The following is a 71,928-nucleotide window of genomic DNA, read 5'->3' as shown; positions in this document are numbered from 1 at the left end:
AAAGTTGCCCTTCTATGATCTCCAGAAGCCCTTGTTGAGACGTAATGGGAGGTGGGGATAATTTCAGTGCCCTGACTACCCACTAACACCTCAGCGTGGATTACCGTAGCGGGGTCCAAGGGAAGGGGACAAACAGAGGAACAGAAGGGTCTTTTCTTTTTAAATTAAATGTTTTATTTTGAGCTAGGTTGACATGCACTTGTAGGAAGTAATACAGAGGGATCCCATGTACCCTTTAGCCCGTTTCTCCCAATGGGAACATCCTGAAAAACGATAGTATAATGTCACAACCAGGGTATTAACATTAATACAGTCAAGATACAGACTACTGGGCTTCCCTGGTGGCGCAGTGGTTGAGAGTCCGCCTGCCGATGCAGGGGACACGGGTTCGTGCCCCAGTCCAGGAAGATCCCACATGCCGCGGGGCGGCTGGGCCCGTGAGCCATGGCCACTGAGCCTGCGCGTCCGGAGCCTGTGCTCTGCAACGGGAGAGCCCACAACAGTGAGAGGCCCGCGTACCGCAAAAAAAAAAAAAAAAAAAAAAAGATACAGACTATTTCCATCACCACAAGGATCCCTCATGTTGCCCTTTTACAGCCACACCAACTTCCGTGCCCCCCACCCCCGCCAACCCTCTCCTCAATCCCTGGCAACCACTTATCTGTTCTCCCTTTCTATAATTCTGTCATTTCAAGAATGCTATCTGAATAAAATTATAGAGATGTGTAGCCTTTAGGGATTGACTTTTTTCACTCCGTGATTCTCTGGAGATTCATTCAAGTTGTTGGCATGTATCAAGACCTGATTCTTTTTGTGGCTGGGTAGTAGTCGATGGTATGGATTGTCAGTTTGCTTAACCATTCACCTGCTGGAGGACATCTGGGCTGATTCCAGTTTTGGGCTATTATGAACAAAGCTACTATCAACATTCATATACAAGTGTCTGTGTGACCATGTTTTCATCTTTCTGGGATAGATGGCACAAGAGTGTAATCTCTGGATCATACAGTAGTTGCATGTTTATTTTTTTAAGAGCCTGCCAAACTGCTTCCCAGAGTAGCCAAACCAATTTACAGCCTTACCAGCAACATATGAATGACTCAGTTTCTCTAGATCCTCACCAACTCTTGGCGTTGTCACTATTTTCTTTCATTTTAACCTTTCTGTTAGGTATGTCATTGTGATTTTAGTTTTCATTTCCCTAATGGCTAGTGATATTGAGCACGTTTTCATGTACTTGTTGGCCATCTGTATATCCTTTCTGGTGAAATAACTGTTCATGTCATTTTGGCATTTTCTAATTGGATTGTTTGTTTTAATGAGGCTGAGTTTGAGAGTTCTTTATATATTCTAGATACTAGTCCTTTGTTGGACATGTGCTTTGCAAGTATTTTCTCCAATTGTTTTTTCATCCTTTTAACAGGGTGTTTCACAGAGTAAAAGTTTTTACTTTGATGAAGTCCATCTTATCCATTTTTGTTAATGGATCATGCTTTTGGTATCAAGTCTAAGAACTTTTGCCTCGCCCTAGATCCTAAAGATTTTCTTCTACATTTTTTGCCTAAAAGGTTTTTAATTTTATTCTTAAATCCATCATCCATTTTGAGTTAATTTTTCTGGTCTGTGATGCCTACTTGCTCCAGCATCATTTGCACCTTTATCAACAATCAGTTGGGTGTGTTTGTGTACTTAGTTCTGGGTTCTCTGTTTTGTTCATTAATCTATGTGTCTGTCACTCTGATTCCACTCGTTATTTTTCAACATTGTTTTATCTATTCTAGTTTCTCTGCCTTTCCATACGCAGTTTTGAGTAAGCTTGCTGGGTTTTGCATTAAACATATACATAACTTGGAGGAGAAATGACATTTTTACTATGTTGAATCTTTTTATGATTTTTTTTTTTTTTTGCGGTACGCAGGCCTCTCACTGTTGTGGCCTCGCCCGCTGCGGAGCACAAGCTCCGGACGCGCAGGCTCAGCGGCCATGGCTCACGGGCCCAGCCGCTCCGCGGCATGTGGGATCTTCCCAGACCGGGGCACAAACCCGTGTCCCCTGCATCAGCAGGCGGACTCTCAACCACTACGCCACCAGGGAAGCCCTGAATCTTTTAATTCATGAACAGCCCTATGTCTCTCCATTTATTTAGGTCTTCGATTTCTTTCATCAGTGTTTTGAAATTTTCAGCAAACAGGTGTTGTATATATGTTGTTAGATTTATACTTAAATATTTAAAATTTTTGAGGGATTGTAAATGGTATTGTATTTTTAAAATTTTGTGTCCATGCATTCATTGCTAACATATAGGAATACAATCGATTTTTCTATGTTGTATCTTGTGACCTTGTTAACTCACTTATTAGTTCTAGATTTTTTGTAGCTTGCTTGGGATTTTCTATTTATAGAACCATGTAATCTGCAAATAGGGACAATTTTATTTCTTCCTTTTATATATGTGTGCCTTCCCATGTGGTGGCGCCTCATTACTGTTGGGCAGCAGTGAAATTCCTCATTTTCCACTAGGCCTCCTCTGAGGCCATCCTGGTGGGAGGGTGGAAGTGTGGGATCCCCACTAGGCCTTTGCTGCCTTTAATGGGGATGGGGCCACAGTTTTTCTGTGGTGTCTGTCTGGAGTAGAGAATTTATTTAAAATTTATTTTCTATCTTATGGCCTCTCCTTTTCCTGGTTCTTTGGCTAGGGAAAGCAGGCTTTTCCTCGGGCTTTTTTTAGGACTGCGTCTCTTGTCCTTTCTCAGTTGTTGGCTTCTCCAGCCCAAGTCTGAGATATGTGAGGCAAAAAGAAAGCCCAAGGAACTCCCACCATTGTTGTTCTTCATGTCCTAAGGCCTCTAGTCTGTCTTTTTTTTTTTTTTTTTTGCGATACGCGGGCCTCTCACTGCTGTGGCCTCTCCCGTTGCAGAGCACAGGCTCCGGACATGCAGGCTCAGTGGCCATGGCTCACGGGCCCAGCAGCTCCGCGGCATGTGGGATCTTCCCAGACCGGGACACGAACCCGTGTCTCCTGCATCGGCAGGCGGACTCTCAACCACTGCGCCACCAGGGAAGCCCTAGTCTGTCTTCTTCTATCCACCTTTGAGTCCTTCTTCTTCTCCTCCTCCTCCCCTCCCCATTCTTCTCTTCCTCTTCCTCCTCCTTCTTCTTCATAATGTCTAGTGTTCTTATTTGTATTTAGCGGGAGGAATGGGGAAAAGTACATCCACTCCATCTTCCTGGAAGCAGAAGTCTCCACAGGAAGGTTTTGTTTCGTAAGGGAGGCCGGAGAGAGAGAAAGATATCTGGAATTCAGATTTTATAGCCCCGCCTAGGTATTGTGGGCCTGCCTCTAGGCCAGGTACCATCATGGGTCCAGGTTAAAGTCATCCCAATGGTTCTGGTTGCCTGAGGTAAGAGGTATTGAGAAGGATGCATAAAAGGGCAGGTGCGAGGCCCCCAAACATGGCCCAGACCCAAGTTATCCAAATGGATCGTGCCAAGGATTCAGAAGGCCTGGGCAGGCCCCACAGCAGCCTTGACCAGGATGTCTGAGTAAATCAGCCAGACTCCCAGCAACCTGTAGGTGGCACCTGGCATCAAGGAATTCAGATGTGGGCCTTCCAGGGAGTCCAGTGACTGTGGCCATGACTGGTTGGTCCCAAGTGTGAGCTCAGCTGATTCAACCAGTTCTCCTTCCTGTAAGCCCACAGGGCCCTGCAGTGAGACTGAGCTCCTACCTCAAAATGCAGAGACTACCCTGGACATGGCTGCTCAGAAAGTGGGAGCTTGTCATGAAGCATTCTTGGGTAACTAGTGGGCAGGAAGCAAGAGCTTTTTATTTAGGTTTCTATGAAGGTTTGTTTAAGAAAAACTCTGGCTCATTGAAAATTAACTCATCAAGCACCAGGAGCTTTTTGGTGTGGCCGCCCTTCATTTATTCATCAGCTATCATTGTGTACCAGGCACAATTCTAGGCACCATGGACAGAAAGCAGACAAAATCACTTCTCCCAAGGAACTTTCCAGTGGAATTATTGTTTGAAATCTTTCCCTTCTCAGTGAATAACATTTAGCACATGTCTGCTGAGTGGGGCGATGCTGCAGGCCTTGAGGCCAGGGTTCTGAATGACAGTGGAGTCTGGGGATTCTCAGCTGGACCTGCACCTCTGAACCACCTGGCAGGGGGCTCTTGTTGAAAATGCAGCTTCCTGGCCCTTTTCTAAGATCTACTGAAAATGACTCTCTGGACCTTCCGTCTGTCTGTCCTTCTACCCTGGAGTGAATCAAGCACTTTCCTATCTCAGCATGATCTCTGTATGTGCTCTTCCTTCTGACATAACACCCTCCCCGTGGCCGACTCCTTCTGTTCACTCAGGCCTCAGTCAAATGTCACCCTCTCAGAGAGGCCTGCCCCGATCACCATCTCTAAAATCACACCCCCATGCTAGTCTCTCCATATCACCTTTTTTCTTTCTTGCCTATCTCATCCACTAAATTGTAATTTCTCTGTGAACAGGGATTCTGTGTTGTTCACTATCGGATCCCTAGTGCCTATAACACTGCCTGGCATGTGTAGTATTCCGTGAATATTAGCTGACTATCCAACTGAGTGACTGGGGGGAAGCTTGGGACGTTACCTGTTAAACAAGTGTCTCAGGTGATTTTGGTGCCACTAAAATTTGACAACCAATGGCCAAGAACAGAGAGAGAGAGAGAGACATGGGAGACTGGGCTGCCTGTGGATGTGCTCAAAATGTTCCCCACTTGAAAAATTTCCCCACTGTCTTGTGATTTGGCCCATTTCCCTATAAGGGGCTAGGGCAAGCCAGGACAAAATTGCTGATTATTTGAAGTCGCTGGTCAAGACAGTTTTAATTCATTGAGGCTCAGGTCTAGCTCCAATGGAATTGAAATATTTTTATATTTCAGTCTGAGAGTTTGTTATAGCACATCTATGCCTTTCCAGTCCATTCCTGTCTTACACTCATAACAAAACCAGTGTGATCTCCCTGTGTGCAGTACAGTCAGCAGTAGAGATCTGGGCATCAGAGAGAAGCTAATCTAGAATTGTTTTTTTTAACGAAATTGCTTTATTTTTATTCCCTCCCCCCGCAGTTTTATTGAGATATAGTTGATATACAGCACTGTGTAAGCTTAAGGTGCCCAGCACATAAAGATTTGACTTGCATACATCATGAAATGATGATCACAGTAAGTTTAGTGAACATCCATCATTTTATACAGATACAAAATTACAGAAATAGAAGAAAAATGTTTTCCTCGTAATGAGAACTCAGGATTTACTCTCTTAACTTTCATATGTAACATACAGCAGTGTTAGTTATATTTATTATGCAGTACATTATATCCCTAGTAAGTATTTATCTTATAACTGGAAGTTTGGACCTTTTGACCACCTTCATTCACTTCCCCTCCCCCACCCCCACCCCTGCCTCTGGTAGCCACAAATCTGATCTCTTTTTCTATGAGTTTACTTGTTTGTTTTCAAAGTATAATGGACCTCCAGCACTATGTTAGTTCCTGGTACACAACATAGTGATTTGATATTTCTGTATATTTCAAAATGATCATCATGAGAAGTCTAGTTAACTTCTGTCAGCCTACGAAGATATTACATAATTATTGACTAGATTCCCCACACTGTACATTTCATACCTGTGATAGAATTATTGTTTTTTTTTTTTTACAAATTCATCTTTTTAAAAACTAATTAATTAATTTGTTTTTGGCTGCGTTGGGTCTGCGTTGCTGCGCGCGGGCTTTCTCTAGTTGAGGCAAGTGGGGGCTACTCTTTGTTGCGGTGCACGGGCTTCTCTTTGCAGTGGCTTCTCTGTTGTGGAGCATGGGCTCTAGGCGCGCAGGCTTCAGTGGTTGTGGCACGCGGGCTCAGTAGTTGTGGCTCGCGGGCTCTAGAGCGCAGGCTCAGTAGTTGTGGCACACGGGCTTAGTTGGTCTGCGGCATGTGGGATCTTCCCGGACCAGGGCTCGAACCCGTGTCCCCTGCATTGGCAGGCGGATTCTTAACCACTGCGCCACGAGGGAAGTCCAGAATTATTGGTTTTAAATTTATCATAATGATCTGCAAAGCAGACGAATCCCATCTGCCTAAGGAAAAATGGACTTGGCTGCATTTCTTGCCCAGCTGTGTGCCTTCCCTCAAGCTCCCCACATTTATAGCTGGATCCAGATTGCCCAGAGGAATCTGCTGCTTCGCTAACATGTGGGTTTCTTGTTCCGCTCCACAGTGTGGCTACTGCTTTGGCATCTGGCATCAGGCTCAGGGTAGAGAGGCAGGGATATAAAAAGGGATCCAGAGACAACGGACTGTATGGCGGGCAGTAAGCTGGTGGCCGAGTGGCTCCTCAAAAGGTAGAGAGCCCTGCTCTGTTGCCACAGGGGTCAGATGGCTGGGGTGCTGAGCGCCCCTGCTGTAGCACCCTCTGTAAGTGCAGTCCAGAGTGCATATGCCACCATCTCCCATTTGTGGTTTCTCACAACCGAGCCTTTTCATCAAAGACGGCTAGAGCCTGCCCCTGAAACCCTGGGTCCTGGGCAGAACAATGGAACTGGGAGAACAACGGGGCCAGTGTCACCCAGAAGGGCTATTGTTGGAGAGATAGTAATAGGCTCTTTGGGCTCTGGGTCCCACACAGTTTGTCGTCTGTTGACCCCTGCTCACCAGGCCCCCAAAGCCTGTGGCTCTTTGCAGATGTGGTCTCCCGGGTCCCAGAGGAACATGGCTGTGACTAATGGCAGTGACTGTGGCAGTGGGGTCTGTTTTGTTGTGTAGCTGGACCTGCCCTGAGCTTGCTAGTCAGTCTTTCCTTACGGTTTTTGCTACGTTTCCTAAAGCAGGGTTTGTTTCTATTTTTAAAAATTCATCCAAGAGACCCTCAAGATTCTATGTAGGGAAAATCAGATGCCCCATGTTGCTTATTTCCTAGGAGTTGTAGAGGTTTCTTTCAGTCTTGTTTGTTAAGCTGGCATTCTTATTAAGTACCACTCACAGGAAATCAAAATAAGTAGCAGGGTGTATGTGTAAGAGCAGATGACAGGGCTCCGCTTACAGAATTGCAGACTGGTTGGACTTCAGAGGGCATCCTTAGAGGGTTGGACTGGTTTAAAATGCCTTAATACCATTCTGGATAGAAAAATTGTTTAAAGAAATCAAGTTATTAAAAACAAACTTAAAGCAAGAGAATAGTGAAGAAGTAGGTTACAGGATGAGGCCATCTCTTCTCCATTTGTAGCTAACGTACGACTTCCATTTGGAGAATTCGAGGAAGGAATTAATGGCCATTTGACCACGAGGTGCGGATTCACTGTGATCCATCACCGTTTGTCATTGCACTTGAAGTGTTGGCCACTGGATGGCCCACCCTGAGTGGAGACTGGACTGTCACACTCTGGTCACTTCCTCTCGGGCCTAGAGCACATCCACATGAGCTCTGGGGGACTGGCTTGTAGTGTAGCCATCCAAAGAAAACAGCATGAATGAGAATAACATTTACTGAGTACTCCTCTGTGCCCAGGCCCGGTTCCGAGGGCTTTACCTAGATACAGGCACGCCTCAGAGGTATCTCCACTTTGGTTCCAGACCACCGCAATAAAGTAAATATCTCAATAAAGTGACTCACACCAATGTTTTTGGTTCCCCAGTACATATAAAAGTTATGTTTATGCTATACTGTAGTCTATTAAGTGTGCAATAACATTATGTCTAAAAAACAATGTAATACCTTAAGTAAAAAATACTTTATTGCTAAAAAGTGCTGAGCAAATGCTGTTGGAAAAGTGGCGCCCAGAGACTCACTCGACGAAGGGTTGCCACAAATCTTCAATTTGTAAAAATCACGGTATCTGCAGAGTGCGATAAAGTGAGGCGCAATAAAATGAGATGTGCCCGTATTCTCACGGAAACCTCACGTCAACCACTGTCATCCCCATTTTACAAAGAAATTACAGTGACAGAGGGACCCGTGCTGTAAAACATGAAGGTGTGGCTAGGCCAGCTGTGCAGATTGCTGTATGTTTAGTCACTTCCCCAAGCAAAGTCTGCAGTATTTGGGGGACCCACGGGAGAGGCCGCTTCAGGCTTCATAGGTACGAAGTGGGGTGAGCAGACTCTTTGCAGACGTTTGTATATAGGCAGTGGGGTCACTCCTCAGCCCCTCGCCCCACAGGCTTCTGTATAGAAAGCCTGTTGGTGATTACTCTGTGGTCTGTCTTGTTAACAAATCTCATGGCCAATTGTTAGCTTTAAGAACAATCTTCCTTTATAAAAAATCATTCAGGAAACCTCTTTCTTTCTTTTTTTTTTTTTTGCGGTACGTGGGCCTCTCACTGTTGTGGCCTCTCCCGTTGCGGAGCACAGGCTCCGGACGTGCAGGCTCAGCGGCCATGGCTCACGGGTGCTCCGGACGTGCAGGCTCAGCAGCCATGGCTCACGGGCCCAGCCGCTCCGCGGCACGTGGGATCTTCCCGGACCGGGGCACGAACCCGTGTCCCCTGCATCGGCAGGCGGACTCTCAACCACTGCGCCACCAGGGAAGCCCAGGAAACCTCTTTCTTATTGTAAGCTTTAGACAGCAGGGAAGCAGGCCTGTTCAGGGGATGTCCGCTACATTTAAGTTTCTCTTTGTAAAGTGCTCTGAACATGGAATGTAAGTGATAATTATCATCATTGTGCTCATTATTAGCAGAGTAACGCCTATTACTAGAGGCAGTTAGGCTTCCAGCTTGTGGCCCTTCATATACAGCAACTACCTAGACACCCTCCCCACCTCACTGCGGCCTGCTGGGGGCCGTTCCTGCCATCTTAGCAAGACCAAGAGATCTTGACTAACTGTTCTGTTGCCTGAAGGAACAGCAGGCGGGAGGGTAAATGTTTCTCTCTTGGCCTTTAGTGTGTCCATTGGCAGATTTAGGCAGGTCTAGAATAGCAGGTTAGTTTAAAACAAAAAAAACACCAAAAAAACCCAGCTTTATTGAGATATAATTCACATACCATGCAGTTCAACTTAACTTTTTATAGCTTTTTATTATGGCCATTTCTAAACTTCGACAAAAGTAGAGAGAAGAGTAGAATGAATTCCCATGTACCCATCTCCCAGCTTCAACAGTGGCCAATCTTGTGGCAACCATCCTGATACTACCCCCCCCCCCGCACCCTCACATACCTGGGAGTATTTTATTTTATTATTTTTTTAACATTTTACACCATTTGCTTTATTTATTATTTGTGCTTACTCTCTGTGTATTTATATTTTATGTTTCCTATTTATTATATATAATATTTTTAATCATTTGAGGCTAAGTTACATACATCAAAGCTCTGTACTTTTGAATGCTTCACGTACATGTATGGGCTTCCTAAGAATTGAGGTTTTCTCTTTTCATAAGCATGTACACTTCAATTTTAGTAAGGTTAATATTGATACCGTACTTTCATCTACTCCACCATCCATGTTTCAGTGATGTCCTTTGTACCCTTTATCTCCTTCAGTGCAGCATTCAGAGTCAGGAGTTGCATTCACTTGTTATGAACCTTAGGATTTTGAGGTTTGATTCTATGAAGGAATAGAGCACTTCCTTTATAGTTCATCTCCTGCGAGTATTTTAAAACAAATCCCAGAAAATACGTCATTTCACCTATAATACTCCATTGTGTATCTCTAACACAGAAAGGATGAAAATAAAATAAAACCATAGGAGCTAATCTGGGTTCAGATTTCTAGACTGGAAGCTTCTGTAATGTGGGGTCCTTGGGCTGGGTGGGTGGTCATTCAGGGGCTTCAGAGGATCTATATCGTCCCCGAAACTATGCAAAGGACTACGTGTGTATTGTGAGGGGGCCACCAAAGGAGTGCGGGACTCTGCGTGGACGTGTCTGGGGGGAGGAGGGGAAGACCCAGACCTTTCAACAAGCCTCAAAGACGTGTGTGACCCCATAAAAGCTTGGAGTCCCTGGTCTAGAGAAAGGTGCTAAGCAGACCTGGCCTGGATAAAAGACTCCTGGTTTTCAGTGGCCAGTACCAGGTGGCAGCTTTGCTGGGAGGATTGCCGAGCAACGTTGGGCCTGGCGTGGAGGCTTTAGCATTCCCGGCCTACATTGTATGCCACCTCAGGGGGTGGCAGAGTGTCAAGCGGAGCCCTAAATCTTCCCAGTGCCTCAGAACCCCTTGGCGTGGCATTGAGCATGCAGATTCCCAGGCCCATGCTCCAGGATTCTGTCAGTAGATCTGAGATGGGGCCTGGGAATCTGCTCGTGTTTACCAAGTTCTGGCTTTGAGAAGCACAGGTGCGGTGGCTAAGAGCATGGGCTTTGGAGTCCCACAGCCCTGGGCCTGAACCTGGGCTCTGCCTCACATCAGCTGTGTGGTCCCGGGCAAGTCATGAAACCTCTCTGAAGTGGGCCTACTTATAGCACCTCTGCCCTACGGTTGTAAGAGTTAGGTTAGAAAATACACGTAAAGTATGCGAGTGGTGCCTTGCATGAAGGATGGCGCTCAATTGGATGGTAGATCTTTTCTTTTTCTCCTTAAAATGTCCCAGAGTGACAGACCTTGGAAGGGCTCCCCTTACTCCCCCCAGGATTATAAGGGTTTACAGTCCTTCTCATAGAATTGTCTAGATCTAAGATGTATCCCAAAGTTTATATGATCCATGGGTCCTCTGGGCTCTACTGACTTCAGCTGACAAGAATGAAGCTCAGTAAACTGATGGGCTGAGGTATTGTCAGGCTGCATGGGCCTGGATGGAACTGGACTCTTTCTTTCCCTAGGCGCCTTCCTGGCATTGGTGGTCTTGTTATCTCAGTCGTTTGGTAAGTGGTACATCAGTTGGGAAACCCTCCATAGCAAAGCCAGCCCGATTTGGTGCGTTGGTTTCCTTGGCCACACAGGAGACTCCAGGAGAGAATGCGGATGACTCAGGGAAAAGAATTCAAAGCTCCCATCCAGCTGATGGGGGACTGGGGATGAGTGCTTGACATCCTCTCGCATGCACGAGGCCTCACTGTGATGCCAATGGCCTTTTCTAGCTTCCAAACCGTGGTGGTCTCTGGGGACACAGGGCTGGGAGGCACCAGTGCTGGGTCTGGATTTCTTTATGTGAGGGAAAGGCGCTGCTAGGCTAAACTCTATGAGGACATGGCCCTGTCTAGGCCTCACCAGAAAATTGTAGCATCTGCCCAGCTTCCCTGGGCTTTAAAGCAGGATGAACTGCCCATGGACCCTGAGGCCTCAACTCGCCCAGCCCCAACCCTCTTCTTTTTTTTTTTTTTTTTTTTTTGTGGTACGCGGGCCTCTCATTGCTGTGGCCTGTCCCGTTGCGGAGCACAGGCTCCGGACGCGCAGTCTCAGCGGCCATGGCTCACGGGCCCAGCCGCTCCACAGCACGTGGGATCCTCCCGGACCGGGGCACGATCCCATGTCCCCTGTATCAGCAGGCGGACTCTCAACCACTGCGCCACCAGGGAAGCCCACTCCAACCCTTTTCAAGGTAATTGGACTTTCTCACTTGCTGTCACCCTTGTTTTCCAAGCTTACCTCCATTCTAGTGTCTACCTGGTGTCTGACTTTTCAGGTCACATCTTTTGTTGCTGGCTCTGCGTGAGCCCTTGGAAATTATCAACCAAACATAGCCTTTCTCCCGCCGCTCCCCCACGCCTACCCCGCCCCTGCAGACCCTCTGCTCTCCCAGGACACAGCTCATACTTTTTTGGGGACTTCAGGTAATTGTCCTGCCTCTGGGCCTCCTGCTCAGGGGAGCTTGCCTGGTCACCTCCATCCTCAGGGGAGTGGCCAGATTAACTGTGGATGTAAATGAGTAGTAATGGGCTCCAGAGAGCACTTGCTGTCCAGGTTGCCGTAAGTGGATGGCTAGTGCCGTAAGTGGATGGCACTTGCTATCCAGGTTGCCGTAAGTGGATGGCTAGTGAGGGAGGGAGCAACGCTTCCTTCCTCCAGACGCTGCTCCTGCCTGTGCAACTGTGCTCACAGATCCAGGGACAGGCCAGTGGCCTTTTGTTAATGGAAAGAACTTTGGGGCCAGGTTGGGGCTGATTCCATGGCTGTTCTCTGATGGCTGACAAGCAGGTAGGCCACTTTTCTTCCCAGGGTCAGTGGAGCCAGTGGGGAGAGAGCCTGAGCTATCTCTGGCCTTCTCGGCCTAGGGAAACCTTGACTGGTCAGAATCTTGGGGAAGGGGCTTTGTGGGAATTTCTGGGAAACTGAGGCTCAAGCAGAAAACCTATTTTGTCATCCTCCCTGTTGAAAGAGTTACCAAAATGTCTGAGGCCTTCTTCCTGCCTTCCTGAGCTCAGCCTTGTGACTGTAATGAGCCTTTGTGATTAAGCTTCCCAGCTCTCTGGGATCATGGCCTGGGCTGAGGATAGACACCAATAGAGTGTAATATTGTGACCCTAGTAGATGCCCAGGTAATCATGCATTTGTGTGTGTGTGTGTGTGTGTGTGTTGGAATGTTGATTTTTTCCCTAAAGGAGAGTTAAGGAAAATGTTTGAGGGGATCCAAGTAATTGACCCTTTGTCCTCCTAGGAAATAGAATCTTCTAACCTGAAATCATTTTGGTCAGGGATGACTTGGAAAATCAGACAGAAAGCAGCATTTGGGGAGGGCTGCGGAAGCCACCTCTTCCTTGGTACCCTCGGCTAGACTAACTTCAAGTTGGGTTTCTATGTTTATTTGAGTTTTCTCATGGAGAATAGCCCAGGGGCTTATCACTAAAGAAAACTTTATAGGGCACTGCTGTGCTGAGTGCTGTGGGAGACACAGAGAGCTAGGAAGAAAGAGCCTCTACCATCAAATAGCCTCTTAAGGAAATGCAACAAGCATGTAGCACAGGGCAGTTTGGGGCTTATTCAGAGCCTTATTCTGATTTTATGGGTCTAGGGTGGAGTCTGGGAACCTATTTGATCACACTTTCCAGGAGACTTGGAATCTCTGGCAAGCTACTGCTCTCGCCAAGCCTCAGGGCCCTGGGCACAATGAGACAGTCATTACAGTGGGAGATGCCAAGGGCGTTGTTGCTGCTCCCAGGTGGTGTGCAAGCCCTTCCTCCCTGGGATTCAGTGCTGGCTTCTATTAGATCCTCCTGCTTGCAAATGCAGCAGGAGCCCTTCGTCCTAATGTCCACTTTCCATGCAGGGGATCTGGGGAAGCCTGAGGTCTTTGGGGGTGGAAAAAGGGGACTCAGTGGACCAAAGGCCACTTCCTGTGGCCACCGTTATAGGCCCGAGCTCATCTGATGATTTATGGAATCTGGGCTGAAGGAATAAGAGAAATGATAAGAGAGCATTTGAGGAGATTATTATAGAGTCAAGGCTTCTATAAATAAGAAGCTTGGAGTCCCTCGCAGGACCTAGACGGTATGGAGACTCAGTAAGCATTCAGGAATATTGTGCACCTGCTCTGGAGCAAGCTTTGCGCTGAGCATCGTGGAAGAAACGTATGCTTTCTTTTCCCGGAACCAAGCAAGCACAGTGCCTAGCACCAATATTTGTTGAAGGAATGCTGGTGACTGAACCAACATGCCCTTGAGGAGCTTGCCTTTTTAGGGAGTGGTCAGCCCAGTCAGCAGCAGTTTGCAGGAGGTGGGGTGGGAGGTGTAGGCTCAGTAGGACAGAATGTAAAGGAGGACAGGAGATGGACGAGCCTGGGGCGAGAAGTGGGAGAGAGACCAGAAGAAGGAGGCGACAGGAATGGAAACATAAAGCAGAATTTGGGTTAGTGGAGAAAATCACCTTACGTTTTCTGAGTTGTCTCCATTTTCGAAATTTGTTCCAACCTGGGCAATATGCAGTCTTCCAGTTATCTGATGTGGCGTTAGGGTCCCTTCTCTGAGCTTTTTTGAGGGCGTAGTGGGAGAAGGAAGACCAGGAGAGAAATTGGGCTGCTGGAACATTCACTGCTCCCCCTGTGAGCCTTGGGTTTCCTGCCACCCTCCATCCCCTCAACACTCCCCCAGAGGGGGGGTTTCCTAGAATCACAGCTTGGCCACCTCAGGAGAGTTGGACCCTTTCAAGGAAGCCCAGTAGGCTTTGAAAGTTGAATTTGGGTGGAAACACAGTATTGGTTCCCAGTTTCCTCTGCACATCACAGTTGCGTTCTAGATTTTATATACAGGTAGATACATTTATGATATGAGTTGGAGCTGTTTGGCCAGTGGCGGAAATATGTTCAGAGGCATCCATATCCTTGTAGGCTTGACTCCATGCCACTAGCCCCACTGGCCCCTCACTGTAACCAAGTGAGTTGCTAGGGTACCGGTTTTGGTGTTTAAATTCGGAACTAGCTCTTGTTAGATGTAGCTCTTGCTTAAGTTAACTAGCTGTTAAGTTCTGTTCTTTTCATAGACATAGAGTGACAGCAGGTGACAAGCGAATTATCAAGGGATCAATTAATATGTGTATTGGTAGAAGGGAGAAAGTAGTAGGCTTCTTGAGTTATGCGAGACCGTTTTGTACAAGTACATGAGAAGATGGAGGCAAAGCCCAAGAACTGTCTTAACCAGACAAGATCTTGTAATGGTGGGATGGGTGAAAATGTCTTCATTTTAAGGGTGAGGGAACCGGACCCCAAAGATGGTAAGTGATTCTCCTTGGGTCACACAGTCAATCTTACAGACAAATGTAAGATTAGAGTCCTGGGTACCCCGTCTTCCGGTGTAGAGCTGTAGAGCCTGGGAAAGAGGAGAAATCATCCTCTGAGCAAAGGACGAAAAGCATGCATCATGGGATACAGTGGCCCCTCACTGGGCTGCTGCAGGTGTCGATTCAACCCAAGGCAAAATAGTGAGCTAGGACAGCTTTGGTTTTGGCAACCTCAGTCCCTCCTGTCACAACCCTTTCCCACTTCAGCCCCTTCCCTCTCCGGGTGCTCTGGGCCTGCATCTTGCCCGCCTCTCCCAGCCTCTGGTGTCCCAGGTTGTGGACTCCCCTTGGCTAACACATTGCCATCCTGTGGCCCAGGGGCTAGCTCTTGGCCAGGCTGGCTGATGGGTGCTAGGTTAGTAGACCTGGATGGATTACTCCAGATGATGTGCATTTCGATATGACCTGGATGCATTTGCGTCACTCTGATGCTCGGGGGTCATCTGGGGGAGTTTGCAGGTTGGTGGGTCCCTCACATCATGCTGGTCAGCTTCTTCTACTCTAAGAACAGGATGCAGGAAGCTGAGGCTGAGCGCTTCTGCCATAAGCCCCTGGCCCCCAACCAGGGAAGAACTATTGTAATTGATGTGCCAGTCTTCTCCCCTTGGCTGCAGAACTTTCCTGATGCCCCGCAAAGCAGTGCAGGCTGCTATTTGAGGTCAGTGGACGCACATATTGACTTTTTCTGAATTCCAGTTGTTGGTAGTCAGGGGGCCCATGCGTTCTTTCTTGGCCCCGGGTAGCCCCCTGGCACCCAGATGCTGGAGGAGACCCACCCCCAGGTCCTTCCAGTGGCTGACGGTTTCAGGGCTATCTCCCCTCCCACCTGCAATCTGTTCTCCTGAACCCGAGGCCGACCTGCATCCGGGGAGCTATGATGAACCTGAAGCCTGGCTCCATGTGACCTTCCAGCTGGGGAAGGCAAATACGGACTAGCAGAAAGCACCAGAAATGTGCACGTAGCTGCCTCCACTCAGCCTGCCAGCTCAGACCCAACCTCCACTCCTTAGTGTTATTAAGAGTGTTTAATGTGGTCACTAGAGATCCCTGTGGCACTTTGCATCCTTCTCTCCTTCCCTTCTTCCATTTTTTTTGCTTCTTCTAGTTGTAGAAGAAAAGCTACTAACTCCAGTTCCCCTGGCAAGGGGCCCAGACTGGCTACTGCATTTTGCTAACCTGAGTTCACCCTGTGGCATCTGTCTGAGGCGCTGTCCATTCATGAGCGTGATAAGGGAGCCATGGGGTGGCAGGTGCGTACCCAGGAGGTGCCACCCTAGGCCCCCAGCCTCACCCTCTGCTGGGGAGGTGGGGAGAAAGCCGGCTCTCTGGAAAGTTCTTGAATAAGCTACTTGCCATATTTACCGGTTTACCGGAACTTTGTCTCCTTTGACTATAACATCATTAAAATATTGAACTCTTTGTGAAAATTCATTTAGGAGGGAATGGTTATAAAAGCTTTCAGAGATTTCTCTGAAGATGCAGTTGACAAATTCCATTTGGTCTTTAGCAGCTTTCTAAGGAGTGTTCCAGTTGTTGTATGAAAAATGTGGAAAAGTATATTATTTCATCCATAACCAAAATTTCAGCACTTTGTATGGGAATGTTTACACTAGTTTCTTTTGAATCCCTTGAAAGCCCATATTCTGTTGGGCCCTCTTTAGCATTTTGGGGATTCTTTCACCAGTTTCTCAAGTAGCACAATATTTTGTTATTTCTGGAAATTAGTAGGCAAAATGCGGTATGCGATGTGATTGCTCCTGTGGTTTCCTCATTGATTTTCTATGCTGACATTCCTTTAACTTTTTAAACCAATTCATTTCTTATCCTTCCTTGGCAATTTCATAGTTATGGTTAATGGAGAGCAACTTGGAGGAACTAATCGTACAGTACATTGTAGTGATCCCTTCTTGGCATCTTCACACTCAACCTGCTTCATTAAATGGCCTTACTCTTTCATGAAATCTTCAATAGCTTTTAAACCCACTCATTCACTGCAAATTACCGTATAGACTGTGATTCACTAGAAAAAAATGAGTGTCAGTGAAATGGCTTGTTTTCAGGAGGCTAAGGTAAGGTAATGATAAGATTTGCCATTTGATTCTTCAGATACATACGCTAACCTTAACCCAGAGGTTCTTAGCAGAGGTGTGGGGAGCAATTTGGCTCCCCCAGGGGATGGTTGGCAATATCTGAAGACTTGTCCAGTCATCAAAACTAGGGGGAAGGTGTGCTACTGGCACCTAGTGGGTGGAGGCCAGGGATGCTGCTAAGCGTCCCGCAATGCGCAGGACCGCCCTCACAACAAAGAATTCTCCAGCCCCAAATGTCAATAGTGTCAGGATTGAGAAACCCTGCCTTCAATGAATAACATTTTACCAAAGTAGAAGTCTGAGGAGGACCACCCTTAAGTGTTTAGAGCAGTTTCTGTGGTGATGGAAATGTCCTCTATCTGTGCTGTCCAATGCCATAACCACTAGCCACGTGTGGCTATTGAGCAAATGTGGTGCACCCAATGTGACCGAGGAACCGAGATTTTAATTTTATTTCACTTTGACGAGTTTAAAGTTAAATAACCCCATGTGGCTAGTGGCTTCCATATTGGACTCAACTTGAGAGGCGCTATAGTCTAGTGGAGCGTGGTTCTGGGATCAGACAGTCCTGGGCTTGGGTCCCCTGTCTACCACTTCCTAGCTTTGTTGCCTTGTGTATGCTCCTCTAAGCCTTCTGAGCCCCAGTTTCCTCAGCTGTAAAATCGGGGTAATAATGGGACCTAGTCCTCGAAGGATTATGGTATCCACTGAGAAATAATGCATGAGAAATGAAGCATGTAGTGCAGTGCCCAGCACAGTAAGCGTTTGAGAGATGTTAGTAATTATTGCCAGAGATTTGTGATTAATATAGTAATTGTCATCATGTAAATAGGGCTTCTGCCCGGCTTACAAATGGGTCTTCCCCTGGGGTATTATTTAAAGGTCACTTCAGAAGCAGAGCCCTAACGCTCAGCTCTCACAGCATTACCATAGACGTGTCCCCATGCCTTTTTGGGGCCTTGGTTTTCTTATCTGTAAAATGGGAAAAATAAAAATAATAATGTCGCTTCTCTGTTTATGTCAGAATTGTCTGGACGGTCAAATGGATGTGGAAGTTCTTTGAAGAGCACAAGGCCATCTATAAGTATAAGGTTTATGTTATAAGTTTGCACACAAGCATGCTTTTGTTTAGATATGGTGCAAAAGTTCTGCCTTGGTAGAACCATCTTAAGTTCGGAATGGGAGCGCCTGAATCGGGGAGGTTGTATTGGAGCAGCAGCAGAAGTTAGGAGCTCTTCACAATGTCAGGTCCTCCTCTGTCTGACACCCAGCCAGTAATGTGGCGGGAGAGCCCAGGTACCACTTTGAGGATATGTGGAAGTTCGGCGTTTGGGGTTGGGAAACCAGAGCAGCGTATGGACCAGCCTGGCCCCCAGGCTGCTAATGAAGGAGCAAGGCATCTGGCCCAAAAGGAGAGAAGAGGGCACCTCACAGCAGCTTACGGTGTGCTATCGAAGGCCACGCTGCCCCAGGGCTCAACCACCCGGCATAGTCTGGCCTGAGAGATACACACGTACAATTGCTGAACGTATTTGGCACCATATAGAGAAATGAGCGTGGGGCTTTGGAGTCAGACATGGGCTTGAATCCTCACAATGCTACTTACTAGCTGTGTGGCCATGGGTGACTGCCAGAGCCTTCCTGGGCCTCAGTTGTCTCATCTGTAAAATGGAGAGAATGACTCCTACCTCACAGGGTTGTCACAAGGATTCAGTCAGGTAACTGACAGGCACATAGGTTGCCCTTAGTAAATTTGAGTTCCCTTGCTGCCTAATGTTGATAAAAAAAGAACAACTTTGAACGAACTAATGATTCATAATCCCGTCTTTGTTCTTCTGAGAGGGAAAAGGAAAATGAGAGTTTTCTGCTGGTGGCCTGGAAGAACTGTTTAGATCTTTCTTGAGAAGAGGAAAGGGGGAAAGGATTCTCCTTGCTGTACTACTACCTTGTCCGGAAGAGCAGTCTGAACTGTTTAGGGACGGACTAGGATGAAGGATAAAGCACAGTGCTCTGAGTTAGTCACGATACAGTGTAAATGAGAAGCCTGAACAGCCTCGCCTGGGCTCAGGAGTTCCCCTGAGAGAAGTCACCATACTCTGTGTGCCCAGAGAGAGGCTTTCTGGGGACAGTGGGTTTTCCAGGCATCTGGAATTTAAACTCAAGCCATATCTGTGGCCGTTTGACCCAGTGACAGCTAATGAGCAAAGGACACAAGCTGGATGCAGTTGGCTTTGTCTTCACACAGCCCCAGGCCCCAGGCCCCAGTGCACAGAGCCATTTGACAACACTGCTGGTCTCCAGAGGGCTGGCTGCTGGAGAGAGTGTGGATAACACAGGGAGTCTCATCCCCTGTTTTTGGGAAACCAATGAAGACATAGGGGGACATAGGTCATTAACACCAGGGGAAGGACAGCCTTCCATGGAGAAGGGAGGGTAACAATGATAGTAGCTACCATGTATTGAGAGCTTACTATGTGCTACGCCTCATGCCAAGAGCTTTATGTGAGTTAGTTCACCAAACTGTCTGTGAGAGCGGGCCCTTCTCTTTTTTGAGCACTATTCGGATTTCTTCTCAGCACATAGTAGGTGCTCAACAAACAGTTATTAAGTGAATGAGTCCTCACAGTTAGCCTATGCTGAAGGTACTCTTAGCCCCACTAGTCATTGACAAGAGCTGTATTTCTTTCTGTGACAAAGGAACTACTGGATCAGAGACTCAAGAACACTGCACAAAGACATGATACTGTGATATCAATACCTCCTTCATCCCACCTACTCCCTCCATCCCCCCAGTTCTGTCCCCAGACAGGTTCATTTTGTGGATAAAGAAACTGAGGTATGAAAAAATTATATGACTTGTCCAAAGTCACACAGCTTGTTGGGATCCTTATTAGTTTGATGTTCTAGCCCTCAGAGAACTCAGAGCCTGATAGGGAGGGGAAGGGTGTCATCTACTGGGGCCAAGGCTAAATGGGAAAAAATAAACAAAGGGCCCCATATTGTTAAAGCAACTTGCTTGAATTTTTAAAAAATAAAACAGTGTACACATCTTATTTGAACACTTGGAACTCTACTCCTTGTTATGAACACAACACATTATAACAATACAATTCAGTTATCTACTACAGCATATACAGTACATGTTCGAAATGAGGAATGGAAACAAGAAAAAGGAAAAAGAAGAGATACAGACGTGGGAAAGTCTAGATATGGATAGGAAAAAAGCAACAAATGGTAGGCACTGTATTTCAGAAAAGATTCTACTAAAGATTGATAAAGTCATGTTACATTTTCACATCGACAAGGTCATTATGCCTATCCCGGGGGCCTCATGGCCCAGGGACCAGCTCATCCTGTAAACTGTGGGTCATGGTTACTTCCCCTTCCTTATTGCATCCAAATCTCCCCTTTCCATAAGCCCAACTGTTCTGAAAGAATGGAGAGGAAAGTAAGTCAGAGCAAGACTCTTCTGAGCCCCATGGAGGTTAGGGAAAAGAAAGGGTCCTGGGAACCCAGGCATATCTGCCTGTTCACATTTTGAGCAGAGCCCAGTAGGTAAGGCAGGAAAAGTCTACTCTCCTGGGTTTGCATAAAACATATGAACAGAGGTTTCCGGATTAGTTCACTATTCATTTGTGATACTTGGAGGGGGTCTTTAGAAGCCCTTTAAGGGAATGAGATGGAAAAAAATCCCCGCTAAACCTTCATCTTCAGTTTTTGAAGGACATAATTTTACTTTTACTTGTGAAGAGTGTTTGTTCCTTCTGTGGTTTCCGAAGCCAAATGTCAATGATCTGAAGACCTTATTTCATGTAGAAATGGCCTATGTTTGCTTATTCAGAATTGAAGGAAACTCTGAGATATTAATTCTCTGATAGGGATGAACTCCTGATCTGAAAAAAAATTTTTTTAAAATTTCTTTCAAAGGTGAAGAAAAAATGAATGGTGAATTTTAAATCAAATCTCCTGCGACCCTGTGCATTTTTTTTAAATGGGAAAAAGCTTAGGTTTCTAAACAAGCTAAAAGTAGGAGCATTTTCTGAAAATATCAACAGGCTGGTCCCCTGATGGCCAACTCAAGCAAGGCTTATAGGGGGTCTCTTCAAAATCTGGCTTCTTTAGGGATGAACTGGGAACTTTGATTGTCTCGATGAATCATAGGATCCTGGAATGCCTGGGCTAGCAGGACCCCTAGATCCAAGTCCAGCCCAATCCCTTACTTCTTAGGTGAGGAAACTGCAGCTCAGAGAGAGGACTCAGTGTGCCCGAGGCCTCACAGCTAATTCATAGCAGGGCTGGGGTGTCAACTCTCCATCACCTGCTCTAGGACTCATTGGAGGTTCAAGTCTTAGAGACGTTCATTAGAAAAACAAAATGCCTTCCTTTGCGGCCACACTTCTCTCTAGATGTCATTCGAGTTGCTTTTTCTTCACCACCACATCCATTTCTTATGGCTCCCATTTCAGCTTTTCTGTTCCAGCCAGGCCCAGTAGCCAACATGATTTATAGCAGGGTCTCCTTAAAGCGGGGTGTTTGGACTGTGTACCTCAGCATCACCCGGGAACTTACGGAACGTACAGATCTCTGGGCCCCGCCCCAATGGAAGAATCAGAATCCCTGGGGGTGAGGTCCCCGGAATCAGTGGTTGTCATGCAGGCTGGTGACTTACAGCCTTCCTCCTCGAACCCATTTTTCGCACCATTGTCCGTATCTGTACTAGTAGTTTTAGAAACCCTGCTATTTCTTTTCTTTTTTTAAATTGAAATATAGTTGATTTTACAAAGCTGTGTTAGTTTCAGGTGTACAGCAGAGTGATTCAGCTATATATATATATATATATATATATATATATATATATATATATTCTTTTTCAGATTCTTTTTTTTTTCTTTTTAAAAAATTTTTATTTATTTATTTTTGGCCATGCCGCGCAGCTTGTGGGATCTTAGCTCCCTGATCAGAGATTGGACCCGTGCCCCCTGCATTGGAAGCATGGAGTCTTAACCACTGGACTGCCAGGGAGGCCCCTCAGATTCTTTTCGATTGTAGGTTTTTACAAGATATTGAATACAGTTCCCTGTGCTATACAACAGGTCCTTGATGTTTATCTATTTTATACATAGTAGTGTGTTTCTGCTAATCCCTATCTCCTAATTTATCCCTCCTCCCCCACCCCCACTATTTCTTGAGCACTTACTTTGTACCAGGTGCTGTGCTATTTTTCATGCATTATCTCATGCATTCCTCAGATGCTGGCTGCGTGCTTCCCTCTCACTCTCAAGTGGACCACAGAGCAGCGTCCAGCCTGGGGAGGGGCCGGCCACCTCGCACCGCCATGTAAGCAACCCTCCCGGGCACTGATCCCAGGGTGGCTTTTTTTGTCCCCAGGCCATTCTGACTAGGGATTCTTACACCTTAAAGTTGAAGGAAGCCTGGTAGCTTTCTTCCTGCCTGGGTCTCACTGCCACTTTTCTTTTCCTATGAGGTTGTTACCCGGGTGGGAAGGGCCTGGCACACATCAATGACTTCTTCAAAGTGGCGATCCTTTGCCCTTCCCTGCCGGGAGTGACGGCAGCCGAGTGATGGAATGAGTGTGAGGATGCCCTGAGTGCTGTGCATGGGGATCCCCTCTGCTTCTGCGGCCTGCAGTGAGCACAGGAGGGAACCAGGAATCTCCTTTCTGCCCTTGGCAGTCTGGGCCTTTCTCTCCTCCCCTACCAGCTGCCATCTAGCCTGGCCCAGCTGTGGGCCCTCTTCTAGGGGCTCCCTCTTTCTTCACCCTCTTGGTGCCCTGTCTAGCCCCAGGCCCTGGGACACTCCATTTTCCAGTCCGCTGCTATCTGGTGTCCCTTGTCCTGGAATCTCCTTCCTGTGGCTTGTCAATATTTCTCCAGAAGCTTCTGGCTTCTTTTGCAGGCACTGGACCAAAGAGATATGAGAGTCAGGTGTGAGAGCAGACGTGACCTTGGGCAGAAGGGATGTAGGTGAGCCAGGTATCACCCAAGCCTCAGTGCCCCAAGCACATCGTTCCGGGCGAGTCCTCAGGCTCTTCCTGGTCACTCAGGGTTTGTGGCTGTTACCTGCCCTTTCTGCCCTCATCCCCAGCTCACCTATGCTGACACTCAGTGCTTCAGGCCGCAAGCTGTCAAACTTTTCTGCCCAGCAAATGGCCCTTCTGAAAGCGGGCTTCTCCTCCCAGGCCTTTCATTGTGACTCCAGCCAACACGGAGTGGTCCCTTCCAGTCCCTTTCGCTTTAAATGGAGCCACCAACACAAGCGCCCTCCAGAACCTCCTGTGGCTGTGCTGCCTCCCATCCCCCAATCCTCCCATCTGAGGCTCCCCTTCACTCTCACCTTCCCTGTTCCTTGACCTCATTTACAGCTAGATCTCAGTGTTCTAGCCCTGCTTTGCTACACCCTTCCCAGCTCAGCTTGGTGATATGCTTTGGACACACTTCTCCGGCTTAACCTTGGCTCTCTGCCTCATTTCTGCCTCCCGGTCCCCTGTACCACACGCATGCGTGCAACACACACCCTGGCTTCCTGTGCCACGACTCTTGGGCCCTGCAGACCCCTCCTATATGGAGTCAGTACCCAAGAGTTTAGCCTTTGAGTCCTCATCTTAAAATGAATACTTGTCCTAAAATATCATAAGAGAGCACATGACAAGTTTCTCTCACCTCCTCATTTTACAAATGCAGGAACTGGACTTCCCCAGTGGTCCAGTGGTTAAGACTTCGCGCTTCCACTGCAGGGGGTGTGGGTTCGATCCCTGGTCGGGGAACTAAGATCCCACAAGCCACACAGTGTGGCCAGAAAACAACAGCAACAACAGAAGAACACAAATGCAGGAACTGAGGCCCATCGAGGAGCTGTGTCTGGGGCAAGGCCACAAGGATAATCTGTAGGAAGGGCACAATCAGGACCCAGGCCTTCTGATTCCCAATCAAGCACTGCTCTCAATTTTTCGTGTGTATCTTTTTCCTCGTCATCAGGGAGTGGGTTGGTTTAGCATAGCACTTAATGGGCTCTGGAGTCAAACTACCTCAGTTTAAATCCTGCCCTCACCATGTACTTGTGTGTGACCCCGGGCAGTTACTTAGCCTTTCGGTTTCCTCATCTACCAAATGGGGGAGGAGTGAAAATAAATAGTACCTACTGTACAGGATTGTTCTGAGAATTAAATGAGACGGTGTGTGCAAAACACTTCAGTATCTGCACATATTAAATGCCCAGTAAATGTTAACTGTTTTATTTTGTCATTGTCTCCATGGCCCCTAAAACAGGACTCAGTATATAGTAGGTCTGCATGAAGATTTTGGGGTGCAAAGAGAGAGGCCCTGGGAAATAATATTCTGACTTTGCTGTCTGGCTCTAATGGTGGGTTCTAACTCTAATGGTCCTAATTCTAATGGTGGGTATTTTAGGCCATGGAGAAAGGGGGAGATCTGGGGACCAGAGAACCTTTGGAAAACTCTTCCTGTAGCTCCAGATAAACAGCTGCTTCTTTGCCCTGTGGCAGGGCTGTCTGTGGGGTTAAGGGCTAAGGAAATCTGAGGATTTAAAGACCCCTAAACATGACCTTGACTGAGATTGGCCAGGGCTCTCAGATTCTTGGAGGCATGTTTATTTCCGTGGGCCTGGGCCCCTTGGCGACAGCGGCACACCCTTTCTTCTGCCCGTCCCCTCCCTGGGGTGACGCAGTTCACTCTGAGACCTCTCTCTATTTCAGCCTGGAACTGGGAGACCAAAGGCTATTCATCATAACCATGAGGTGACTGCCTCTCCAGCCCCCTCCCTCCCTGTGGGCTAAAGGACCTTAGATAAAACCCCAAAAGTACAAGCTGGCTTCACGAAAGTCACAGATAGTTCAGCTTGGGCTGGGGGCACATCCTTTTTTTTTTTTTTTTTTGCATCATAAGGAATTATTATTTATTTATTTTTTACACACACACTGTACTTTATTTTTACAAGAGATAAGTAGACTGACACCAAGCATTGTAAATGTATGACCACAACAAAAGCAACAATGATTGCAGTTACCAAACACGAAACACACTCATACTATGTCATAATATTGACATTCAGTCCAGGAATCCTCCACTGTAACAGCTCCTTTACTTTGCAGTGAAAATTGATGTGTATATTTTTTGCATCTGAGTCCCTGTGGGATTTTTTTTTTAATCCAAACAGAAAGGGGGACACATTCTTGTGGCTGAGTTCTCTCCCTCCTTCATCCCCCCTGCGTCTCCCGCCAGAATCTAACCAGCCACGTAGAAGTCACAGCCTGCCCCAGCACCACCAACCTCTTTTCTTCTTCTTTTGCCTTTTTTCCCTCCTTGGAGATTTTTCCCCCACCCCCAACTGATGGCTTGTTGCCTGCTGGGAGCAGTGATAACAGCAACCACAACAGATACAGGATAAAATAAAAAGCCTCAGACATACTCTGCTTGGGATGGACTTGAGAGCTGGTGGAGAGTTTGGGTCTAGAGCTCTCGGCATCCAACACGCACTTAAAGCTGTGACATCTATTCTCAGGGCCCCTCACCTCAATTCTGGCTCTTCCTTGAGTCTCTCAGGGTCCCCATGCTTCTCGTGCCCCTTGCTGGTACCCCACTTCAGCCTGGCCACCCAAGGGGCCCATGCTATAGACCTATCCCCTCTTAATATTTTGTGATCTCTCATCACAATATATGTGTCCAGTGAGCCATTTTTAGCAGGACTCTCTATTGTTAAAATGACCAACAAATCTTTGGCAAAGATATTAGGGGCTGACAATGACCTGGCGAGTTATCCTACTTTCAAATCCTGTAATGGGCTAATGCATGAGATTCTTTGGGGTAGGAGTGAGTGGTCATTTAATACTTACCAGATTTTGCCAAGTAAGAAGGGAGCAGAGTGTAGTGGTCAAATCATGGGCTCTGAAATCCTCCAGAACTGGATTTGAGTCCTAGCTCGATTACTTGTATGGCCTTGTCCAGATTACCCAATTTCAGTGAGACTCGGTTTCCTCATCTGGGAAATGGGGCTGAAAATAATAAAAACGAAATAACAAAGCCTACCTCATAGGGCTCTTGCGAGATCCAATGAGATAATGCATGGAAAACCATTTTCACAGTGCCAGGCTGGCACAGAGTTAGGGCTCAGCAACTTCATTCATTGTATTAATTGTATAATATGAATTGCCCTGGACTGTGAAAGAGCAGAGCTTTTAATTAGAGGCTATGTGGATTGACAAGACAGAATAGGACTCCCCATCAACAGGGCTCTGAGGCCGCTAAGGAGGTGGAAGAAAGAACCTTTGAGGACAAGTTCTCTGCATTACTAACCCCCGCCCCCAGCAGAAGATCTAAGGGGTTAGGGGTGGCATGAGTTGGGCCTTTCTGTGCTTCTCCTGGTTTACTCTAGGGGTGAGGTACAGTGAGGAGGAAGGGAAGGCAGAACTGGAGGCAAAACCAGAGCCCTTTTATTTTTATTTTTTTAACATCTTTATTGGAGTATAATTGCTTTACAATGGTGTGTTAGTTTCTGCTTTATAACAAAGTGAATCAGCTATACATATACATATATCTCCATATCTCCTCCCTCTTGCGTCTCCCTCCCTCCCGCCCTCCCTATCCCACCCCTCTAGGTGGTCACAAAGCACTGAGCTGATCTCCCTGTGCTATGCGGCTGCTTCCCACCAGCTATCTATTTTATATTTGGTAGTGTATATAAGTTGATGCCACTCTGTCACTTTGTCCCAGCTTACCCTTCCCCCTCCCAGTGTCCTCAAGTCCATTCTCTACGTCTGTGTCTTTATTCCTGTCCTGCTCCCTAGGTTCTTCAGAACCATTTCTTTCTTTTTTTTTTTTTTTACATTCCATATATATATGTTAGCATACAGTATTTTTCTCTTTCTGACTTACTTCACTCTGTATGACAGACTTTAGGTCCATCCGCCTTACTACCAGTAACTCAATTTTGTTTCTTTTTATGGCTGAGTAATATTCCATTGTATATATATGCCACATCTTCTTTATCCATTCATCTGTCGATGGACACTTAGGCTGCTTCCATGTCCTGGCTATTGTAAATAGTGCTGCAATGAACACTGTGGTACATGACTCTTTTTGAATTATGGTTTTCTCGGGGTATATGCCCAGTAGTGGGATTGCTGGGTCATATGGTAGCTCTATTTTTAGTTTTTTAAGGAGCCTCCATACTGTTCTCCATAGTGGCTGTATTAATTTACATTACCACCAACAGTGCAGGAGGGTTCCCTTTACTCCACACCCTCTCCAGCATTTATTGTTTGTAGACTTTTTGATGATGGCCATTCTGACTGGTGTGAGGTGATACCTCATTGTGGTTTTGATTTGCATTTCTCTAATGATTAGTGATGTTGAGCATCCTTTCATGTATTTGTTGGTGATCTGTATATCTTCTTTGGAGAAATGTCGATTTAGGTCTTCTGCCCATTTTTGGATTGGGTTGTTTGTTTTTTGATAGTGAGCTGCATGAACTGCTTGTAATTTTGGAGATGAATCCTTTGTCAGTTACTTCATTTGCAAATATTTTCTCCCATTCTGAGGCCAAAATATAGCAGAGGGAAGAACACTTCCAAACTCATTCTATGAGGCCACCATCACCCTGATACCAAAACCAGACAAAGATGTCACAAAGAAAGAAAACTACAGGCCAATATCACTGATGAACACAGATGCAAAAATCATCAACAAAATACTAGCAAACAGAATCCAACAGCACATGAAAAGGATCATACACCATGATCGAGTGGGGTTTATCCCAGGAATGCAAGGATTCTTCAATATACGTAAATCAATCAATGTGATACACCATATTAACACATTGAAGGAGAAAAACCATAGGATCATCTCAATAGATGCAGAGAAAGCTTTTGACAAAATTCAGCACTGATTTATGATAAAAACTCTTCAGAAAGGGGGCATAGAGGGAACTTTCCTCAACATAATAAAGGCCATATATGACAAACCCACAGCAAACATCGTCCTCAATGGTGAAATACTGAAACCACTTTCTCTAAGATCAGGAACAAGACAAGGTTGCCCACTCTCACCACTCTTATTCAACATAGTTTTGGAAGTTTTAGCCACAGCAATCAGAGAAGAAAAAGAAATAAAAGGAATCCAAATTGGAAGAGAAGAAGTAAAGCTGTCGCTGTTTGCAGATGACATGATACTATACATAGAGAATCCTAAAGATGCTACCAGAAAACTACTAGAGCTAATCAATGAATTTGGTAAAGTAACAGGATTCAAAATTAATGCACAGAAATCTCTTGCATTCCTATACACTAATGATGAAAAATCTGAAAGAGAAATTAAGGAAACACTCCCATTTACCACTGCAACAAAAAGAATAAAATATCTAGGAATAAACCTACTTAGGGAGACAAAAGACCTGTATGCAGAAAACTATAAGACACTGATGAAAGAAATTAAAGATGATACCAACAGATGGAGAGATATACCATGTTCTTGGATTGGAAGAATCAACATTGTGAAAATGACTACACTACCCAGATCCCTTTTAAATGGAAGCGTTGGAAGAGAAAAAGACACAGAGAAGGAAACAGAGGAAAGAAGAAGTGGAGGAGGAGGAAGTTGTTGCAGCTGCTTGTCTAAGATAAGGAGTGGATCTTTCTGGTTCCTGTCTTCTCCTAGTGGTGAGATGTTGCTCCGCAGAAATTTTGAGCAGTCTTCCAGCCAAGATGACCTCTTCTTTTGAGGCTGCCAGGACAAAGACGTGCTCCCTGGATAACAATCAGGATGCTGAAGGTACTCCTGAAATGGGCTTCCCTGTGGTGGGGCCGTGGAGGGTGGTGGGCTGTCATTTTCCTCTGGCCTCCAGGAGTGGAAGAAATGCTTGAGGGACAGTTACTCTAGAGCAGGTGTCTGAGGCAGGAATCCCCTAGAGCATGTCTGGGCATCTGCTCGATGGCTCTGGTGGCCAAATGGCCACAGGTGAGGGCGTGGAGCATAGAGGAGCGACCCTGTAGCTCTCGGACGTCTTCCTGTTGACATCCATGGGCATTTGGGGGTTGGCTTTGCAGAGGCTGCTGAAGAGGTCTTTTCAAATAATGCGCCACCAAAGCCATGCAGCAGTTTTTGCTTTGGGCAGAGACCCACCCAGGGCTCTCAGAGCCGAGATAGATGACCATCAAGCTTGTTCTCCTAAGTCCAGTATCCCGTGAGGGCACTCACCTCTGCACCCAGGGGCATGAGCAAACAGACATCCCAGAGCTAACTAGTTGGCCTCGAGCCTGCTGAGAGCTGCTGCCGCTCCTGGCCCCTGCTGTGGAAATGCCAATCATGCCAATGACCTCGGAAAGCCCTGATTTGTACATGGACGTAGTCAAAGCCTGGGTGGAAGTCGGCATCACAGCCCTACCACCCCGAGTGAATGCTGCCAGTCAGTGGGGTGACTGTCTACGTCAGAGCCATTCTGATTACTGGTGGCTTGAGGGGTGGGAGTTCTGGAGCTCATCGTGTGATCTGAGGGGCAGCCGTCTCCATCGTGGAGTCCGAGGACTGCATTTCAAGAACTGGGTGAACCTCTGGTGTCCTCCCGCCAACCCCACACAAGGAAAAGAGGAAGGGGGAGTGATCACGCTCTGCTAGAGGTTAGCTTATTTTACAACTAGTAAGGGGAAAGGGGGCCCTTTCTCATACTTTCATTTCAGGTGGAGCCCAGGTTCTTCAATGAGTTGGCATCCCCGCAAAAGACACTTCCTCTAGAAGTAACTGTGTTCTTCCCCTCCCCCTCCCTGAGTCATGCCTCGGGATGATCAGCTCCAAGGCTCTTCATCCACTGATTGGTGGATACACAGCACACACACCTGGTTGGGGGAACAGAGTATAGCCATATTTGAAAGGAGTTGGAGACATTCTCTTGAAGGTTGGGAAAGCCATGTCACACAAGGTGAGCCTTCAGGGGGTTTGTTTGTTCTAATATTTTGGCAAGGTCTATCCAACCTGTTCAGCCGATAACCCACTTGAGAGAGTGGCAACTTATGTTCTTCATAAAGAAGTGTTTGTGGCGGGATGGGTTGGGGAAGGGTTGCAAACAGTCCCCTCATGGGCCTCTTACCAAGTTCTGCGTTGCAGCTTACATAGCTCCAAACCTGCCCCACTTTTTGCTTCGTTCTCAATTAGAGCTGGGGCCCATAGGGCTTGCATTCATATTCTATTCCTATTCATTGCTGTGTAACAAATGACAAAAATTTGAGTGTCTTACCACACAAATTCACTATCTCTCAGTTTCCATGGGTCAAGGGACTAGGCATGGTTTAGCGGGTTCTCTGCACAGGACCTCACAAGGCTGCAATCAGTGGATGAGCCAGGGCTGAGGGCTCATCTGAGGTTCAGGGTTATCTTCGAAACTGACTGGTTATTAGCAGAATACAGTTTCTTTGAGGCCCCTACTTTCTTTTTTTAAATTTATTTATTTTACTTTTGGCTGCGTTGGGTCTTCGTTGCTGCGCACAGGCTTTCTCTAGTTGCGGCGAGCGGGGGCTACTCTGTGTTGCGGTGCGCCGGCTTCTCATTGCGGTGGCTTCTCTTGCTGCGGAGCATGGGCTCTAGGCGCGCGGGCTTCAGGAGTTGTGGCACGCGGGCTCAGTAGTTGTGGCTCGCGGGCTCTAGAGCGCAGTCTCAGTAGCTGTGGCGCACGGGCTTATTTGCTCTGCGGCATGTGGGATCTTCCCGGACCAGGGCTCGAACCCGTGTCCCCTGCATTGGCAGGCGGATTCTTAACCACTGCGCCACCAGGGAAGCCCGAGGTCCCTACTTTCTTGATAGCTGTCAACCAAGGGTTGCTCTCAGCCACTGCCATTCTCTGCCACTTGGTCCTCTCCACAACATGGCACTTCGTTCCTTCAAGGCCTACAGGACCGTGTCTGCTGCAGTTCTCAATCTCTCTGACTTCTGTATCTGACCTCTACACCCTCTTTTCAAAGAGCTCACCTGTTTAGGCCAGGCCCGCCCACACTCAAGGGGAGGGGATTTACAGGGCATACAGACCAGGGAGGCAACAACCTTGGGGGCCATCTGCCTACCACAGACTCTATGAAAAACATTTCATCCTATCAGACTGTAAAAACTGAGGCCAGCTGCTTCTCAGCATTCCCCACTCTGGGAAGGCAGAAAATCCGTCAAGCAAAGTCTTCTGAATCCTTGAATCTGAACCAGGCTGTGGTTAAAACATTTCAACAACCTTGGAAGACAGGCCTTTTTCCTTGTTTTTCTCGCTTTCCCGCCCCCCCGCCCCCCCAGAGCCCTTGTTCAGTCCTTCAGTCAGTTTGAGAAGGAAAAGGCAGTTCTGGGGCTTAAGCCCCTGAGGTTGGCCTAGAGAGAGCAGACAAGCATTTACATAATGACTGAAAATGCAGCTTTATATCTCGGCTGGGCCAGACTTCCTGATGACCATTATTACAGGACTTTATCCTCTTTGGAAGTGGTTCTGGAGGCCCCTCATCCTTCACTGGATAAAAACGTACATTATTTCCTCTTTCCTTACACAGCTTGCCAGCTTTTTCATGGGACTTCATGCAGAGGGGTCTTTTGCTGCAAGTGTGTCTTAGGTTGTCCCTGTATGTTTAAAAAAGGGGGTCATTTCCCCACTGATGCCTATTTGTCACTGCATCCCTCCCCCAGCTCCTGCATTCATCCGTCCATAAAAACGCACAGTGAGCACCTTCCACGTGCCTGGTGTCGTGCTAGGTGCTGGGGGTCTCCAGATACGTGAAATGGGGTCCCTGTCTTCAAGGGGATATCAGCTATGACAGGGGCATGTACAAGGGGCAAGAGCGTGAGGCAAGGGTGGTAACCTTTGAGCTGGATTTTGAAGAATGTGTAGGATTTCAAGGATGTAGAGCTGAGGGAGGCGAGGTCCCGGGCTAAGTGAACAGCCTGTGCAGAGCACAGAGAATGCAAAAGAATGCGGTGTATTTAGGGAATGACTGGTGATTCTGGGAGACCAAACCATGAGGGTGGGAGTGGGGTTGGACTGCTGGAGAAGGGAGGGGGGCAGGGAGCACCCGATCGCTGAGAACTTTGTGAAGAACTTGGCTTTTGTCCCGCAGGCAGCAGGATGTCGGTGAACTAGTCTAAGCTCATGGTCAGATTGGTATTTTAGAGAGAGCGTTGTGACTTTTTTTTTGAGATACCACTGAGGTGACATTTTGCTAAATATCATAAATAAAAATAGAGACCAGCCTGGAGGCAGTGCCGAGGCCGCTATTGAAGAGCCCTGGTATAATTAAGGAACCAGTTCACTTTAAACTTATATTAGCCATGAGACACATGAAAGAAATAGGGTCTTTTGTCCTCTGTGAGGAGATACTGGGGAAGCAGAGCTCTGGTTAATAAGTCAGCCTGGGGTAAATGGAAAGAAGTTTTGCCAGTGGTGGTGTCTGTTCCTGAAACCTCCTCTAGGAGGATCTGGGCCTCGCCCAGCTGAGTGGGACTCCACACACAGGAGTCTCGTGTCCGGGACACCCGGGAGTAGGCTCTCTGTGACAAGGACAAGAGGCGCTCACCTTGCTGGGAGGGAAGGCAGGGCCTGCTAAGCTGGCAAGGAAGGAGCTTCCCCCCCACACCCCCACGACAAGTCTTCCTTTGCGTCCTGTAGCATGCCTCGACTTCTAAGAAATTTCTGACCACAAAGATGGTTCTTACGTTACTTCTCCTTCTTTCGCTGAATCTACGCATTCATTGAACAAACATTTAGCAAGTGCCTGACAGAGGTACCAGGTACCATTCCAGGTGCTGGGGCATCCAGTGATGAACAAAATGGACAAGGCCCCTGCCCTAATGGAATTTACATTCTAGTAGAGGAGACAGGTAAGAGACTAACTAAATTAACATAGAATATAATTTCAGACATCGATGAGTGCTACGAAGATGTTAGTAAAGGATAATGTGATGGAGAGAGACTAGACGCTTTACTAGGATGATCATGGAGGTCCTCTCTGGGAGGGACCCTTTGAGCTGACTTGAATGCTATAAAAGAGGCAGCCATGCAGCTAGCTGGGGAAAGAGCCCTCTGGGCAGGGGGAGCAGCAAATGCATAGACCCTGAGATTGAAAGGGGCTGGCCGTGTTGGGGATTAGCAAGAAGGCCAGTGAGGCTGGAGCACAGGGAGAAAGTGGGAGGGTAGCAGGATGGGTGGTCAGTCGGGGGGGACGCGGGCATGGGGCCAGAGCACATAAAACCCGGGAGGAGTGAGTGTGAGGGGACCCAGTCGGCCGATATGCACTGTTAGGTGGAGATGTTGGATAGACAGTTGGCTATAGGAATATGGAGTTCAGGGATGAGATCCAGTCTAAACATAGAAATTTTGGAGTTCAGTGTCTAGATAGTATTCATAAGGTGTGAATGAGATCATCTAGAATATGGTAGTCCCTAGCCCCATGTGACTACCGAGCAGTTGAAACGTGGCTAAGTCCGAATAGAAATGTGCTATACGTGAAAAATACAGACCAGATTTCAAAGACTTAGTATGATAAAAAGAACATAGAATATATCATTGATATTATTTTTATAATGATTACATGTTGAAATGATAATATTTTGGTTCTACTGATCTAAGTAAAATATATTATTAAAAGTAACTTCACCTGTTTCTTTTTGCTCTTTTGAACGTGGCTACTAGAAAATTTAAAATTACCTATGTGGCTTGCAATTATGGTTCACGTTAACATTTCTATTTAATGGCGCTGGTCTAGGAAATGACTGTAGATAAAGAAGAGGGCCAAGGGTAGAGCCCTCGGGTGCTACAACATTTCAGAAACAGGGAAAGGAGAAAGATACAGCAAGGGAGGTTGAGAAGAAACAGCCAGTGAGGTAGGAGGAAAATGAAGGGAGTGTGATGTTCAGAAAGGCAAGTGATAACATTATTCAAAAAAGAGGGAGTGTCACATGCTGCTGGGAGGTCAAGTAACAGATGGGTGGATTGAACGAGAGCAGTTTTAGTGGAGCGGTTTGGAAGCAGTTGGATTTGGACGGCCTGTTGGAGAGAGTGCAAAAGAATAAGAAGTGAAGACATAAAGGTAGTAAGTATAGATAACCTTTCAGAGTTTGGCTTTAAAGAGAGGCAGAGAAATGGGTGGTAACAGGAAGAGGATTTCGAATCAAGGGGAGGTTTATATGTTTTGTTGTGGTTGTTGGTTTGTTTGGAAGAGGAGCTAGCTCAGCTGAGGGTTCTACTGTCCTCAGGACCTGCAGTCGGGGATACAAGGTAAGTATGCCAGAAAGAATTTGAGACAGTTTAAACTCAAAAGTTAGTTAGATCCAATGATTCTATTAGCGCTCCAGGGATGCAGATGCCGCCATGATGCCCTCTTTCTTTGTTCTCCCTTTGTCTTTCATATTTTTCTCTTTGGTTATCATTCCCCTTTCTTCTTCTGCCCCTGACAGTGGTGGGTCAGGGGCAACGTTAGCCTGCTGTGGCCTGGCATTTTGGAAAATGGGCTTCTTTTCCATGGGCTTCTCTAAAGCTCAGAGGTAGTTTATTTCCCCAGTGTCTAAGAAGCGTTTCTTAGTGGCAGGGGCTGGGGTGCTGCCATGTTTATTAAGATGGCCCAGGGACTCGCCAGTGATGTGAGTTGTTCCTGGCTCAAGGAATTCTCCTGTTCTCCCGCTGAATTTCTGAGGGCCTTCTGAATTTCCCTACCCCTTTGCTCTGTCCAGATCTCCAGATGGAACTTGTGTATGTGTGTGTATATGTGTGTGTGGTAATTAGTAAGCACTGTGTGGGCCTGGGGTTGTCATCTTCAGGTAGAATTATGATATTGGCTCATAGAGTTTGAGTGACTTGAATAAAGTGTCGATACCTTTCAGCCAAAGCCCACCTGCAACACACCTGCTGTTGAACAAGCTAGGTTTATTCCTCATTGCAGCGAGAATGAATGTACACTGTGGGGAACCATAGGACTTCTCAGTGAGAGGGTCTCAAGCCATCTTGACACCAGGACCCTGTCAGCTCTCCCTGTGGTTTGGAAGCTTTTGCTTTCCAAAGGCCTCAGTCATTCTCAGTGGGTGACGTCTCAAATTCACCTTAACCTCAGAGCCTGTGGTCACCCCTCTCTAGCTCCAGAGAAGTATCAGGGGCTTAACGGCTAGAGCGCAGCACACGATGGGCCTGGAGCCCATCCATGAAACAGCAATGGCAGCTTGACTGTTTCTGGGAGCAGGACAGATCTAGTGTAGGGAGGGGGGCTCCAGAATCTACTTAATCCAACTTGATGGTACTTGAGTCAGACACATCAAGACCCCAAGGCGAGCTATGATGAGGGCAGTCTCTGCTTGCCTCTCCGCAGCATTCTTGTTCTTTTCTCTGGGTCTGCTGATCAGATCCCCCCTCCCCTCCACCCACAAACTCCCATCAAAAATGTCAGCATTGATTTATAAAGGTTTGATTATCAACTGACATGCTTCCCTGGCTAGAAGGCTAGACTGAAAATGTACAGTAGACTCTCAATTGATTATCTACACTAATGGAAAGGAGCCCAGGGACAGATAATTCTCCCATGATATAGAATCAGAGTCATGGGAGGATTACCCTTTTGGTCACTTTGGTTGTTTCCCACTTTGGACTGCTTAAAACAATGCTGTGATAAACATTCTTGCGTATATATTTTTGTGTACAAGTGTGAGTATAGCTACAGGGTGAAGTTCTAGTGGTGATGCTACCGGATCAAAAGGTATGTGTATTTTTAACTTTTGATACTGTGAAATTGTTCTTCAGAGAGCAATTTACACTTCATAATGTATGAGCGTGTCCTCTTTTCTCATCCTTGTCAGCATGGAATATCATCAAAATTAAAACTTTTGGACAATCTGATAGGTAAAAATGTTAACTTGATACTTTGATTTACATTTCTTTAATTATGAGTAGGACTGAGCTTTTCTTTACGTACTTCTTTTTCTATAAACTTCCTGTTGTATCCTTTGCCCCATTTTATATCCAGTTGTTTGTCATTTATTGGTTTATATGCACTCTTGACAAATTAAGAAAATTGGCACCTTTATCTATATTTGTTGTAAGTATTGCTTCCTAGTTTGTTATTCTTTTGTAAACTCTTTACTCTTTTTGGCCAAAAGTTAAAAATTTTTATGTAGTCAACTATCTCAGTTTTTTTCTTTATGGCTTATCTATACAATTTTGTCTGCCTGGGCACACCCATGAATAGTAACAGACCTCCAAATGTAATGGGCCCCAACACAAAGCAATAGATCAGGTTTTGTACATTTGCCTTTCATATTTTGGTAACAGCTTTATTGAGCTATAATTCACATATTATACAATTCACTGATTTAAAGTGTACAAGTCAATGCTTTTTAATATATTCAAAGATTTGTGCAACCATCACCACAATTAATTTTAGAACATTGTCATCACCTCAAAAAGAAACCCTGTACTCTATCATTCAAAAAAAACACCCTCGTCCCTCTAGCCCTAAGCAAGACACTTTCTGTGTCTATGTGTCTGCCTATCCTGGACATTTCATATATGTGGAATCATTGTCTTTTTTTTTTTTTTTGCGGTACGTGGGCCTCTCACTGTTGTGGCCTCTCCCGTTGCGGAGCACAGGCTCCGGACGCGCAGGCTCAGCGGCCATGGCTCACGGGCCCAGCCGCTCCACAGCATGTGGGATCTTCCCGGACCGGGGCACGAACCTGCGTCCGCTGCATCGGCAGGCGGACTCCCAACCACTGCGCCACCAGGGAAGCCCCATTATCTTTTTTAAGGAAGAATAATTCTCTCTAATGGCAATTCCCTTTGTATACCTTTTCTTGCATGGTTTAAGAATCTAACTGGAGGATAAGGAGTAGGGTAAAATGATTGTATTATATCCTAGATAGTAAATGATTTTTTGTTTTTTCCTCTATATTTTATTTTAGTGATTGAACTATAGCTGAATCACTAAGTGAAATTTCTGGCAGTATGGAAGTTCTGGAGGCCAGTGATGAGGGTAAGTAACCCAATAAAATCTTGGTAACTAGAACTAGATTTGTTTAATGTGTTTAACCCCTAGAAAAAGAATCAAGTCACAGAAAACAAGTTCATATCAAATTTCTAATGACACTAGACTCAGTCCATATTTAGTTTTCCATCTTCTAATCTCTTCTCTTTCATCTCAAACTCTGATAGTCAAAAGAGTTTTGTCTAGGCCCTGCAATCTTCTCTGGGGATGGTTAGCAGGTTCCATTTACTAAGACATGAGAAGAATTTCTGCTTAATCAGAAAAAAAAAAATCAGAGCAGGCCAGGATCTGAGAGATTCAACTGAGGTTTTGCTGTAGATAGGAATCCAGACTTAACCAACAGATAAATTTGTGATTTGAGGAGTCAAGGGGGGATGGTAACAAAGAAGCCACCATAGGCTTCTGTTAAATGGGAATCAATTTACAAAAATTTCTTTTGCAAAACCTATCCATTGCATAAATTACGGTGCCACCTGTGAATGATAGGAGACCATGAGTGGGGTAATAGAGAGGCAAAGGTCACTAAACAATGATACGCTTTATTGACACTGGAAAAAGGTGGGGGGAAGGGGAGGAACCATAAGACATAAGATGAGCCATTGCATTTAAAGGCAGAACTGAATTTAACAGTTCACTGGGTTGTTCTTCAATGTTTGCTGAGTTTTCTTAGTGTGGTGCAGAAGACTTGGTCTGGAAGCACAGAGAGAGGGGAACCTTCTTGTGGCTTCCTGGAGGCTCTTCATCTCTGTGTCACCATTGTTCAGTATTGGGTCTCAGAGAGAGTGATTAGACACTCAAAAGTTTGTAGTGAATGAATGAATAAATAAATGAATGATAGGCCTCCTCACCAAGGCAACCCCAACTGCCAAATGAACAGATCTATCTTTCTGGATATGAGCTAGACAGGTGCCTAGAGAAAAAGGTGTCAATGCGCTGCATCTTGATAAAGGGTGGAGGTAAGGAAATGCCCTTTCTCTGTTCCCAAGATGTTTTTCTTACAGAGACCAAGCATTTGGGTACATGTTTAGTATTAGTCATTGCCAGCCAGAGAATAAGGTGCTGTTGGGAGGTTGAAGGGAAGAAAGGCTGCTTAGAAGAGTCTTCTTTCCAAGCAGCAACACAAGAGAACAAGGTCACCATTATGCGCGATGCATTTTGAAAGCTCAAGTGCAATCCAGAAGGGCTGCCTGTGTGTGTGGTAAATAAGCAAATATACAACCCAAAGCAATGATCTCTTCATTGGATTTAAGTGTGTTCTTGTCTGGGGGAACGGGAGAGGACTGCTTCCATGGGCTGTTTTCTGGTATGTGATGCACTGCAGGCCCTCGGTGGATGAGGATGTTGAAAGCTACTGCCTGTTTGGGGATATGTAGTCCTTGGGCTTGGACAGGGAAGTCAATGGCTTTGTTACAGAAGTCCAAACAGCTGTCAGCTCACTGACCACCACTGCTGTGCCTTGTGGTGGCATAAGTTACCCAGTGTATAGGTGACCTCCATAGACATTGCTGGATACAAATGTGGGTTTTGACCCAAACCTGCTGTCTAGGTCTATCTACCCTTTACACTTTCAGCAACTTTGGAAACCAGCCCACACAGGGCTCAGCTGCTGGCAATATATTTTAAAAAATAAATTTATTTATTTATCTATCTATCTATCTATTTATTTTTGGCTGTGTTGGGTCTTCGTTGCTGCACGCAGTCTTTCTCTACTTGCGGCAAGCGGGGGCTACTCTTCGTTGTGGTGCGCAGGCTTCTCATGGCGGTGGCTTCTCTTGTTGCGGAGCACGGGCTCTAGGCACGCGGGCTTCAGTAGTTGTGGCTCGTGGGCTCTAAAGCGCAGGCTCAGTAGTTGTGGCACACGGGCTTAGTTGCACGTGGGATCTTCCCGGACCAGGGATCGAACCCGTGTCCCCTGCATTGGCAGGCGGACTCTCAACCACTGCACCACCAGGGAAGCCCCAGCTGCTGGCAATTTAAAGGCACCCCTTTGCAAAAGAAAGTATGAAAGGCCAATTTACACCAGTGAATATATGGCAAGTGTCTCGGATTCCATTAGGGTTTCGAAAGTAACACAGCACGTGGACGGTTCCCAGATTTGTATCTCACTCCCAGGGTCTCCATACACGGGGTCTGATGCTGTCGGGGATGGAGCGCTCTCCTAAGCCAGAGCAGGCTGAAGACTTGGACTCTTGCAGCTGAGCTGGATGTCTGGCAATGGGTTGCTTAGTAAGGCTATGTCCAATTTTCAAGTCACGGCCCCAGATCAATGGGCAGCCCACCCCACCTCTTGGTGTCTCCCCAACTCCCTACCATGGAAGCTATACCACCACTATACCCAGAGCTACCCCCGAGGGAGGAAAGGAAACATTCTTTGCCTCCTAGTGGCCAAGGCTGAAAGAAACATGCATTGCTTAAGGTATTTTAAATCCTCGTGGGAAAATAAGTTGTTTCTGCCGAGCAAAAAACGGAAGACCGGGGAAACATTGGAATATACGCATACTTAATTTTTAACACCTTTTACAGTTCTATAGTCACTAGTCATTTGGTTAATTTAGGAACATAAAAATGTGTTAATGCATAATTTGGTTTGCTCATACAATGGCTATGTTTGGTACATTCAGTTTTACAACCTGAAAAGTTTATTAGAAGTGTTTTTATTCAGTTCTTGAGTGTTTGTAGATTGTGTCACCTACTGATTCTGTCCCCTCTGTCTTTGCTGGTTTGTGAGAAGCAGGTTTGCAACTCCAAATCGTCTAGCTTTGCCCTCCTCCCTTCCATTCTGGGATGTTCTCGTTTCAGAAGGCCAGAAGGAGATCCATCTGTCAAGAATCAATAAACGTCATTCCTTCTGTTTGAAAAATGGCAGTGCCTGCAAAGGCTCCTTCCCGTTTGTGAGGGGACACTGCCCAGTTCATCCTCACTGGGCAGGAGTTATTTAGTGGTGTGTTGGAGCTACCTTACACTGGCTTGGGAGACTGTGCACATCTCTCCCTAAATGTCATGTTAGTAGCTTGAAATTGACCGTGATGGGAGGATTTACACCACAGAGGTAGGCAGATACTACAAATAAGGGCATTTTCCCCCAGAGATCCAGTTGGTAAATACATCTCAGCAAAAAAACTGATTATAGTAATTAGCATAGTATAGTAATCAGGACTTTACATAAAAATCTCACTATTTCATGGATTTTAGAAACCCTTTGGGGGTGGGAAGATTAAGAAGGAAGGCTGGAGAGCAAAATATAGATTACTTTAGAGCCAGCCTACTCCATCCTGTACACTTTTCAGCACTTTCACGTTGAATCCTCACAGTGGTTCTATGAGGTCAAATATCATTTTAAATAATTTATTATCATAGAAATTAGTTTAATTTTGTCCTTAAAAAATTGAAGAAGGAAGCTTGGGAAAACATGTTTCCTATTGTACCTTTGGTCTTTATTCTGTCTATCTCAAGGTAGAATTGCCAAGTTTATCCTAACCATGACCCTATCTATATAGGTACATCCTAGTAGATGAGAAATTCCTCAAATCATTCAAAACTGAAGTTACTTAAGCAACGATTACCAAGCACACAGGCCTACCATCTTCTTGTATTGCCCCAAGCCGTGCTGGCTTCTGCTTCTAATCATGTATATTTTAGAGTTCACTATTGAATTATAGATCTGGGGTTCTTCCCCTTATCGCTAGATAGATAGAGTAGATGGATAGAATTGATAGATCAATTCTACAGATAGAATTGAATCTGGTCTTAAGAGACAATTATTGATTCCCTAATTTTATCTCACATTTATTAGCATTTACTACATGCCAGATCTTATGCCAAGCTCCTTACCACATTATTTATCATTTATATCAACCCCAATAAGGGCCAGTGTATAAATTATGGGATGCTTAAGGATGGCTCTGCTCAGTGTTTTCAGTTTAAGGGAAATGACAAGCTGTGTTGGTACTCTGCACCCCTCAATGGACTCAGTTGTCTCTCGAGTGTCACAGCGTGCTTTGCACTGTGCTAGTCGCTAAAGAGGATGCTAAAGAGGCCCCGCCTACAGCCTAGATGTGGGGGACAGTAGCTAAGACGTAGAACCGTACCTTATTCCTTTCTCACTGATACCCAAAACATAGTAAGTGCTTGACCTTAATAAACGTTCATTGAATAGATGAATGAATGAATGAATGCTCAGACTAGAGAACATTCAGATGCAAAATTTGTGGTGCCGACAGTCAAGTTTTAGGTGTACAGAGAGGAGCATGAATTGTAGTGATGGTGGGAAACTGGACTTAAGGCAGGCCTTGAAGTTTAGAAACCTTTCGAATGGGCAGGCCTAGGATTAATCAGTACACAAACTGGCCATAGCACTCAGCGCTAGGAGGAGCGCTACTTCAGCATTTCCCAAAGTGTGTTTTGCCAGACATTCTGCATACATGCGTTGGAGAGACAACACCGTTACCCCGTTTCTTGGCGCTTTACCATACACATAGGCATGCTGAAGTTTCAGAAGAGTCTTGTTGCAAAGCACACCCTTAAGCTCTGTTTAATCAGCATTTCCCAGATTGACGAGACTGCAGACCCCCTTTTCATGCAACAGACCTATGAGTATCCCTCTGAACGTACTCTGGGAGATGCTGATCAGCGCGATCCCCTCATTTTCCAGCTGAGCCCCAGAGAGGTTGAGTGACTTACCCGAGGTCACAGAGCTAATCGATAGCAGAGCCAAGCCCGGGATTCCAGAGTTTTCTGACTCTTCGGTGGTGCGTTCCGTCACACCACTAAGTCTTTCTAATGGCAGCCTTGTCGGCAATTCCCTTGGCTAGGCCCTTCACTGCCGCTGCAGCATTGCTGTGCTGACAAGAGCCCTTCCAGAGACCAGGCTGTTGGAAATTGGAATGAGACACCTGAGGTGGTAAATTATTGCATGCGAAGCGGTAAGAGTTGGTTCCTTGCCTCTGAAGAATGCAGTGCAAACTCCCCTGCCTTTTCCCCTCTTCTACTGAGCCCTGATAAAGATATATGTGTTTACTAGGAAGCTCAAGAAAGCCCAAACAAAGCCTGAGGAGCATTTAAAGCTCACATTCCTCACTGCTGCAGAGGGCGTCAGCACTGTAGATAATCTGAACCAATCAGTAATAATCGAAGAACATACACAATGCACATAATACACACACACACACACACACACACACACACACACACACACACACTCACATACATCCTCCCTCGCAAAACTCTTTGGTAGGTGATTTTGTCATGTCCTTTGCACAGGGAGCTTCTTTGCCCAGCAGCCCTTTCTTCCCCATTCCCAGCCCTCTCCCTTGCTCATAAATCCCTTCCTTGAGGACGTCTTCCCTGACTGCACCAACCCCACTGCACTCACTCCTTGGGTCTGCATCCTTTCAGCGCACAGGTTGGGCAGTACCAACTCCCACAGGGATTTCCAAGGGTCCTGAAGAGTTTGTCACATGTGGAAGCTTCGCTCCCCAACTGGATCACCATGACTCCAGCGACCGGGGTACCAAGTGCTTATGTTGGCTCAAGAATTGCTGCATATGAATGAACTTCTTAGGGCCAGGAAAGAGGTGTGTGTTAATAGTTGAAATTGAGTGGCAAGTGAACGCATGGTGAGTTGAGCCAGAATAGAGGCTGCCCAGAGGCCACAAGCTGGGATCTGAGCTTCTGCTTTCACCAGAAACTCAGCTACTTTGTTAGTGAGTTACTAAGAAGAGAACAAACCGGATGAATGGTGCTGTGGGCACTGGGGATGCGGGCTGAGACCTGGAGGGCCTCTGGGATCATACTCCTCATTCCTGCAACGAAGGCCGTTTCCTCTCCTGTCTTCCCTTCCACCATCAAACTCTGCCTCACTTTCAATTCTAACTTCCAGGAAAGGAGAAATCCAAATTTAAAGGCTTCAAGAGACTTTTTGGGAAGAAGAAGAAAAAAGAGCCTGAAGATGTCCAGGGAAAGAGGAGGCTCAAACCAAACTTGTCCAGTGATAGTACTAACATCTCTTCTGTGAAGCCAGTTTGGGAAGGTCGACAAACCAAGCCTAGGTAAGCTCAGGTGGGGCGGGGGGTGGGGGCGGGGCAAGGGGCAGGTAGCTAGATCCAGGTCCCCCTTTGGCAGCCAAGTCTCCAATGGGCCTTTGGTCCCAGGGACTCTTGGCCTCCCTGCCTGTGGGAGCTGGGCCTGGAGGCCTTTCCCTGTACGCGTGTGTGTGTATATATATATGTATATATATACATGTTTGCCGTCTGGGCCGCACAGCTCAGTGGGTTGCATGGAGTATGACAAATGCGTACCCCCTCCCCCAAGAGTGCTGCGTGAGAGGGTGCGGGTAGATCAGGGCAACCTGCGCAGTCACAGCTACAATGAGATGTAGCGGCCTACCATTAGTTAGGAGCCAGAGGACTCTGTTTCATAAGGTAAGGATGGCCTCCGTCGTTTAGGAAGCTTGAGCTGGTTTGCTTGCCCAGCCCTCAGACTCCAGATCTCCTAATGTGTGATTAAAGTCTTAGATAGTGAAGCCATCTAGCTGGGTTGGGGCATAAGGATGAAATCACTGTGTTAATGTAAAAACAAAAAAGCAAGTAAGCAAAGAACCCAAATTCATTTCTCCCTCCATCCCAGGAGACTGGGGTAAATGCTGTAACTGGTCACAGAAGGTATGGGGAAGACTGTTTCTCAGCCAACATTGCCACTCCTATTCAAATTTTCATCTTTGAAGCCTCAACTTCCACATCTTATTGTGGAAAATCTGGACACCCAGTACCTGCAGCTGTTCCTGGGTCAATTGGATTCCTGTCTATGGAGTTCCACTTGGGTCTGTTCCCCTGGCCTTAAATTCCAGACTTATCTGGACTCCCTACAGAGCTCACGTGTACTGCTACCCATTCCCTCAAGACTTTACTTGGAGGTAATGGGATAGTTAGCGAACATGTTATACTGCCCACTCACAGCACGTAGGTCTCCTTAAAAAGGACCTTAATGAGTGCATTGAATGTGAGGTATTTCAGATAGCTTTACTAGCAAGGGAGATGGTTTTGCAAAGGGGCTTGCCTCATACCTCACAAATCATACCATTATAGACCATTGCATTAGAGGTCTAAGGAAAACTGAGACTAGCCCTAAAAAAAACCCAGAGGGTGAGGTGGGAGAGGGAAGTTTGGGTTTATTCTGATTTGTCTCTACAAATTGGCAAGGGCTGTCTCTACTGAAGTTCTACCTTGCCCCTTTTTACTTGTGCCTCTCCCTCCAAAATGGTCCACTTAGTCTGATGTATTCTCCAGACTAAGAAGGTGTGTGCATGTGTGCCTCTGGGGCGGGGAAGGGAGGAAGGGAGAGTGAGAGGGAGTGGGTATAAGTGCATGAACTAGCTCATACGTGAGGAACGGTGTTTTTCTAAGGACCTGAGATTGGTCTTTTTTTTTTTTTTTTTGCAACGAGCGTAAATTAATTAAGAATATACCTTAGGAGGCCTGAAGTTCACCCCTGACCCGAACCTCTTGCTTAATTGCTAGGGGAGAAACCCTGGAGAATATCACTCGGGAGTTAGGGAGATCAGCTTGAAGCGATCCATTGAAGCGATCAATCATAACAAAACTTATGGCCAGCCCTCTCCTGTGCTGTACAATAGGTCCAGTATCTATTTCCAAGAGTGTTTTAAGCTGTATCTGATAGAACGGACAAATCCCATTCCTCTATTTGATTCTTTCGTGGGTGCTGGTGTACTACACTTTATTGCCTTTAATTAAGGCCAAGATTTTATTTAGATTTGGGATGTGTTTTCTTTGCCTCCAGGGAGTGGACAGGAGGTTTGGTTTCCGACAGACCTGACCACAGCTGGTGCTAATGTAATCCTTTGATCAGGGAGGGCTTGACACTAGAGAGCCAGTGCAATGGTTATACTCTGGCTGACGCACGGCATGGAAATGACAGAGTTTCTAAGCCCACTTATGGCCTAAGATTTCCTTGCAGTTTTTCTGCACAAAGCAGGGGAGGTGGAGTAGTCACAGATCCTACACTGGTCTCAAGCCTGATTTGAGCCAGCAGGTCATAGAGAAGCAGTGAACGGAAGTGTGTATGTGTGCATAATGAGCGAACGTGTAGAGATGCTCTCCCAGTGCTGCATCAGAAACAACTCCATTGTGTTCCTCTAGAGTCACGTTAATTTTCTGCTATTTTCATAAAGCAGAGAACCTTGCCTTCACTACCAGGGCCGCCTGGGTAGGAGAGTTTTAGGGAAAATGTGGGTAGGACTTTACTACAAAGTGGCAGACATCTGCCTCCTCTCCTCCCTGCTGGCCCACAAGCCACCTTAGCGTGGGTGCCATTTTAATCCCTAGAACACCGCATTGTCCTCAGAGTGTGTCACAATCAAATATCCCATGTGCTCATCCCTCAGCCAGGCAGGCTAACAATGACAAGGTGGGTGCTAGCCCTACACTGCCTGAGCTGCTACTCTAGTTACCATTTACAGATTCTTTTTAAAAATGCCAACCTACATGTATAATTTGGTAAGAAAGGTAATAAATGGAAAAAAAGTATTTGAAGTATTAAAAATTACTTTAACAACATTTTCATCCCTCCCTAAAAGAACCCCTGTACCCATTAGCAGTCAATCTCCATTCCTGCCTAACCCGAGTCCAATCATAGGTGGCCACTTATCTACTTTCTGCCTCTGTAAATTTGCTTATTCTGGATATTTCATATATATGGAATCATACAATATATGGTCTTTTGTGACTGGCTTGATTCCCTTAGCGTGTCTTCAAGAGTCATCCATGTTGTAACATGTATCAGTACTTTATTCCTTTAAAAATTGAATTGTATTCCACTGCCTGGATATATTACACTTTATGCACTCATCAATTGACATATATTGGGTTATTTCCACCTTTTGGCTATTATGAAGCATGTTGCTGTGGAGATTTGTGTCTAAGTTTTTGGATAGATATATTGTTATTTCTCTTGGGTCTATACCTAGGAGTGAGGTTGCTGGGTCACATGGTAAGTTAATGTTTAATTTTTCAAGGAACCACCAGACTGTTTTCCAAAGTGCCTGAATTCTTTTACATTCCCACCAGCAGTGTATGGGGTTTCCAGTTTCTCTACAACCTTGCCAATACTTGTTATCTCAGTTTTGTTTCTAGCCATTCTAGTGGGTATGACGTGGCATTTCATTATAGTTGGAATTTGTATTTCCCTGCTGACTAATGATGTTGAGCATCTTTTCATGGGTTTGTTAGCTATTTGTATGCCTTCTTTGGAAGAATGTTTATTGAGATCCTTTGTCCATTTTTAATTAGGTTATCTGTATTTTTATTTTTTGAATGAAAGATTCTTTAAGTTCTATTGTGCTTTACAATTTTCAAAAGTTTCACACACATGATTTCATATAATCCCATAGTAATCCTTTTCCCCCCTTACCCCTATATTGCCCTTCCACCTTCCCTCTTCCCACTGGTAACCACTAGCTTGTTCTCTATATCTGTGAGTCTCCTTCTTTTTTGTTTTATTCACTAGTTTGTTGTAGTTTCTAGATTCCACATATAAGTGCTATCATACAGTACTTGTCTTTTTCTGTCTGACTTATTTCACTTAGCATAATGTCCTCCAAGTCCATTCATGTTGCTGCAAATGGCAAAATTTCATTCTTTTTTATTTTTATTATTGAATTGTAAGAGTTTCTTGTATATTCTAGATACAAGTCCCTTATCAGGTATACAGTTTTTCTCCCATTATGTGGGTTGTCTTTTGAAGTACAAAAGGTTGTAATTTTGATGAAATCTATTTATCTGTTTTTTTTCCTTTTGTTGCTTAAGTTTTTGGTGTCATGTCTAAGAATCCATTGCCAAATCCAGGTTATGAAGATATACCCCTATGATTTCTTCTAAGAGTTCTGGCTTTTATATTTCAGTCTTTGACCCATTTGGAGTTAATTTTTATATATGGTATGAAATAAGGGTCTAACTTCATTCTCTTGCATGCGGCTATCCAGTTGTCCCAGCACCATTTATTAAAAAAACTATTCTTTCCCAATTGAATGGTCTTGGCAGCCTTCTTGCAAATCAGTTAACCATAGATTAATGGGTTCATTTCTGGAATCTCCCTTCTATTTCATTGATCTGTATGTCTATCATGCCAGTACTACACTGTGTTGATTACTGTTGCTTTGTAGTAAGTTTAGAATTGGCAAGTGTGAGTCCTCCAACTTTATGCACCGTTTTCAAGATTGTTTTGGCTATTTGTGGTACCTAGCACTTCACTTTGAATTTTAAGATCAGCTTGTCCATTACTGCAAAAAAAAATTTAAGGCAGCTGAAATTTCTAAAGAGATTGCATTAAATCTGTAGATCAATTTGTGGAGTATTGCCCTCTTGACAAGATTGTCTTCCAATTTGTGAACATAGGTTGTCTTTCCATTTATTTAGGTCTTCTTTAATTTCTTTCATCAGTGTTTTATAGTTTTCAGAGTATAAGTTTTACACAGCTTTTGTTAAATTTATTCCCATTTTATTCTTTTTTATAAAAAATTTTAAATTGAAGTATAGTTGACACACAATATTATGTTAGTTTCAGCTGTGCAACATACTGAGTCGATCAAATACATTATGAAAGGATCACCATGAGAAGTTTAGTAGCCATCTGTCACCACACAAAATTATTACAGTATTATTGACTATATTCCTTATGTTGCATAGTACATCCCCGTGACATTTATTTTATACCTGGGAGTTTGTATCTCTTAATCCCCTTCACCTATTTAGCCCAGCCCCCCACCTCCCTTCCTCTCTGGCAACCACTAGTTTGCTCTCTGTTTCTATAAGTCTGTTTCTGTTTTGTCTTGTTTTGTTTTATAGATTCCACGTATAAGTGAGATCATACGGTATTTGTCTTCCTCTGTCTGATTTATTTCACTTAGCATAATAATCTCTAGGTCCATCCATATTTTATTCTTTTTGGTGGTATTGTAAGTGGAAGTGTTTTCTAAATTTCACTTTTGGATTGTTCATTGCAAGTATATAATCAATTTTTGTATATTGGTCTTGTATTCTGCAACCTTGCTGAACTCATTGATTAGTTCTAGTAGTTTTTAATGGGTTCCTTAGGAGTTTTATACACAAGATTATGTCATCCGTGATTAGAGATAATTTCACTTCTCCCTGTCCAGTACGGATGCCTTTTATTTCATTTTCTTACCTAATTTCCCTGGCTAGAACCCAGTACAATGCAGACTAGAAGTGGTGAGAGCAGACATCCTTGTCTTGTTCTTGATCTGAGGGAGAAAGCATCCAGTCTTTCATCATTATGATATTAGCTGTGTGTTTCTCACGGATGTTCTCTGTCAAGGTTGAGTGTATTGTTCATGAAAAAATGTTGGATTCTAGAGATGCTTTTTCTGCATCTATTGAAGTGAACATGTACATGGTTTCTTCTTTTTATTCTATTGATATTGTATATTACATTAATTGGTTTTCATATATTAAAGTAACCTTGCATTCCTTGCAAGTCCTACTTGGTCATAGTGTATAATTCTTTTTATATGTTGCTGGATTCAGATGGCTAGTATTTTATTGACGAATTTTGCATCTATATTCATAAGATATATTGGTTTGTAGTTTTCTTTTCTTGTGATGTCTTTGGTTGAAAAATTTAAAAGGTGAAATATATTCCCACATCCCCAAAGGAGTGTCTTGTGCCTTTAGCCTTTCATTTGCTTCTAACTTTCCCCTGATTTGTCCTAACGTAATTCTTATCAACCTGGTTCCATTCCCAATCAGAAGGTGTTTCCATCTGGGTTTAGCAAGCTGGAGGTGGGTAGGGTGGGTGCATAAGATGACTTTGAAAATAGGACAAATATATTGCAGAACGCTTGTGTGAAAGAGGAAAAGACCTGGTGAATGAAAGTATCCAGCATCTGGGCACATATGTGATACATATATATATATATATATATATTTTTTTTTTTTTTTTTTGCGGTACACCGGCCTCTCACTGTTCAGGCCTCTCCCGTTGCGGAGCACAGGCTCTAGATGCGCAGGCTCAGCGGCCATGGCTCACGGGCCCAGCCACTCCACGGCATGTGGGATCTTCCTGGACCGGGGCACGAACCCGTGTCCCCTGCATCGGCAGGCGGACTCTCAACAACTGCGCCACCAGGGAAGCCCACATATGTGATATTTTTCATCAAAACAAAAACACTAGAGACAAATTGGGTGTGAAAGATCTTTTATAACTCTCATCTTAATAATAGCAAGATTCAGGGTCTTCCCTCCCCTTCCTCAATGTTGCCACTACTGAACTGTATACTTTCAATGGTGAATTGTATGGTAGGTAAACTATATCTCAGTAAAAGTAAAGCTATTATATAAAAAAGATACATGTTGATCATTTAAAAAAATCAAAATTATGCAGAAGTACATAGAGTATAAAATGAAAATACCCCTCCTGTTCCTAGTGCCATTCCTCAGAGGGAACCACCACTAACAATATGGTGGATATCCTTCCAGACTTTTCTCTATGAACACAAACTACATATGTATGTAATATATGTATATGTATTAAATAGGACCCTACTATTCTTTATTTTGTTCACTCTATATCTCACGGACAACTTTCTGTGTCAGCACATATGCTTCTGAGGTGTCTATGGTAGGCCATATTATAGACATATCGATACATGTGTCTTTGGTTCCTTTGGTTCCCTTGGCTGCTTTCATAAGACTTTTTCCTTCCTGTCCAGGGCCAAGAGCAGCATGGGGAACAAAGCCCTGTCCCACGACAGCATCTTCATGTTGAAGTCTGAGTCTGAAAGATCAGGAAGCAGAATATGCCCCTCTCCAGAGATCCAGAGAGGCAGACTGCTTCAGGTAACAGTGAACTCGAGCATCAGTGCCTAATTGGACTACTCATCTTCCATTCCCGACTCCCCTCCTGTCAAAAAACAAGGAGGGAGGAATTTGGACCTGCTTCTCAGCTGATTCTACCCCACTGTTGTAAACATTGATGAGAGAACAAATAAATACATGATGTGCTTACCTAGTGCCCGACACACAGTGTTGGCTGGTATCACCAGTATTACGACAGTGACATTCCACTGTCAATGTGCAGACATCCCAACCCCCATGTTTTTTCTTTCTTCCACAGAGATCTCATATTTTTAGAACTCTGCCTAGAGCTTCGACTGGTAGTGTGCATGGAGCTGTGTTTGGAGCTATGCCGCAATCTGTGCCCAGAAGTGGAGTCGGGGTTGCAGGCACCAGGATCACTGAGGTAATAGAAGAGAATTGTTCAAAGTCGGACAGATAGACCTACACTTGAATCCTTGCTCTGCTACTTATTGGCTCTGAGACTTTGGGCTGATTGCTTAACCTCTCTAAGCCTTCCTTTCCTCATCTACATTGGGTATAATATTAATATCTACCTCAAAGGGTTGCTCGTGAGGATTGAATAAAGATTCAGAGAGATTAAGGGAATTGCTCAAGCTGACCCATATAGTTAGTGGTAGACCTGGAACTCTGACCCAGATGTGTTGACCTCCAAACCCATAGTCTTTCCCTTACACCAGTCTCTAAGATGTTGAGCTTCTCTGGCCCTGCCTCCACAGGAAGGAGGGTACATCTTTCGTCTCTGTAAAATGCAACACAAATGTAGAACAGTCTCTTACCTTCAGTTACCCCTACCCATTGCTCAGTCAGACTCTTCTCCACTAGAGAGCTGATTATTTTGCATTTGGCAAGAGGTAACTGGGGCTTATTTCTGACATGTCTGCTTAAGACCCCCTATCTCTCGCTCTGGTTTTCATACTGTGTGTGGAAGTTCTGCTGGGTACATTAGCCATGAAGGGTGGAGAAGCAAACACTGAGATGGTCACCAGTAGCGCTGATCTTATGGTTGTAAAGCAGCCCCTAGGTCAGCAGACTGTTGGCCTCTCGCACTACAGCAGGAAAAGTCACTTCCATGAACTTTCCAGTCTTCAGTTTTAAACATCAACACCAGCTTTCACTTGTCTCCACAGCTATACTCCCTTGGCATCCAGTGGCAAAAATCGGCAAAAATCCAGGTACACACGAGCAAATGCCACGGGGTTATTTCTTTTTTTTTTTTTTTTTTTTTTTCACGGGGTTATTTCTTACATTCAGAAAGGGCAACATTGTTTCCTGGACTCCTCCCTCTCTCCCTCCTCTCAGTCCCAGAAACAAAGAGACTCTTATAGAAGAGATAGTCCATTAAAATAAAAAAAGATAAGAAAAAGATTCTAGGGGCATTTCTTCCCACAATGAAGGGGGCAGGGAAAACCACAGTAGGCCAAAAACAAGTTTTCTTAAATGTCTGGTTTGGGCCCACACCTCATTCTTTTGGTTTGCTCCCTTAGTCCCTCCCCTGGGAAACAGAGCTGAAGGTGGAGTAGGGTGTTAACAGAAGCTGAGTCATCAACAACCAGATTGATGCTTGCGTGGGAAACTTCCCTTAAGTGCCAAGGTGACATTCCTAAATGACAGGGTGGTTGATAGCATTAAGTCAAGGGTCCTGACATGCAGTGTTGCATAGAAGCTGGGGTAAATACGGACTTGGCCAACGGTTGGGTCCCTTGAAGGAGCAGGATTCTTAATGGATTAAGTGACATTCAGAGCAAGTGGGAGATTGCGGGAGAGGAAATCCAGGCATACGGTTTTGTTAGAAATACCAAGACCGAGCCAATTTTTTGTTTTGATCTGATAAATGCATGCATCCCCCACCCCCCGAGAGGGGGTGTCAGCGCCCATCGACATGTATTAGCTCTAGAATTACCACAGTTATCTAAGTAGGAGGGGAGTGAACGGCCAAAGGAACCATAAGTGATTTCGTGAGCCATTCGGAGTTTCACCGCCCCAGCTGTGCGTACTTAGACATACATGGGTTCATCTCTGACGAGCATACGCTACTGGCAGATTTTCACCTGATGTCCTATCTGAAGTGTTAGGAATGTGGGTGCCTAGATTACTCTTCAAGATGTTTCATGTTCTTTTTATTTGAGGACAAATTGACAAGAAGAGGTAATAGCAGATTATTAGCATCTTCTTATTGTTGAATCAAACTGAATTCAGTCATTTAAGAAACTGAGAGCACAAAGCAGCTTTTCTTATTGCTCGCAGACCCGACTCTCCCTCTGCAGCCCTTCTTAAGGAAGCAGGCACACCGCCTCTTCTGGCTGTTGCCTTTAAACTTCCTGAACTTGAGTATGGGACATCCCCTTCCTGGCCCTCGTAGTTAGGAGACAGGAGTGCGGATTGGTTAAGAACGTAGGCTTAAAGACAAGCAGACCTTTTCAGACGCTTGCTCTGCCACTGTGAGTTAGGGGCGGTCATGTAATTTCTCAGACCTGGTTTCCCCCATCGGTAATATGGAGACCACAAGAGCAAACGCTTTCAAAGAACCGTAAGGTTTGAATGAAATACATCTATGGAGAGCACTCCCTGCCTAGCAGGGAGAAAAATCTCAAATCAATAACCTAACTCTCCAGATTAAGGAACTAGAAAGAGTAAAGCAAGCTAAACCCAAATCTAGCAAGGGGAAGGAAATAATAAAGATTAAAGCAGAGTAAAGCCTTCAGTAAAAGTTAGCTGCCATTAGTATAGTGATTATTATCGCAGTTGGGCTTGGGGATGGTTAATCCCCAAGGTCTCTCCTCAAGAGCCCCCAGTGGGACCTGGTAGTAATAAGAGGGCACCTTAGACATTGGCTGGGAGTACCCCACAGGCAGAAACTCATTGTGGCCCCTTTTCTTTGGCTTTGAGGGTTTGACTGCCGTCTGTCCTGAGCAGGAGCAGAGCCCATGTTCAAGCACGTCAGCTCCATGACAACAAGGGTTTTGTTTTGTTTATTGCTGTAGACTCACTGCCTAGAATGGGTATGGTACACTGCACATGCTTAGCCAGTACTTGTTAAAGATAAAATCAGGTGTTCTGATCCACATCAAGAGGACCGTGGCAGGGACCGGTGCCTCAAATTCAAGTGTACCATGAACTTCAAGCTGGAATCAACTAAATCAGTCTGCTGAAGCTCAAGGTAAACCCAAACGATCAACTTTATCCACTTCAGAAAACTAGTAAAAACTAGTTCTAACCAGGACTCGTTCTGTAGCTTTTCTAAAAATCCCAGAAAATCAATCTTGACAGGCTTAAGACAAGCAACCAACACGGTCAAGATTTGATCCAGACAATTCCTGGACTGATAGAATGATAGAAAGCCCAGATCATAACTCAAAGACTCACCTTCACAAGATCTGGACTTCCAAAGACAGGGCCAAGGTCAAAACAAAGATCAGACTCAAACAAGATTTATAGTTGGCATCAGTAGGAGGTAACACCAGGATTTTGGTTTGGATCAAACAAGCAATTTGAAGTTTCTGTCTTTGGGGATTGGCAAAAGGGTGCAGCAACCCAGAGAGTGAACCAAGGCTATTCGTCTTTGGTTTGAGTACGTACTGGAAGGGAAGACAAGGAGGTAGGAGATTCTTTCCTTTGCTTGTTTTCACTTTGGGTTCTTAGCCCTTCAATCATTAAGCAACAAGTAATTTGGAGGAAGGCACACAAGTTTTAACTTCTTCCTTCTATCCTCCTCCTTGACAGATCCCACCGTGGCGCCCACACCAACCCAGCATCAGCTCACCTCTTATTCAATCTGACACAGTCTCTAAGGATTTTGAAGAAATCTCTGTTGATGATGAGTCACTGAAGAGCCCACGGAAGAAGGGTTCATCACACACGATCTTGACATTGAAGAAGGCAAGTGTTAGCTCCATCCTAAGTCGCATGTTGTGGGGGACGCTTTTATTCCTGCTGTAGCTCAATACTAGGGGGATGTCTGGGGAAGGAGCTGTCATTCTTGCTTTCGGTTTGCCTGGTCGTTTACATTTTCCGTCCAATTCTACAAACCAAATAATCAGCACTGTAACTTATAAGCAATGGAAGACAGTATTTCTGAAAAAAAAGTTTGTGGATGTTTTCAGTTATTTCACGAAGAAAACAATAGAGATTTTTATGGAAGTAAAGCCTCTACAGATTCCAATGCCCAAATCTCAAAGGTTAGGGCGTGTAGTATTGTTTGACAGACACATATTCGTATGAAAAGCCATTTGACACGAGAGGGCAGGTATGTGTATTTCATATGTCTAGCTTTGCCAACCAAAAAATACCCATCAACAATTGGAAAATCAGCAGATTTTGCTCATATCAACACTTCCTTTCTCATACTACTGTGTGGTTAATTTGATTCGTTGTTTTTGAGCTTGAGAGGGCTTTTAGAGTGAAGTAGAGTTTAGAACAATTAACCTTGGGGACTAAAAAGTATACAGAAAGGTAATTTATGATGAAGATAATTGTCCAGTCAGCGCAAAACTCCTCTGTTTTGATGTTAAAAGATTCTATGGAGAGAAGCAGCCTTCAGTTAGACGTGGCAACAAAAAAACAATTTGGTTAGGACCAAAGTTAAAGCACAGGCTTTAACATTCCTTGTTGTCATGGAGCTGACATGCTTGCTTCTGTCATAGGCTCTGCTCAGGACAGATGGCCGTCAAACTCTCAAAGCCAAATTAGGGTGCTCACTGATTTATGAATTTAGGCTACGACAATAGCACTAAGTCAGACAAATTGGAACAGTCTGAACTGGTGGAAGGATTGAATTAGATAACATTTTTTTATCATGGTAAAATACACATAAGATTCATCATGTTGAAGTGTACAACTCAGTGGCATTAAGTACATTCACAGTGTCGTGCAACCATCACCGCTCTCCAGTTCCAGAATAGCTTTGGTTCCTGCATAAGGAAGCCCCAGGCCCACTAATCACTCATCACTCCTCCTCCCTCTCAGCCCCTGGTAACTACCAATCTGCTTTCTGTCTCTGGATCTGCCCACTCTGGAGACTTCATGTAAATGTAATCACACAATATATGGCCTTCTGTGTCTGGCTTCTTTCACTTAGCATAATGTTTTTGAGGTCCACGTCGTAGCACAGATCAGTACTTCAGTCGTTTTTATGGCTGAATAATACTCCATTGTATGGATGTCCCATGTTTAGTTCAGCTGTTCATCCATTGATGAACATTTGGGTCCTATCCACCACTGGCTATTGCTGCCGTGAACATTCATACACAAGTCTTTGTTTGAACACCTGTTTTTAATTCATTTAGGTATATACCTAGAAGTGGAACTGCTGGGTCATATGGTAATTCTATACTTAACTTTTTGAGGACCCACCAAATTGTTTCCCCCAGCAGCCACACCACTTTACATTCCCACCAACTATATATGAGGGTTCCAATATCTCTACATCCTGGCTAACACTTGTTATTTTCCTTTTTTTATATACAATGTTCCTAGTGGGTGTGAAGTATCTCACTGCGGTTTTGATTTGCATTTCCCTAGTGACTAATGACGTGAAGCATCATTTCATATGCTTATTGGCCATTTGTATTATCTTCTTAGGAGAAATGTCTATTCAAGTTCTTTGCCCATTTTTAAATTGGGTTGTTTTTTTTGTTGTTGTTGAGCTGTAAAAGGTTTTCTATATATTCTGGATACTACACCTTTATCAGATATACGATTTGCAAAAAAATTCTCCCATTCTGTGAGTTGTTTTTTAACTTTATCAAGAGAACAAAATTGGATAAAATTTTTAAATTTTTGTTGAAGTCCAATTTATTGATTTTTTTCTTTTGGTACTTGTGCTTTTGGTGTCATATTTAAGAAACCATTGCCAAATCTAAGATCATGAAGATTTACCCCTATGTTTTCTTCTAAGAGTTTTAGCTCTTATATTTAGACCTTTGATCCAGTTTGAGTTTATTTTTACATATTGTGTGAGATAAGGGTCTGACTTCATTCTTTTGCATGTGGCTATCCAGTTGTCGCAGCACCATTTGTTGAAAAGACTATTCTTTTCTCCATTGAATGGTCTTGTCACCCTTCTGCAAATCACTTAACTGTAGATGAATGGGCTTATTTCTGGACTCTCAATTCTATTCCATTGATCTATATGTCTATGCTTATGCCAGTACTACACTGTCCTGATTACTGTAGCTTTGTAGTAAGGTTTGAAATCAAGAAGTGTGAGTCCTCCAATTCTATTCTTCCTTTTCAAGATCGTTTAGGCTATTCAAGATCCCTTGAAATTCTGTATGAATTTTGCAATCAGTTTTTCCATATCTTCAAAAAGACACATTGGGATTTTGATAAGGATGGCACTGAATTTGTAGATCACTTTCGGGAGTATCACCATCTTAACATTAGGTTTTCCAATCCATGAACATGAGATGTCTTTTCAATTTTTTAGTTCTTTAATTTCTTTCAGCAATATTTTGTAGTTTACAGTGTGCAAGTCTTGAACCCCTTGGTTAAATTTATTTCCAATTAGTTCATTCTTTTTGATGCTATTGTAAATGGAAGTGTTTTCTTAATTAACTTTTTTGGGTTGTTCATTCTGAGTGTATAGAGATACAACTAGATTTTGTGTGTTGATTTTGTATCTTTCAACTATGATTGATTCATTTATTAGCTCTAACAGATTTAAGGGGATTTTTCAGAATTTTCTTTTTTTTAATTTGTTAATCTTTAAATTTCTTTTCTTTGTAGTATGTCATTTATATTGACTTCTCTATACAAATTTATTTGGTATTTTCTTCTGCTTTCGTGAGTATGCAAAATCTATCTGGGAATTTTTTCCCCAGACATTGTAATTTTCATATGTTCTGGGAATTTCTATTTGGCTCCTTTAAAAAATAGTTTCCATTTCTCTTTGAAATTCCACATCTGATCATTCATTATAAGTGTAATGACTGTATCTATATACAGAATTTTCTGTACATAAGGTTATGTCATTTGTAAAGAGGGATAGTTTTACTTCCTTTCCAATTTGTAGGCATTTTCTTTCTTTTCCTTGCCTAATTGCTCTGGTTAGAACTTCCAGTAGACTGCTGAATAAAAGTGGCAAAAGCAGACATCTTTGTCTTGTTCCTCATCTTAGGGGAAAAGCTTTCACCATTAAGCCTTTCACCATTAAGTATGGTGTTAGCTATGGGTTTTTCATATATGCTTTTTATCCCTAGTTTGTTAGGTGCTTTTAGCATAAAGGGTATTGGATTTTGTAAAATGCTTTTTTTACATCAATTGTGATGATATTTTTTTTCTTTCTTTCTATTAATATGGTATATTACATTTGATTTTCATAATATATTACATAATTATTTTCATATGTTGAACCTCCTTGCAATTCTGGGATAAATCCCAGTTGCTCATAAAGTATACTTGCCCTTAATATGCTGTTGGATTTGGTTTGCTAGTATTTTGCACATGTATTCATGAGGGATGTAGGTTTATAGCATTCTTTTCTTGTGATGCCTTTATCTGGCTTTGGAATCATGGTAATGTTTGCCTCATAGAATCAGGAAGTGTTCCCTCATATTTTTTTTGAAATATTTGTGAAGGATTGGCATTATCCTTTAAAAGTTTGGTAGAATTCACCAGTAAAGCCATCTGGTCCTGGGTTTCTCTTTGTTGGGAGGTTTTGACTACTGATTCAATCTCTTCACTTGTTATAGGCATATTCAGATTTTCTATTTCTTTTTGATTCAATTCTGGTAATTTGGATGTGTCTAGGAATTTATCCATTTCATCTAGGCTATCTATACAGTTATTCACAGTACTGTCTTATAATCTTTTTTATTTCTATAAGGTCAGTAGTAATCGTTCCCTTTCATTCTTATTTTAGTAATTTGTATCTTGTCTCTTTTTTTCTTAATCAATCTAGCTAAAGATTTGTCAGTTTTGTTTTACTTTTCAAGGAACCAACTTTTGGTTTCATTGATTTTCCGTATTGTTTTTCTGTTCCCTATTTCATTACCTCTGCTTTAATCTTTGTTATTTCCTTCCTTTTGCTAGCTTTGGGTTTAGTTTTATCTTTCTAGTTCCTTAAGGTGGAGAGTTAGGTTATTGATTTGAGAACTTTCTTCTTTTTTAACAAGCATATACAGCTATAAATTTCTAAGGACTGCTTTTGCTGTATCACATAAGTTTTGTTATGTTGTGTTTTAGTATTAATTCATGTCAAAGTATTTTCTAACTTTCCTTTTGATTTCTTCCTTGACCCATTTGTTGCTTAAGGGTGTGTTGTTTAATTTCCACCTATTTGTGAATTTTCCAGTCTTCCTTCTGTTATTGATTTCTAGTTTTGTTCTGTTGTGGTCAGAGAAGAGACTTTGCATGATTTCAATCTTTTAACACTCATTAAGATTTATTTTGTGGCCTAGCATATGGTCTATACAGGAGAATGTTCCATGTGTATTTCAGAAGAATATGTATTATGCTCTCGTTGAATGGAATGTTCTGTATATATCTGTTAGGCTTACTTGGTTTATAGTATTGTTTCAAGTCCTCTATTTCCTTATTGCTCTTCTGTCTAACTATTTATTCATTATTGAAAGTGGGATGCTGAAGTCTCTATTACTGTATAACTGTCCATTTCTCCCTTCAATTCTGTCAATTTCTGCTTCATGTATTTAGGAGTGGGTCAGTTGTTTGGTGTGTATACATTTATGATTGTTCTATCTTCCTGATGGATTGACCCTTTTATCAACGTATAATGTCCATCTTTGTCTCCTATAACAATTTTGACCTGAAGTCTGTTTTGTTTGATGTTAGTGTAGCCACCTGACCTCTCTCTTGGCTACCATTTGCTTGGAAGCCCTTTAATCATCCTTTCACTTTCAACTTATTTGTGTCTTTGGTACTAAAGCGAGTCTCTTGTAGATAGCATATAAATGGATCGTGTTTTTAAAATTCATCTTGCCAATTTCTGCCTTTTAATTGGAGAGTTTAATTCATTTACATTCATGGCAATTACTGATAAGGAAGGACTTCTTCTGTTTTGCTCTTTTTTCCCTATATATCTTACATCTTTTTTGTACCTCAGTTCTTCCATTACTACCTTATTTTGGATTTAATTAATTTTTTTCAGTGTACTGTTTTCATTCCCTTCTCTATATATTTTTAAATTACTTCCTTAGTGGTTACCTTGGGGATTACAATTAAGAAAATTAACATTTTAAGACATGTAGTTTTCTCTTTCTATTAATTTGAGTAAGCTAACTATGTATTTTATAGGTTAATGAATAGAGTTAACTTATTTATAGTCAATATTTCCTAACATCAATCTAAACATTTGTCCTGCTTTAATGTCATAAACTCTCTATTAGTAAATTGAAGAATTGAGTCAGGTTGTTATAGGTTAAATCTTGGGCTTGCAGGCAGAAAGTCTAATCTTTGGTGGTGCAGTTAAACCCTTACCATCCCTAGGCATGAGAGTTTCTCAGCTATTTCTGCCATCCTCCCTCGTTTATTAATTCACTAGGGTGACTACAAGGGGGGCAGGTGGCAGCAACAGTAGCAGGGCCACACTGTATCCAGTGTAATAGGTCATGTTCATTATTCATCCAAATCATCAAGAAAAGTTGGACTATATTCCCTGATCCCTATTTAGGAAGATAGGGAAGTAATGCCTTTGGAAAAGATGTTTACTAAAAGCTAAGAATTAAAAGATGTTGGTATTTTAAAGGATGTGTCAGTTAGCTGGAAGATTCACTTTGGTGAATCTTTAGTCTCAGTAACTCTGGACTATAAGTAAAGGGCTGTAAATCAGAGCTGGAAAAGATGAAAAGATTTCATAGTTAAAAGCATTTTACAGGTAAGGACAGTAAAGCACAAATAGATGCCCAGGGTCAAACACTCTGGTAGTGGCAGAGCTAAGACTAGAACCCAGTCTTTTGACTTCCAGCCCAGTACCCTTTTCACCCCATCATGTTGCCCCTAGCTTAAACATTACAGTTTAGCTTTAAAAGGAAGACAAAGTATAAGTTGAAAGAACAGTTGGTAGGGTGGCCAGCCTAGGAGGGCGTTCTGGTGGCCCTGAGAGAATCTCCTTGGTTTGGTGTCAAGCACAGGCTGATGAATTACTCTGCACTAAGTCCTGTATGTGCATGATCACCTGGAAACCTCACCACAAACCTGGAAGACAGGGAATGTTGGCTAAGGGAAACTTAGTGTGACTCTTCTTTCTGACTTTCTTCCTTCTGCCTAATCGAGGAAAGGCCTGGGTAGCGCTCTCTAACAAGGCCCGGACATCTACTTCTTCCTCGTGACTCTCTCCCTGACACATGGATGAATACAAAAGAGTCCAGGAACATTTATGACACAGAGGCTGCTGCCACTGGCTCCCTGCTTTGGAATCTCTTAGGTCTGCAAGTCCCACGGGAGTTTTCCCCTTATCCTTAATTTATAGATGCGGACAGAGATTTAGAAAATAATTTGCCCAAGTTCACACAGAGAGTAAATGATGGAGCAAAGATCTGAATCCAGGTCTATCTGACCTCATTCACTCAAAAGTAAATAATTTTGAGCTGTGTCTGTTTACACAGGCACTTCGAGTAGGAGCATAAAGAGTTGTATGTTTGCCTTTAGATGTATATCACAGAGGCTTACACAAAGCTAATTACGGACACTGTTCAGTGCAGTGCAACTCTGACATTTCCAAAGCTACGCTGTCATTATCTGAAAACCTTGATTATACTAAACCAATTTCAGCCCCTTCAGTGTGAGGGCCGAGCCCTTCATCTTTTTCTCTCTTCCTTCCTAACCAAACCCCAATCCTTTTTCTTCTTTTGAGCTAGAAAGATATAATTCATGCTTTCACTAAATCCCCTGAAAAGAAGCCAAACAGGACTTGAATGTGGCTCCCAGGTCTGGTGAAGCAAATTTAAGAATTCCAGTGTTGCCAAGAGTATGATTGTTGTCAGGTCCAGCAACCCCATTTTAAGATTTATGGCCTTGCAGTGTGGGTCAGTGGTTTCTGGGGTGTTTTCTAGAGTTCCCTGCAGCATATCACTCAGAGATCAGAAACCTCAAATCTAGGTGAACCACTTCTAATAGGTAAAATGATCACCAGGTTATGGACGCCATTGGAAATAATTTCCATTGTGAATTGTATTATTATGCTTCCCACAGAGCCATTTGGATAGTAAGGACTTTTTTCCTGATGCTTTTTTCTTCAGCAACCATTCAGGGTGGGTTCAGAGCACTTAAGTTTGATTCAAGCTCTTTCTTTCCCTCTTTTAGGCAAAACCAAAGCAGGCGAAGCCACGCCTTCCACTGGCTTCTGAAGAAGAGAAAAGCACAACCGAATGGAAGGAAGCTGACCAAAAGAAGCCGAAAAAAGACAGTACAGGTTGGCACATCTTCACCCTCACCCAGAAACATGTCCTCAAGCTTAATGGCATGGTGCTATGTGACAGGAACCCAGGCCTGCTGTTGTGGTCCTCAGAGAGCTTTCAGTTTAAGATGCATACGAATGTGGTCCAAGTTCATCCATCTAAACTGCCCAATTAATACAGTTGCCACTTGTGTGAGATTTAGGTAAAGGGCCATACCTGGATTCCTATTGTACCTAAATGAATTTCCAACCAGAGAGGTGTTTTATGTTTGTTTGTAAGTGTGTTTAATTCTATGTCTAATGTACGTGCTGAGTTCCTCAGTGAGCCCAGATATCTGAGGGCAGCCAGTGATTTCCCCTTCAGCATTCCCCCTCAGCAACAGAACCAGACAATAATAACATAACTGGTGAAAAAGACCCTGTTTTTTTAAAGTTGCTTTTCTCTTCCAGTAGAGAGAAAAGGTCTTGTGTTACCAGTGAGACCAGTTCCCATATCCATGGGCAAAGAGGGCTTGGGAAGCTGCAGACAGATGTCCTTGGCAGCCAACACCCATCAAATCCCCAAACAACGAATACCACTGGAGTGAAAATCTGTGTGTGTGTGTGTGTGTGTGTGTGTGTGTGTGTGTGTGTGTGTGTGTGTATGTTAGCTCCAGCTGATGGCAATCTAATTTCAAGCAATACTTGATAAACCAAAATTCCTGTTCCACAAATTAAGTCAAACAGCTCTTTCATATTTTTTCCACAAAGGATTTCACATGTGGGTTCAAAGGCAGGATATCCCTAAATACGTTTTCCCATGAAAAGTAACAAAACCACAAAACTCTTCTGCATAACAGCAACAAAACAAGAAATTAAATGAGTAATTTACTTTCTTTTTATCCTCTTTTCATATTTATTTTATTTATTTATTTATTTTTGCAGTATGCTGGCCTCTCACTGTTGTGGCCTCTCCCGTTGCAGAGCACAGGCTCCGGACGCCCAGGTTCAGCGGCCATGGCTCACGGGCCCAGCAGCTCCGCGGCACGTTCTATCTTCCCGGACTGGGGCACAAACCCGCGTCCCCTGCGTCGGCAAGCGGACTCTCAACAACTGCGCCACCAGGGAAGCCCTCATATTTCTTTTTAATAGCTGTCACTTTTACACACAGCGGATAATACTTATTCAGTGTCCATGAGGGCAGATACTTTGGTTTTCCATGTCATGGGAGTGGTTTGGAGTACAGCACCCCATGCTCTACACTGTATGCTGGATGTGAAACCACTAGATGGAGCTAGGGACCAGTGGATGAAGAGGGAGGGGAGGCCCTCGAGGGCCCTCCCACCTGGGGATTAAAATAAGTTCCTTAGTAAAAGTACTAGAGAGGAGAGGAGCAGTCTGTAGAACTGCTGCCTTGTGCTCGACCTGAAGCCTGTGGACCGATGCAGTTGTTAAGGCTTTCCAAGAATGGCTTTGCATGTATATTACATCAGATTATTTTAATAAAGAGAGTTGAAAGAAGAAATGGGGGGCCATAATCCTACCTTCCAGATAACCCCTGTTGACACCTTTCTAAAAAATAAAGCAATACCTGCACATTATATAAAAATTAAGTAGAAAATAGAAATACTAAGTAGGAAGTAGAATTTCCCTTCACCCTGCCCCAGTCAGTTTCCTAAAAGGTAATCGTTGTTACAAGTTCAAATATTGCCTTTTGCTGTGTCTCACATCTAATGGTGGAACAGAGTATTGATAGAATGGTGATGTGCCAACCTTGGAATCAGTTCATAAAACCGGATTCCACTTTGATTAAAAAATTTCCCACCACAGAAGGCTAATAGTGACCAAGTTGTTCTCTGTGTTCTGAATAGCTACTTCTCCATGCTAGGGAATTCAATAGCAAATAGGTACCCATTGGGCCAGGGAAGAGTATTCTTATCTTACACAATCAAAAGTACACATCTTTCCTTTTCCTTACTTCTATTTGGTACAGGTGCCTCAGGCTGGAAACAGAGAAACAAAACTGGGATTTATGAACAGAAGACAAGAGATCAGGCTGCAAACAGAGATGCCGCTGAGAGCCAGGGCTACCCATTTCCAGCGGCATACAGAAGACAGTGTGGAAGGAGAGGCTCAAGTACTTCGGAAACAAGTGAGCATGAATCCAAAGGAAGAAGCTTTAAAGCGTCCAGTCGAGCACTTGGCCTAGGTAATGGAGCTTGGTTCCCACCTGCCAGTAAGACTGCCAGGGATTTCCGTTCCTGGAACCTGCTCTTGGAGAAGCAAGTCATGGGGCAGCCCCCGACGGCACGAACAGAAAGCGTTACTCCTCAGGAGCTGCTTTCAGATAAAGATGACATGAGAAGGAGAAATGCCGGTATAGATTTTGAATGCAGAAAAGCACCAGCATCACAGCCCATACCTGAAGACATGGAAGAGTCCATGGTTAGTGGTCTGTCACCATCCCGTGAAGATGGGGCTTCTGGAGCCGAGAAGACAGAAGCCGGAGCCACTCTTTTACCCGTGGTGGGAAGCCCTTCTACAACCCGAGATATTTTCTCATTGGCACTGGGGGGTCAGGTGTTTATGGATCCTTCTGATAGCCAGTCAGAAGAGGAAGAAGCGTCCAGCTTTGATTTGAAAAGTGTCCAATTTAAAATGAAGTCAGCTCAAGATACCTACAAAGAAAAGTCTCCTGGAAACGTTCTCCAGGCCTTTACCGCAAGCACTTCAGATAGCTTGCTGAGAGCTTTGGTAGAGGGAGGTATTTCTGCAGAGAGGCTGCCTCCCAGAAGCCTTTCCCCGTCCTCGGGGGAGCTGAAAGCTGAAGCCATTGCCTCAGAGGGTACTTCAGAGTCTGACAGTGGTTCTGAGCAGCAGCTGGCTCTTGGATATCTTTTCCAGCCCTCCAAGAAGCACAAAGATGAACAAGAAGTCTGCCCAGAATCAGAAAGTTCAGCTGCGGAAGTGAGCGGTCCTGAGCAGCAGCAGACTCCTAGGCGGTGGGCTCCTAGATATTCTTCCCGTGCCTCGGGGAAGCCAGAAGCGGAAGGCGTCTTTCCGTGTTACGAGAGTGCTTCCAAAGAGGGGAGTGGCTTTGGGCAGCAGCGGGCTCCCAGGCACTCTCTCCAGCCTTTGAAGAAGTCCAAAGATGGCCAAGAAGTCTTTGCAGAATCCGGTTTTGCTGTGCAAATGACCGGTTCCGAGGAGCAGCTGGCTCCCAGATGCGCTTCCCAGACTTTGGGGAGGCCCAAAGACCAAAAAGAAGTCTCCTGGGCTTCAAAGAACGTACCTGGAGTGTGGGGTGCTTCTGTGCAGCAGATGCCTCCCAGGCACCCTTTCCAGTCCTGGGTGGGCCCTACATCCGAGCAACAAGCCTCTGCAGGTCCAGAGAGCGCTGCTGCGGAGTGGGGCGTTTCCATGGAGCCGCGGCCTCCCAGAGTGACTTCTCAGGCCCGGAGGACACCAGTAGTGAAACAACCAATCTCTGCAGGTCCAGAGAGTGTCGACATCGAAGGGGATGCTTCTACCAAGCTGCTGCCTTCCAAACATTCCCGGGCCACTGTGAGACCTAAACTCCAGCAAATGTCGAGTTATGAGGGTGCTGCTGTTGAGGTGGGCGTTCCTGGGAGGTCACTGCCTCCCGAATATCCTGCCCAGTGGGCTAACAAGTTTAAAGTTGAGGAAATGTCCTCACGTCTAGAGAGCATGGCAGTTGAAGAAGGCATATCTAAGGAATCGGTGCTTCCCAATCGTCTTTTCCAGTTGTTCATGAAGTTTATGGTACAGCATATCTTTTCAGAGATCCCTTCTACCGAGGAGGGAATCCATGTGGATCCTCTGTCTTCAAATCAACCTTCCAAATCCTTGTCGAGGCCTGAAGTCGAGCACCAAGTTTTCTCAGGTTACGAGGGGACCGATATTGAGGGAGGCATGTTTTTGAAGCAGCTGCCTGCGAAAAGCCCTTTACCGTGCTTGGGGAGGCCTGAAGGCCTGCAGGAAGTCTTCTCATGTTCAGAGAGCACTCCTGTAAAGTGCAGTAGTTCTAAAGAGCAGCCGCCTTGCAGACACCCTGTCCAAGCCGAAGATGAGGCCGAATTTCAGCCACAGACTTTCTCAACAGGCCCGGTGAGTGCAGCTGTGGAGTGGAGAGGCTCGGAGGAGCACCTGCCTCCCAGACACCCTTTTCAGGCTCCTGCAGCCCCTGAGCACCAGCAACAGGTTTTTTCAAGTCCCATGAGAGCTGCTGCCGAGGGAAGCATGTTGGAGAGCGATCCTAGCTGCTGGTCCCTACCGAGAGACCCAGCTTCTGCAAACAAAACCAAGAAACACAGCCAAGGCTCTGAAGACCTCATTAAGAACGTCCCGATTCCTACTACCAAAACTGTGAAGTTCACCGATGCTCCTGTCTGGCAAACATCCACTTCTTGGGGCACCTACTCTAAGGAGGAAGTTCTTGAGAGTGGTGATCAAGGTAACAGACGTTCAAATTTATCCACCAATCGGGCTGTTGTTGAAAACATTTTTGGAGTCCAACCGAGAAAAACCTCTTCCTCACAGAAGTATAAGTGTGAGAAAAGAGATTTTACCAAGCTTCCTTCTGTTTCCCAGAGGGGTCCCCTCTGGACATTTGTCCACATTCTGTAGTGGACACATAACCATCTCCCCATCCCCCTTTCCCCGTGCACCTTACATGTAGATGGGAGTTTATGCTTTTCTCAAAATACCGTTACGTGGATGGTCTCCTCAGCACCATGTAGATTTTAAAAGCCGGCTCGTTAATAGAGCACTATGTTCAGACCCTCAGCTTGAAATCTTAATTTATTGTAAATGTTTGTGCTTCCACAGCTTCTTAACTCACCTGAAATGTCTAAGAATCCAGAGCTAGGTGATTTTTTGAGCATTTATGGCTCTCAAAGCCTTTGTACCTTCAGAATCATCATCACACAGTCTTGTACGTGCCTATAACCGTATCCATTTAACCACACACTTGCATTAGAGACCACGAAGTAACAAATGCAATAAGATTTTCCTTGGAGTTAGAGAAATGACATCAGTGGCCTAAGCGTCTGGCCTCCTAGGAATTTTCCCAGCCCACCTGGCAACCATTGTCCTACCCTGAAATGGGGATAGGAAGAGGGATGGACAAGGGAGGCAAAGGGACCAGTAAGAGGATGGTTTGCAAACTTTGAAGTACAGCTTCTTATCTACTCAAGGAACTCCTGCCTTGCCAAGTTGTGGGGAGGGCACAAAAGAAGGGGGCCCTTCTCTATATGTTATCTTTTTATTTTCATTTGGCAGTTAACAAGGATCCCCATTTGGGACATTATTGTGGGTAGGTCCCAGCCAGTCTCAAGACCCTGCCTGCCTCACTTTATTTATTTATTTTAAAAATAAATTTATTTATTTAATTTATTTATTTTTGGCTGCGTTGGGGGGTCCTCGTTGCGATGCGCGGGCTTATCACTGCGGTGGCTTCTCTTGTTGCGGAGCACGGGCTCTAGGCGCATGGGCTTCAGTAGCTGTGGTTCGCGGGCTCTAGAGCACAGACTTCAGTAGTTGTGGCACGTGGGCTTCAGTAGTTGTGGCTCGCGAGCTCTGGAGCACAGGCTCAGCAGTTGTGGCGCATGGGCTTAGTTGCTCCGCGGCATGTGGGATCCTCCCAGACCAGGGCTCAAACCCGTGTCCCCTGCATTGGCAGGCGGATTCTCAACCACTGCGCCACCAGGGAAGCCCCTGCCTCACTTCAGTTCTAACTTCTTTCATTCCTTTCTCAGGAAAAGCTCCTGGTCGACAGTCAGATCATGCCACCTCAGAGCCAGCTTGGATAACCATGATAGACCAGAGGCAGGGGAGTCTCCAGGCCAACATTCCTGTGAAAGAGCCAGAAACCAAGAATAGAGCTGGAGCCAAGGCTGAGACTAAGGAACCTAGATATGGGGTAGGACCTGGAACAGCCCACAAAACACTCCAAAAGGGTGCTGGAGCCAACTGATTAAGCTTACATTGGGAACTTTCCCAGACGTGCAGCTCCCCAGCTCTTTGGATGTATTAGGCAAGGGAAGGGAACTCTTTGGGGGAAAAGACTTGCTTTGTACTCATAGAAATGTGCTCCATTTTATGTTCTTAAAGCATTTGTGAAAAGTAATGAATACGAGAAGATTCTGTAAATCAAATCCTGTCCTAAATATTCTAGAGCAGGATTCCATGAAATTGGTTGAGAAATAAGTAGTTATTAAAAATCCCCAAAGGTCACCACTGGGGTGAGAGTTGAGTAACTATTCTTACAGGTATTTTAGGCCTATAAATATGTATATGTATTTAAGAAAATATAAATGGAATTAAACTATACATATTATTTTTCACTTATTTTATTTCTGGGCACCTTTCCATATCAGTACATAATGATTTAACTTCATGTAAATAAAGGTAGTGTTTGGTGTTTGGGTTTCCATATATTGATTTGGTTTGGTCTGGCATCTCCCTATAGGTTAAAAGAGGAGTTATGTGATGAACTAGGCTAATGGCACCACATGTGGATCAGGCATGCTGGGATGATGTCTTGCTTCCAATGTCCCATTTTCAATGTCTTTGGAAGTTTTAGAATGAGAACCCCTCTTGTCAAAACTACATAAAACTGACTCAAGAAAACTCAATGAAATTTACATATCGAGATGTCTAAGTTCCTATACTTTTTTAGGTGCTTACTGAATTTGTTGTGGGATCATGTGAAAATCTGTTTAACTCTTTGCTTTAAAGATCTTTTCATTTCATTATTAGTAATTTTAAGGGAGCAGGGTCATACAGGGGGCAAAGTCCACCTTGGTTAAAGCTTTGTCAGAGGGAAACACACTAGGGTATATGAACTAATTAATTTAGACCAGTTGTGGAGAGGTTAATTTGAAAAGCTTAAACTGTACAATTTTGAAAAGACCTATTGTTATATCACTTTGTAATGCAAGGAGCGCACATCAGATGTAAATAGGTTTTGTTCCATAGAAATCTACGGAACTCAAGTCAGTTAACTGATAAGATTTGTTTGTGACCACCGCATTTCTGTTAGCTTTCTGTTAAGTGCTGGTAAAGTCCTAGAGAAAACGTTGTCGTCGAGTTACATAATTCTCTTGTTAACCTGTTTACACTGTTTGTATGATTAGACAGCCTTTTCTCCCGGCTCAGAAAGGTGATAAAGTTGAGCCAGCTTAGATTTTGTGAACCTAAATTCTGAACCAAGGTGCTCTCTGTGCTGTTTCTTTCCTTATCTCTCTCTTTCCTTTTGATTAATGTTGAACTTATAATACCCAGGACAGGACTTGCACCTTGTGATCTGAATAAGTAATTTGCTGTTTTCATGTCAGGACTTACAAGCTTTCTGTTTTCATTTTTGTATTAAAGAGAACTGGCCTTGCAGATGAAAACCAACCGAGGAGGGTTTTCACTTCTGATGTCAACAGACAGGAGAAGATGGCACCGAAGCCACCGAAGTCTACCAAAGCAGGTAAAAAACACACCCCAGCCCCCCACTCCCAAAATAGCCCTGGCAGAAGTTGTGAAACTTTTGCAATTTCAGACAATACATGTCTCTTCCCCCAAGTCAGCTTATGATTCTCTCATGGTTCTTCCATTAGATACAGATATTAGCTTGTTTTAGGAAAATCCAATTATTATGACTACTATAAGTCAGTCCAATGTATAATTTTCAGAGGGTCTTCCAGTCTTTTACCCCATGGAGGAAGCTGTATCGGAACAAAATTGTGATCACTCACTAGAACTTTCCTGTGGCTGGTATTCAAGAGGAAAGAACCAAGCCACTTTCTAGTCCATAGCAAAACGGTATTTTCTCACCTTCTACATTCCCAGGGAAACTGTGGAAAGTAATCCACTATAAATGCCCAATGGTATTGAATTGTTCTTTAACTATTTAAAAGGCTTGTTTCAGCCCCTCTGTATTCTGAGCAGAGGTATGAGAGGTGGGGAAATGTTGAAAGCTGAAACAAACACTGTGCTGTGATAGAATAGAGTGGGGTCTCATCAGTAGAGTCATGTGCCAGGGGGATTTTTTTTTCAGAAGGAGCAGGGGGAGGGGAGGACAGATTTATATTGAGTCATCTTTGTTCTCTGCCTCAGTCCGCCTCATGAAGAAATTAAACTAGGAATTAGGAACCCACCATCTGGCCATGATACAGCAGCACTTGACCTGCTTATAGCTGTGAATAGTCTCATGGGTACAGTAATCCAACTCTCACTGTGCATTAGGATCACCTGATGTACTTTTTAAAAATTACAGATGGCCCTGGATCCATTGCTAGAGATTCTAATTCAATTAGTTCAGGAAATAGCATGTGCATTTGTATTTTTAAAAAGAGCCCTAGGGAGTTCTAATGTGTGGCCAGGGTTGAGAACCACTGGTCGAGTCTAAGCCACTAAGTCAATCAACCGTAAAGCAGGATGAGGGAAGGAGTAGAACTGGGGAATAGTGAAGTAGGCTGCTAGGTAGGAGTAGTTGATATAATGTTATTTAGCATATAGACTTTTACTGGGTGTATCTACTGAGTCATCGACAATCATTTCATACAGCATAGTGGATTGGCAAAACAAAAACAATACCACCTAATATGAAATTTTAAAAACTGAACAGATACCATACAACATGTTTCCTCTCTGATCTCAATTCAAAGGTGTAAGACAATCCAATAATAACCACCCAGAGATTGGCATTTATAGCTGTAGGCATTTTCTCTCAGGCCTTCCCATGTCAGGCCCCTGTGGCTCTAGCCATATTGATGTTACCCTTTTCACATACCACCCTATGGCATTGCCCATGCACTGACTTTTAGAAGCCAGAGGAAACCTGAACGGAGGAAAATTTTTACTGCATCCCATAAACATATTTCAGTATCTCTGGGGCTTCTTAACTGCTTGTGTGTTATTTGCTATGGTTCCAGTAGGATTCGAAGATGAGAAGATATTTCAAGTACCTTCTACGGAAAAAGAAACCAGAAGGTCTTCAACTCTCCCAGCCATGCTACAACAGCCGGCTGAGCCGGCTGAGCCGGCTGAGCCAGATGAGCCAGTCTGGTTCTCCCTGGCCAAGAAGAAAGCCAAAGCATGGAGCCGTGTAGAAAAACCATGCAATAAATAGCTCCTGGGTGGAGTATCAGCATTTTAAATGATAATTGCCAATAGCTGTATTAATGTCACGTAGTGAATTATTTACTGTAACCATTTTTATTACGCATAAGAGCCTTAAAAGGGGAATTAAAGCTAATAATTATTTGAATGAAACAGATGCCATGAATGCCTAACCTTCAGTCACTGCCAGCATCTGAAAACCCAGCTTTTCCTCTATAAAAACTATGTAAAATGTAAAACAGAAAGATAGATCAATGGAACAGGATAGAGAGCCCAGAGATAAACCCACGCACATATGGTCACCTTATCTTTGATAAAGGAGGCAGGAATGTACAGTGGAGAAAGGACAGCCTCTTCAATAAGTGGTGCTGGGAAAACTGGACAGGCACATGTAAAAGTATGAGATTAGATCACTCCCTAACACCATACACAAAAATAAGCTCAAAATGGATTAAAGACCTAAATGTAAGGCCAGAAACTATCAAACTCTTAGAGGAAAACGTAGGCAGAACACTCTATGACATAAATCACAGCAAGATCCTTTTCGACCCACCTCCTAGAGAAATGGAAATAAAAACAAAAAGAAACAAATGGGACCTAATGAAACTTCAAAGCTTTTGCACAGCGAAGGAAACCATAAACAAGACCAAAAGACAACCCTCAGAATGGGAGAAAATATTTGCAAATGAAGCAACTGATGAAGGATTAATCTCCAAAATTTATAAGCAGCTCATGCAGCTCAATAACAAAAAAAAAACAACCCAATCCAAAAATGGGCAGAAGACCTAAATAGACATTTCACCAAAGAAGATATACAGACTGCCAACAAACACGTGAAAGAATGCTCAACATCATTAATCATTAGAGAAATGCAAATCAAAACTACAATGAGATATCATCTCACACCAGTCAGAATGGCCATCATCAAAAAATCTAGAAACAATAAATGCTGGAGAGGGTGTGGAGAAAAGGGAACCCTCTTGCACTGTTGGTGGGAATGTAAATTGATACCGCCACTATGGAGAACAGTATGGAGGTTCCTTAAAAAAGTAAAAATAGAACTGCCATATGACCCAGCAATCCCACTACTGGGCATATACCCTGAGAAAGCCATAATTCCAAAAGAGTCATGTACCAAAATGTTCATTGCAGCTCTATTTACAATAGCCCGGAGATGGAAACAACCTAAGTGTCCATCATCGGATGAATGGATAAAGAAGATGTGGCACGTATATACAATGGAATATTACTGAACCATAAAAAGAAACAAAATTGAGCTATTTGTAATGAGGTGGATAGACCTAGAGTCTGTCATACAGAGTGAAGTAAGTCAGAAAGAGAAAGACATATACCGTATACTAACACATATGTATGGAAGTTAAGAAAAAAAAATGTCATGAAGAACCTAGGGGTAAGACAGGAATAAAGACACAGACCTACTAGAGAATGGACTTGAGGATATGGGGAGGGGGAAGGGTAAGCTGTGACAAAGCGAGAGAGAGGCATGGACATATATACACTGCCAAACGTAAGGTAGATAGCTCGTGGGAAGCAGCCGCATAGCACAGGGAGATCAGCTCGGTGCTTTGTGACTGCCTGGAGTGGTGGGATAGGGAGGGTGGGATGGAGGGAGACACAAGAGGGAAGAGATATGGGAACATATGTATATGTATAACTGATTCACTTTGTTATAAAGCAGAAACTAACACATCATTGTAAAGCAATTATACTCCAATAAAGATGTAAAAAAAAAACTATGTTTGCACTGCTGTCAAACTGAGAAAACTTTAACTTTG

General features: G+C 44.3%; 1 protein-coding gene across 1 annotated transcript; it reads left to right on the top strand.

Annotated features, from left to right (window-relative positions):
• The first annotated feature begins 36,744 nt into the window (after positions 1-36,744).
• On the top strand, positions 36,745-70,142 carry KIAA1210 (KIAA1210 ortholog). The gene is made up of 11 exons (XM_032618965.1): positions 36,745-36,772; positions 42,663-42,831; positions 49,524-49,650; positions 49,928-50,053; positions 53,392-53,547; positions 60,678-60,741; positions 60,932-61,096; positions 62,994-65,615; positions 66,778-66,941; positions 68,396-68,498; positions 69,946-70,142. Exons 1-11 carry the CDS (start codon positions 36,745-36,747, stop codon positions 70,140-70,142), a joined length of 3,921 nt encoding a protein of 1,306 aa, XP_032474856.1.
• The last annotated feature ends 1,786 nt before the right edge of the window (positions 70,143-71,928 follow it).

The sequence above is a fragment of the Phocoena sinus genome, chromosome X (assembly GCF_008692025.1).
Source record: "Phocoena sinus isolate mPhoSin1 chromosome X, mPhoSin1.pri, whole genome shotgun sequence".
Taxonomy (NCBI): Eukaryota; Metazoa; Chordata; class Mammalia; order Artiodactyla; family Phocoenidae; genus Phocoena; species Phocoena sinus.
Note: the sequence above shows the minus strand (reverse complement) of the source record. Positions and strands in the feature narration are given on the sequence as shown.

What these genes read in the sequence shown, in the direction of transcription:
- KIAA1210 (XM_032618965.1), top strand. Translation starts at nt 36,745, where the DNA reads ATGGAAGTTCTGGAGGCCAGTGATGAGG. An exon ending in AGAGAGGCAGACTGCTTCAG is followed by an intron (nt 49,651 to 49,927) that starts GTAACAGTGAAC and finishes TTTCTTCCACAG; the next exon opens with AGATCTCATATTTTTAGAAC. An exon ending in TCCTTCTGTTTCCCAGAGGG is followed by an intron (nt 65,616 to 66,777) that starts GTCCCCTCTGGA and finishes TTCCTTTCTCAG; the next exon opens with GAAAAGCTCCTGGTCGACAG.